The 72,089-nt window shown below is 34.4% G+C and overlaps 1 long non-coding RNA gene across 2 annotated transcripts; it reads left to right on the top strand.

The window, feature by feature from the left end:
• The first annotated feature begins 36,858 nt into the window (after positions 1-36,858).
• On the top strand, positions 36,859-48,671 carry LOC309849136. Of its 2 annotated transcripts, none has more exons than XR_014303517.1 (5): positions 36,859-37,189; positions 42,176-42,255; positions 46,582-46,636; positions 47,338-47,502; positions 48,427-48,671. It is a non-coding gene; the product is annotated as an uncharacterized lncRNA (long non-coding RNA). The 2 variants fall into 2 exon arrangements; XR_014303518.1 differs by having other exon boundaries at positions 36,982-37,189; positions 41,958-42,255.
• The last annotated feature ends 23,418 nt before the right edge of the window (positions 48,672-72,089 follow it).

The raw sequence follows: 72,089 nt of genomic DNA, 5'->3' as shown, positions 1-72,089 counted from the left end.
ATTAACAGTTGTTAACATTAATTAATCAGTTGTTAATGAGTTTTAATACTTCATTCTAGGATAAGAGAATCTTTGAAGACATAAAAAAGCAAGACCCTCCTTACTTAATTTATATTATGATTATTTTCAAGCAACTCCATCTTTGCAAATGGGCCATGGCACCTCATAGTGGAACTAGAGTGGATTAAGTGAAATTGTCACTTTCGTTAGCATCCCTACCAACTTTGACTATGTAGTTGTTGCCCTATCAACAAGGGGATAAAATAAAGTAACTGATTTGTTAAACTTATTTTCTTTATCCCACTAGCAGAAGTTAACTGCCTCTACCATCTCCACATAGGAAGACCTATGTTCTAGGTCCTCACTGTTACAAGGCTGAATAAAAGGAGATTGGGGAAACTGACTTGAAGCCTAAAAGGAGAAAGTCCCTACAGAATGTGGAGTGACCATATGGTCAATTTCTTGTGGTACTTATGTAGAACAATCTGTCAGGTAAAATGATGTCTTTCCCATTTCTGAGAGTGCCCCAAGGCATCTCCAATTTCTGCTTAACGGTAACCTTAAGAACACTTAATTTTAACAAACAAAAATGGAAGGCTCTCCAATTCAAAATTGGTACCCACTTGGGTAAATTATTCAATAAGAAATTGCAAGAGACACAAATAAAGATATGTGTTTTGTCGTTGTTGTTCCCAGAGACCACTACAATGAAATCTACAGTTTGTCTCACTGATACATCTGAAGGGATTGGTTTACATGAAGCAAAATACATATATTTCACAAAATTTCAAAATTTGTCTTACTTTAGGATGGTTTGGGCATATACTCTCATATCAAACCTTGCCAATAAGATATGACAGCAGAAAGTGTGCATTCTGTGTGTTGGTATGAATATGTGCATGGTAGTGGTCATGGAAATAATATCAAGCTGAATATTAGAAGGAATAAATGATGATGCTACTAAATTTTTAAAATGCATTTTAAAGTAAGAAAGATTAATTCAGTTTTTTGTTTTGTTTTATTTTGTTTTTTTCTAAGGATGAATAAAAAGTTAGGGATAAGAGTTCTAAATGCTCTGACACCATGAGATTGAGATTGGGCTTTCATCTTGCTATCCCAGGACAGTACAGATCTGGCAGAGAAGGTCATAACAAGAGGTCCAGGAAATACAGCCTGGTGCTAGAGAGGAAGACATGATTATACAAATTTTATATTCATGTCAAACGTGCTTCATGGAGAGAGTAATTCTTTTGAAAACTTCAAAAGTTATGTTCCCAAGTGGCTGGTTATTGTCTAGCTAAAAGGTGTTTGCTGGTCATACAGACCCAGAGTCTGAGCTTCTTGTAGAGAGATTACATACTCTATTACTCCCATATGGGGATACCTTTACCTATGGCTAATGATCCCTAAGAAATGTTCTGAGCAATGAGCTTCTGAATGTAATTAACAACAACAACAACAACAACAACAACAAAATGCTATTGAACCCTCAAAAAGGGGAAAGAAGCATGATTGGAATTTGTAAACCATGTATGGGTGGTGAAATGTATCTGTACACAATATGTTCAAAGAGCTGAATCACATGGAGTTTTCATTCTTTTTTAACTGTTGTATTAGGTTTTGTGATACAGTGACTTTTACTGAAATTGCTGTCACCTGTCAACTAAATTGGCCCTATGTTAGTTTAATGTGGAATTAAAAACATACTTCACTAGATTAATAAGGAAGTGTCGCCAACAGCATCAAGGAATTTTAAATACTAGGTAAGGACGCACCGATGGTTGATTGATACGTAGAACTTAACCATACCTGCCGTAGTAGAAACAAAAGTAGAACCAATAATACATCAAGAAACAATGCAGAGAATTAAAACTATTGTTTTTGTGTTCATATTCCCTCCCATCCACTGTCCCCTACTACCACTTAAAACAGAAAAAAAACACTGCCTAACTGACTTCTTTTCATCTGGGAGTTCTTTCTCTCTGTTTTGTGCTTCTGTTGGAAGGAAAGAAATGTAATCACATGTACCTGCGACCATAAATTGGATTTGAATTTGAACTACTTGTGGATGATTCTGTAAGAAATGAAGGTGAGACTAACCTTAATTGAGTCCAAATCATCATTCTCACCCATCCTCAAGCCTGAATGAGGCTTTGTAATTTGCTCTCGTTCATTGCTCTTGGCTCTTTTTCAAAACCAACTTTCTTCACTCTTTGCATGTTGGATTTGTTTCCTTATTCTTTGTGGAATTTTGAATGGAGCACTTACATATTTTTTTTAACATTTATTCATCTTTTTAAAGCTGTTTATTAAAGTATAATATAAACTACTGAATGGTGCATATAAGAATGTAGCTCACATAATTTTGACAGATTACATTGCTAGTAGACTAAACCAAAAATCATAACCTCTTGAAGGTCCTCTCACAGTCCCTTTGTTTCTACCCTCTTCTAAAGCAGTGTTCTATATGGGATTCTACAGTATTTCATTACAAATAGTGTATAACTTTTTATGTCTTGCTTCTTTCACTGAATGTAATGCTTATGAGATCTAGTCATATTGCATGTATGCCAAATTATTCATTCCCCTTGTTGGAAAGTATTACATTATATGAATATGCTATAATTTGATTTCCATTCTAATATTGTTGGGCATCTGGGTAGTTTTAAGTTTGGGGTCAATTAAAATAGTGCTGTCATGAACATTCTAACACATGTCTTAGGGTTGATATAAATATTTCTATTAAGCATGTACTTAGGAGTCTAAATTTTAGGTTAAAAGATATTTAAGTGTTCAACTTTTAAAGATACCATCAGGTTATAAACTTTTCCAAAGTGATTGCACTAATGTACTTTGCCCCCAGTAGTATATGAATATTTATTGGTTCATATTCTCACTGATACTTACAATTATCTGTCTTTTTAACTTTTAGCTTCTAGTGGCTGTATAGTAGAAACATTTTACTTTTGAACTGCATTTTTAGCTACAAATTTTCTTACAAGGGTTAGTTCAGTTTTGGTTCTCATATTTTGTCATGTGGAGGTTCCATAGGAATTAGGGACTCATTATTTTTCAAAGTTCCTTATTTTCTCTTTGAGCCAGCATTCACTTTGTAGTTTGTTGGTTACCAGATATGAGGATTTTATAACATTTTCTCATGGATTTCTAATTTTATTGCATTCTGTTTAGAAAACATGGCTTTATGGTGTTTCTTTTGAATATGAGATTTTCTTTTCTCTAACGCATGGTTTGTTTTTAATACACCAAGTGTATTCCCTATTTGCAATGCATGAAATTCTAAAAATATACCAAAATTATTTGTGTAAGCCTAGACAATTTTACCTTATAGCTAAATAATTCACAGCAACAAATATCAGTTACCAGAGTTTGAACCTCACAGAATTATTACACATTATCAGTGAAAGGGACAATACAGACTCTGATTTTTTTTTTAAGATTTTCTTTATTTATTTGAGAGAGTGAGAGAGAGCATGACAGGGGAGAAGGTCAAAGGGAGAAGCAGATCCCCATGGAGCTGGGAACCCAATGTGGGACTCGAACCTAGGACTCCGGGATCATGACCTGAGCCGAAGGCAGTTGCTTAACCAGCTGAGCCACCCAGGTGCCCCAGACTTTGATTTTTTTAATGCCAAAATTCTTTTACATCTTTAGAATTGTGGGCAGTACTGGGTCTAGTCTTAATGTGCATTCCAGAATTGAAAACTTTGTTCTAACAGGCCTGACCTGAAGTCCAGTTCCATTTGATGTGTATCCCTGTAGACTTGTTCTCTTGAGTTCAATAGCCATCTTGAGTATGAAGTGATTTGGATCTCAAGATATAAGCAAACGTAAATTGATTCATAACATATCCTGCTTCAGCTTAGAAGATACTCCATGATTTATTGCACTTGACTTTACTAATGTGGACCCCAGTTAGTATAATTTACTATTACACTTCTAAAATATATTTCACTAAGCCTATACCCTACTGACATAATTTACTTAATGTTGACCATGCTTGTAATTTCATTTTAAACCTTAGAGTTAGAATTTTCCCATACTGTTTATCTTCCCCTTTCTAAGTATGTACCTTTGTCTCTGGGTCAGATGACCATTCTGTTCTGAATTTTCTTATCTGTTTCTTTTATTTTTTATTTTGTCAATTAAGATGTGATCATCATATGAGAGATCATAGCAATACAACAGAAACGTGATAAACTTTCCACGTTTCAATGTACTATCTTCTGCAATTGTACTCTCAAATAGTTGTAAGTTAAAAGTGTTCTGCACTGAAATGCCTACGCCATTCCGAACACAAATGGTTCTCAAACACCATCATAAACACACGCATACTCCAGTATCTGGGAGGAAGGGAAACTGGAACACAGGAAACCAGCTCCTGTGGTAAAATTATAATTATGCCAGGAATGTGATTGACACATCATATGCCTGACCTTGGTCACTTTTGAATGACATGTGATTCACAGAGTATTAAATAATTAAGACTTTGGGAGCACACTCACAAAATAAAAATAAAAGGAAACAATAATGCCATAATACATCTGAATACATCCAATTTTATAATATTATAAAATTATATTTTATAATTTAGATTGTGTTTATATAGTTTCTACAGAATCCTATAGGTTTATTTCTCAGATCCTTCAGAATAAATATGAATTTGGAACTCACATGGTTAGTTGATAAAATACTAGAAACTCTATGTTACTGTACACATTATATAGAACTAAATACCCCCACTACAGAATTCATGATATGATAATAGACACTAGTGCCTAACAAGAACTTATGAAAAATAAAAATCATATATGGATATTTTCTAATTTGTGCTTTTTTAAATTTTAAAAACATGTTCTTTAATAAGCCTTTTCTCCTTCTTAACTATGAAATGAAACAGAAAAAAAGATACTGAATGTAGTAATATTGTAAAGGAAAGTAACATGTGCCCAGAATAACAAACAATGCTCAAGAGGTTAGAATTATGGAAACATTTATTTGCTATACATGTCATTAAAATTACATATCAAAAGAATTATACACACCATTTATTAAAAACATAATAACCTGGGACGCCTGGGTGGCTCAGTTGGTTAAGCAGCTGCCTTCGGCTCAGGTCATGATCCCAGCGTCCTGGGATCGAGTCCCACATCGGGCTCCTTGCTTATCAGGGAGCCTGCTTCTCCCTCTGCCTCTGCCTACCATTCTGTCTGCCTGTGCTCGCTCTCTCCCCTTCTCTCTCTCTGATAAATAAATAAAATCTTAAAAAAAAAAAAAAATAAAAACATAATAACCTAACAACCATACAAAATACATGGTATCATACTTTCTGCTCTTGAAATCATTCAGAATATTTAATTTATCTTATTTGTTTTCTAAAAACAAGATGAATTTAAAAACCACTTTACCATAAGAATTTTAGTAATAGAATTTTTCATCTTTTCCATATGGCAGAGCACTGAAAATCCAAATTGTAAAAATACACAGAATGGCATATTCTGTCATGCCTTTTGTTGAATTTCTTTATTTATTTATTAGTTTGTTTTTCCATTTGCCCAAGACTTTCAGTTGTTTTAGCCTCTGGGAAATATCCTTACATTATAAAACCCACATACAATTTAGAATGATTGACAGGTTCTGATGACGAAGGATCAAAACTGGACCAGTTGGGCATATATGTCAACAATAATGCACAAATGCATCCCAGATACTCATAAAATTCTTTTATATATGTCTTGCTAGACATACATTTTGCATGGATGCCTAATTTGCTTCAATCTGGGAAAATATCTCATACACTGGAAAGAGTAAATAATGAAGTGAAACTGAAAGGGTAAAATGCATTGACTGAAGAAGCTCGGCTGATGATACGGAGATGTGTTGCCCTGAAAGTGAATAAAACAACAGAAGAGTCTCCCACTACTTCTTGAAAGATAGCGTGATCAATAATAGACAACTTTGTACCACTGAGGGATAATGGAAGGAATTAAATAAGAGCAGAATAGAATATGAACAGAAGTAATAAGCTTTTTTTCTGAGGTTATCAGGAAGGAAGCTGCAGATAAGATATCAGAAGTGAAAACAAGGCTTCACAGGAGCTGCATGAACATTTTCTTTAAAATAAGCACGTGCAGGTGAAGACAAATACCCGTGGACACAGTGAGGGTTCTTGATCATAAAATACATGAATAGATGTCAAACACACTTGTAAGGAAAGCTTGAATGCAAAATGGTTGTGAGTTGGTAAAGTAAAAGCTCACGTCCTTAATTGGTGTGAATATTGACAAAGTAGTCCATACCATGTCTGGTAATTACAAGGTAGAGCCGAATAGTAAAAAGTTGGATGTCACATTTTTTTCTCATTTAAAACTCACTTTTCTCTTTTACTTTCCTTTAAAAATTTTCTATGAATATTTTCCTATTTTTAATATAACCTGATAGTCCTTTACTGTGAACCTCAAGTACTTTATAAATCATCAATGCTGGTCGGTTAGCATTTGCACATAGGCATGGCTTCAGGGGGTATGGACTGTGCATTAGCCCAGGGCTAGCACTTGGAAGGGCCCCACGCTCACTTTTGTGTCTCCTGTTGCCGACTTGATAATTCCTAATAATTTTTAAATAAAGAGGCCCACTTTTCATTTTTCACTGAGCACTGAAATTTATGCCGCTAGTCTTGCATGCATCCCCTTAAAGTTGAAAATCTGCTCTGCTCTTTTCTTCCACTTCACAGAGATGCATTTCAGGGAGATTCCATTGCCAGTGTAACTTTCTTTAGAGTAGATTGCTATCACTCTTTCTCATCTCTTCTGGGTGGACAATTTCTGAGGGATATTCTAAATTGTCTAGAAATGTGACATCATCTGATTATTATTGTTGCCTAAGGATTCCTCCTTACTGTTTTTTCAAGGATTTTATTGTTATATATTATGTTAGAGGACTCGGGGCAACATAGATTTGTGAGGAAATGATGGACATAATGTTCTTAGGATTATTCTGGGGCGCTCATTGGAAGAGATCAAGGAAGAATTTGGTGAAATGGTCTGCGTTTAGGAGACTGGCTTAGGATGGACATCGTCAGTCTTTATGATTCACATGAAGCCATGGCTGTGGATGTCAGCTGTAAGCATGAGTGCACCAGGCCAGATACCCGGGATATGCTGACATCAAGGGTCACAATGAGAAGCCCACACTAGACAAATAGAACAAGAGAGGGGTGAACTGTTCCTCCACTTTTTGCAAGACATTTACCCCGTTTCCCATACATTCCCCATATTTTTGGTCAAGACCTTTTTTTTATATTAAAGATCATGTTCAAATATCACTCTTTTAGTACTTTATTCTCTGGTATTCAGATGGGGTTATTACTCTTCTAATATCCCTAGGACTTTCTTTCCACTTCTCTTTTATCACATAGTTTGTCTTTTCATTGGAGTTTCCTGTGCTTTCCCACCTTTCCTACTGTATTATAGATGGTTTTTATGAAAAATCTTTGCCTAAATATCTTCATATCTCCATCAATCCAATGTGCATATAAATATGCCTATGAATATGTGTGGAACGAAGAATAAATTGCCAGATTTGAGCTGAGTCTAGCCAGCTATGCAGAGCAGCTGGTGGCCCTGGACCAGAGCCTGTGAGTGCCTCCTGGCATTTCAGTCCAAGGCCTGCAGAGGCCATTCCCATTCAGGGATGTCATCACTGGAGCAGGCACACTGAAGGTCTGGACCCTTTCAGGATGTTAATGCCATGTGGAGATGCATGTCTTTCTTCCTGACACTTAGGTCCAGGTAGTTTCCAGGTACAAGTGGTCTTGCCTGCCACAAATTCCCCTGCACTCTCCAGTGTACTTCCCTTTCTTCTAGGACCTCCAGAGTGAAGCTCCTTATGAATAGGATTCTAACTTGGTTGGACCATGGAGCAGAATGCAGCAGATAGCAATAACAAAGCAGATTGTTAGACAGATTCAACAGCAGGTCCAGGGGCATCCGTTAGTGATACAAGTCAGCATTAATCACTGGCCTGTTAATCACATCAACTGGCCAACCTAACATGGTCCAAACAGTCCCTTGCGGACAAGTCACATCATCACACAAGAACCTATATCTGGGACAAAGAATCTGTAGCAGATTTTGTTGGATCTGTAGAGATAAATCCAGCTCTGGGACAGGAACAGAGGACAAACGTTGCAGGTGCAGGGCCAATAGGACCCCACTCAGCGATCATCATTCAGCAGCCACAGGCAGCTTGCAGTGTGAGCCAGACACAAACATGGCTGCCGATCTCTGTCCAGGAGCAGCATGTAGCACAGACTGTTGAAGGGCAGACCATCTTCTATCAGCCAGTTGATGCAGATGGCTTCACTCTCTAGCAAGGCATGACCACCGTCTCAGCAGCCAGATTGACAGAGGCACAGACTGTTCAAACAGAGGCCAATACCAACAAACCAGCAGTGGGCAAGGGCCTTCCATCATAACTCTACTAGGGGCAGACTACATGATCAATTCAGGAGGGATGGTAATTAATGTTGGCGCCCGGAGGTGGCTCTATGCCTGCTATCCAAGAAATTCCTCTACCTGGGACAGAGGTGCTTGAAAAAGAGCCTCTTCATGTGAATGGCAAACTGCCCAACATCTTTGTAAGAGGAGGCAAGCCCAGGATGATCTAGAGGGAGAAAGGAAGTTCCTGCACCAGACATGCTATAGCACAGAAGTGTGGTGAAAACAGGCAGGATGATTATTCTCTCCAAAGAAAAAGGATTGTCCACCATTTGCAGGAGCCACACCAAATAATTAAACAAACAAACAAACAAACAAACAAAACAAACAAACAATGGTATAGATCATCCAAGTTTCTCACCCCAGGGATACTCAAAACCACATTCTTCCCTTTAGAGCAGAGCAGAGGCCATTCAGTTTTTAATAATGGTCACAGTATTATAATTGCAGCAACATCTGGCAAATTGAAGTGGCAAACTTTTGTCTCACTCCTTCAGTCCAGACCTATTGCAGACTTTGGATAACACTGACATTTCACAGATTGGGATGAATCAAGGAACCCATGTCAGCTTAACATTACCACATGAGGACTTATGTTGACAGGGAATGCAGGCCACCAAATTCAATAAGAAAAAACCTTCTCAACCTAAACTGTAATCAGGGAAGACTTAGCCCACTCATTCCCACAGGAATTTGGTTAAATAGCATCTGTCCTTCTGGTTGCGCAGTTCATTTTGGCTAATGGAACAGGCATGTTATATTCATGGATGGCTTCCAGATACAGAAATTCAATATTGTTACTTGGAAACAATAAATTCTCTGAGATTATAAATACTTACATACATTACCTACATACATACATTACATCATACATGCATACATACTCACATATATATATTGTTTAACCAAGATTCTCAAAGACTGCTCTGAGAAACAGTAGTTCAGAATATGTTAAGAATTGTTAATGTCTGGCAGAAGGGGTCCTGTGATAATTATGGTAGTATATATATTGAAAGTACATAGTGTAGAAATCGTATAGGATTTATCAGACCCTCCAGTATTTTTGTGACTATCTAAGAGGGAGGTACAGTGTGCAGTACTTTCCAAAATTATTTAATGTAAAATCAGGTTATTTGTTTCCAGCATCTAATGGAACCAACTTTTCTGTGAAACACACTTTAGGGGCACTTGGGTGCCTCGGTTAGTTGGGTGGCTGCCTTGCACTCAGATCATGATCCCAGAGTCCTGGATGGAGTCCCACATCTGGCTCTTCCCCTCTGCTTCTCCCTCTGACTCTCTCCCCTCTCAAGGTCTCTCTCACTCTCTCTCTCTTAAATAAATAAACAAAATCTTTAAAAAGAAAAAAAGAAATACAGTTTAAAGAATATCAACTTAAAAAAAAAAGAATATCAACTTAAAATTTAATAATTTCTTTCTTATGAAATAAAACTTCTACAACTTGCTCAGATACACATTAAAAATGACATTTTAAAAATAGTGTAATATTTGGTGAAAATAAGTATTGCAATATTTGATATGATTTCTCTATATTACTGGGATTTTCACTATATTAATAGTATATACTTGGAATATCATGGCTACTGGTTATTGCAGTTCCATAATTGTATCTTTGAAATAATAACTTTGATAAAGAAGATGTGGTATATATATATATATATACACAATGGAATACTATGTAACCCTCAAAAGAAATGAAATCTTGCCATTTGCAATGATGTAGATGGAACTAGAGGGTATTATGCTGAGCGAAATAAGTCAATCAGAGAAAGACAATTATATGATCTCCCTGATATGAGGAATTGGAGAGGCAAAGTGGGGGGTTTGAGGGGCCCGGAAGGAAAAAAATGAAACAAGATGGGATTGGGAGGGAGACAAACTGTAAGAGACTCTTAATCTCACAAAACAAACTGAGGGTTGCCATTGCCAGGGGTAGGGGGTAGGGAGAGGGTGGTTGGGTTATGGACATTGGGAAGGGTATGTGCTATGGTGAGTGCTAGGAAGTGTGTAAGTCTGATGATTCACAGACCTGTACCCCCAGGGGTTAATAATATATGTTAATTAAAAGGAAGGAAGGAAGAAAGAAAGAAAAAAAGAGTTCCTACTTTTTTTCAATTCTCTCCCACTTAAACTGATCATATTTTACATACTGCTATCCATATTAACCCAAGAAGAGAGGAATACAACAAGGACTCTTTCACTGTGGATATTTGCAATGTTTAGTGTGGAGAATACTAAATAAAAAGGTATATAAACTTAAAAAAAACAGATAAAAATAACATGTATTGGCAAAGTTGTGGAGAAAAAGGAACCCTTTTAAACTGTTGGTGGGAATGTAAATTGGCTTAGCTTATGAAAAACAGCATGGAGTTTTCTCAAAAATTAAAAATATAACTACCATATTTTCATATATTCCCACTTTGGGATAGATATCCAAAGGAGAAATATCTAAAGGAGTATCTTGAAGAGATATATACACTCCCATGTTCATTGCAGCATTATTATAATAGCCAAGTTATGGAAATGACCTAAATGTCCATTGCCTCATCTGTTAATTAGCAGATGAAGCAAGAGCAAATATGAAGTTTATTTCCAACTTTTAGGGCCAGTATAAGATGTTGGTAATGTTAGATGTGGTCCAAAGAACCCCAAAGTCTCATAAATCTTACCAATCCAGTAAATAACTTCGTCTCCCAGAAAATAACCACAAAGGAGAAATAAAAGGAATGTAGAGGTTTTGTACTCTAACTTCCTCTTTCCAGTAGGGTGGAAAGTCTTTTCTTCTATGTGGAAGTATAAATATGGTAGAATAAGCATTCCACTCAACCTGAAGCATTATTAGAACCGTAGTCTTCAGGGTCACTCAAATCTCTATTCTTCTTCAAGTCAGTTACTATATATAATTTATTTTCCTTATTGGCACTTATAAGCATCTTATATATAAGTTATGGTATTTCTTTTTTAATATTCTTTCTTTGTTTCCACATCTCTCTTCTAATTTCCTCCCATTGTCCTCCAGTCTCATATATCCATTACATTTCAGTCTTATTAGTCTCTTACCTTTCATTCTTTTTTTAAAAACATTTATTTATTTATTTATTTCACAGAGAGAGAGAGAGATCACAAGTAGACAGAGAGGCAGGCGTGGGGGGGAAGCAGACTCCCTGCTGAGCAGAGAGCCCGATGCAGAACTCGATCCCAGGACCCTGAGATCATGACCTGAGCCAAAGGCAGAGGCTTAACCCACTGAGCCATCTAGGCGCCTTTACCTTTCATTCTTTTCTGCAGCCAGCAATTACTGAAATTTTTCATCTTATGGAATATATAGAAAATAAAATAAATATTTTTTGAGCCATTATGTTAAAAAATTGCTTAACCCCAAAGGTAACAGTTTCAGTGGCTACAACTGCCTTAAACCTAACTTCCACCTTGAAGGCTGAAATAATCAGTATTTTGGTACCCTTCTAATGCATTATTAGCACACTTATTTCCAATGACAAACTAGTTGGTAAATTTGGTCACATTTTATCATGGATTAATCTCATTGAAATCTTCAGATATCATCTACATGCTATCAGTTTCCAAATCTAGATCCTGAGACACATACTTTCTTTAGAGTACCAGATCTATTTATACAACCAATATTAATGTGTCCACTTAGATGTTTACCAGTAATCTCAAATTTAATGATAACCAAAAATCTCCCCCCAAACCTCTTTCACCTACTTTAACTAAGCTAGAGTTTCTTAATCTCAACACCATTGACACTTTGTTCCAGAAAATTCTTTGTTGTGGGAGGCTGTCCTGTGCACTGTAGAATGCAGAGACCAACCTGGATTCTATCCTAGATGTTAGTGACATCACCCTCAGTCATATCAATGCAATATTGTCAATGTCAACAGGTATGGAGAGAGCAAATTCACTCCTAATTGAGAACCACTTCATTAAAGTGGCCATATCAAAAATATAAAACCCATTTTAGTGTCCTCAATTTATATTATGCCCATTATTTTTTCCCATTTTATTTCTTTTCAGTGTTCCAGCATTCATTGTTTATGCACCATACCTAGTGCTCCATGGAATACATGCCCTCCATAATACCCACCACCAGGCTCACCTAACACCCCACTACCATCCCCTCCAAAATCCTCAGTTTGTTTCTCAGAGTCCACAGTCTTTCATGGTTTGTCTCCCCTTCCAATTTGTGAGTAATAATTAATTTATTCAACAATTATTTTAGTCTTCACTGACACTAAATTGTTTAAGACTTTGTCATCTCCTGTTGGACTGTTTCAATTGTCTCCCAGTCATCAACATTTTACCTTCTGAAATTTGCAAGGAATCATTGTCAGTTACATCAAAGTGGTGTTTCTAAAGCACAGAATTGATAAAGAGACTCAATTAAAAGCCTTTCAATAGTTTCTAATCACTAAGAGGATAAAGACCTAAACATGGCCTTTGTCCTAGAATATATGAAAGTCATGATTAATTTCTCCACTGCCAATTAATTATAGCATCCTGAGGAAAACCGTAAAAGAATATACAGAAAAGATAAATATTGAAAACAGTAGTTTCATAATATAAAAATATGATTAAAAAGCAAAAAAAAAAGTCTTCAGTAGTGTAGATGCTATAGAGAGATTGAGAAAACTAAGCTTGAAAAGTGTACATTAGATGTATTAGATCATGTGATTTCCTTGAAGAGATGAGAGTAGAAGTGAGAATTTAGTTAAGGAATAAAAGCTGAAGAATGAACAGACTGTGAGACATGAAGAGGAGAAAATTTTTTCAGGGTGTTTGGATGTAAGAGAAAAATAAAATTTTATATAATGCTGATTGTAGAGTGATTGATGGTGGTGCTTTGGGGTTTGAGATTAGAAATACTTGAACAGCTTTTGGGTCAAGAGTAATTAACAAAAAGGCCAAATAAGGCAGATAATCATCCCATTCATCAAAAATAGAATTGCAAGAGGATAATGAGTTGAAAGTTAGGAAAGATAATCTTTGTTCCATTCTGGAAATGTTGAGTTGAGACATTTGTGATATGTATGTTGGAAATGCCCAGGAAATATTTAACAGGGTGAGTATATGGATATTCAACTTAGAGAAGAGGTCTGAGAACCATTAAGGTAAATATAGATATTTAAAGCTGTTTGTTAAAAAAAAAAAAATACCAATTGTCTATAGCCCTCATTTTCTATGGAAGAAGTATCTTTCCAATCTAAGGATAATTTCTCCAATGGGAATTTGATTTTCAGCCCCCTTTGCTGTAACAAAACACTTGTTTGAATAGTGTTCATATCATATTATCTTTATCAGTTTTCATTTGTGTGTTTGTATTGCCTGTTTGGGATGGTAGAAAAAGTATGTGGCAAATTAAATACTATGATTGAGTTATATTACCTGAGAAGTCCTTTCTATTTTCTTTCTTGACTATTCAAGCAGCCCAAACACCTTTTTTTTTTTAAAGTTTTTATTTTAATTCTAGTTAGTTAACATTCAGTGTAATAGTAGTTTCTGATGAACATTTTAATCAGAAGGTTGGAAACATGACTTAGAATGAGCCAAATGAAGTCTGAATAGATAATCTAAACTCAGAACAACAAAAAAAAAAATACTTATTTTTTATAACTATGATGTTAGAGTTACTTTGGGACCCAACATTGGTTTTGAATATTAATAGCCAAAATGTCTGGGGGACTCAGATCATGGCTTTATCATGTGAAGGAATTTGTGGTAGCATAAGAACAGTCTCTACATCAAGACAAAGGGTGAAATAGAATAATATTAAAATGCTTAAAATACTTAACTGGGCCTGTCCCCGTGCTGAAAAGTAGAAAAACAAGTGATAGAAACTTTAAGACAGATTTAGAGAGGCAGTAGCAGAAGAGACTTCCCTTCTGTAATTCTTGGAACAAGCAGTTTCTCAGAATGGCAAGAGTTAATCTAGATAAAAGTTACAGCAGAAAAAATTTCTGAAAAAGACTCAGAAATGTTTGAATGTCAAAAACATTAATTTATCAAAAATAGAAGAAATCATTAATCACAAGTAATGGAGTTATGACTTTTCAAAATCACCTATTTAGCCATTTTGCAGAATTTTGCATGTGTAAAGTTAGGAGGAGAACTGGTCCAAACTGAAAAGCATAAAATTTGGGGTGCATGGATGGCTCAGTCATTTAAGAATTCAACTCTTTATTTCAGCTCAGGGCATGATCTCAGGGTGTTGAGATCAAGCCCCACATCAGGCTCATGGAGCCTGCATCATATTCTTTCTCTCTCTCTCTCTCAAAAAAAAAAAAAAAAAAGGCATAAAATTTATACTATCCTTACATTTTTAAACAATTATAACATGCATAGTGTATTCCAGGGACTGTACTAGGTTATAGAATTTAGAAGTAAATAGACCCATAAGGTCCTTGATCCCAACCCATGGATCATGCAGTGGATGAAGAAGGAAGTGCACTAAAAAAGTACTTATGCATTCAATCTGGGTGTTATAGAAAAAAATCAGGCTCATAACTTCATATGAATATATGAGTTGTAAACAACTGCCCAACAAACAATGACACTCTTAAACTAGGGCCTTAAGAGGGAATTAGAGTTAACGTGGTAAAATGAGAAGGTAATTCCAAGAGAAAGACATGGGGGAAAAAATACAAGAAATAGCCATACATATTAATGTATTTTAAATACATAAATAAGGTAATACAGAAACATAGGAATAGAGGATCAATGTGGTACCACATGAGGCCACTATTAGTATAATACACTGTAGTTTCATTTCGCAAATATTTTTTTAAGCACAGCTATGTGTCAGGAGCTGTGTTCATAGTAATAAATAGTTTCTTCCATAGAGCTCCTCATATGACAACACATGAATAGACCTTTGATAATAATACCCTATATGCTTTACTGTACAGGTGTATAGATGTCTGGATAGGACCCTAGTATTTAGCATTCAAGAAACCTTCCTAAAAAGGGAAGCATCTGAGCTAAGCTGTGATTATTGGGGAAAAACTGAAAGTTCAGAACAAGGTGAAATAATGATCACAGATATTATAGCAAATACATGGAAGTGCTCAGAAACAAAAAAAGTATAAAAATTCATTTAGTTTATAATCCTGCAATATTAATTCTGAGGAGTAGTAGAAGGGAACAGAAGGCATATGAGTAAGTCACGAGAAATATTTTGAAAAATTTGGCATGCCCAGTCCATGGAACTTACCCTTTTTCGCTGAAGTTCAGGGGTACTCTGAAAAACTTTAAGAAGTTAAGTCAGATCTGCTATATAAAGAGCACAGTGTAGATACAGATTGTCATTTGTGGACAAAATAAATTTAAAGAGAGCAATTCAGAGTACTTGACAGAAAGCAATCACATTCCATGTTGTGCAGTTGCAATGAATATAATCAATCATCTACCCAAGATTCATTTCCCTTTTGCACTATTTGAACTATTCACCTTTTTATTTAAGAATCCTCCTAAAAAAAAAAAAAAAAAAGAATCCTCCTTAAAGGGGTGCCTGGGTGGCCCAGTTAGTTAAGCCTCCGACTCTTGGTTTCGGCTCAGGCCCTGATCTCAGGGTCCTGAAATTGAGCCCCCTGTCAGGCTCAGCTTGGAGTCCACTTTAGATTCTCTCCTCCTCTACCTCCCCCTCCCACTTGTGCCCGCTCTTTCTCACTCTCTAAAATACATAAATAAATAAATCTTAAAAAATAAAAATAAAAATAAAAGAATGCTCCTTCCCCATGGATCTCAATATAACCTGGAAAAGTTGACTACATCCCTAGCTGGGAAGAGAGGGCACAGCTGATTTAAATGAACCAATACTTTGTATTTCATGGAGCAGACACTGATTGAGTACTGGGCATACACAGAATTATGTGACCATTCTTTCTGAAACTAATGGTTTTTCTCTAAGGGCATGTGTGAGAACCAGAACTGCTAAAGCCATTAAATTAATATTAAATACACTAATACTAAAAGATGATCATGCACAAAGAATCATAAATACAGCAGAGCCATAACTGAACCAAGTTTTGCCACAGCTCTGCTTAAAATTTAAGCCACTTTGTGTTGGTTTTGGTTACCATCAACAGGAACCATTCTAAATAATAAAACAAATGTATTTGGAGTCATCTAGATGATTCACAATTACATTTAGAACATTATTTATATCTTCTTTTAGAGGATCCTGTCTCTCTTTGCCCTCTATAGATTTTTAAGAATTATTACATTTTATAAAATCTGTGAAATTGAATAAGGCATGTTTAGGCAGAAAGGGAAGCATTAACTTTCAATGTCCTTGCTTTAGCCTATTTTATCAGACCCTTAAAGTTATTTTTATATTGTTTTGGTACTTAATTTTTTATAGCATGTGAAAATGTATTTGTCTGCCAGGGCCCAGAGAGAATTACAGAGAAGGCTAACAGATGATTCTGTCATCACTCTAAATGTCATTAGCCTGGCAGTTCTCCAGAACAAACAGAAGTACATATATAAATGGGGGGGGGGGAATTGGATGGTAATATAAATATTTTTGTAGTGATTTAATGATATCTAGTCACTTAACAAATAATCTTCTCTACATGTTTTATATTTAAAATGCAAACTAATATGAATGTTAAATGGTAGTTATTTTTCCTATGTACCATAATAAATATATTAACAATTAATGATTTGCATAGCACCCAGCATGAATGCAAGTTTTTATTCAAAAACTATGGTAAGTGACACATAGTTTTAATTAGAAATGTTTACAAAAAAAAAAAAAGCTACAACTTCCTAGTTTAACATTTCACTGCTTGGAAATATGTAACAATTGCACTTAGCATGGCAAATGATAATCAAGACCCTCTCTAAGAGCTAACAGTCTACTCTCTGGCCTACACCTATTTTCCTGCTTTCCTTATTTATTCATGATGCAGCCAAGCTGTGTAAAATTACAGTGTTCAAAAAGCCACACATTCATCTCCTTTGGTCATTTGTTTATCTCTCATTGCCTGAAAAGTTTTCCTTCCCACTTATTCTAACTGGTGAACTGCTTCTCATTTGCCAGCCTTAGCTCAGATTTTACTTTAATCAAGTCTCAATTTGACTCTCAAACGTGGCAGAAGTAACACACTTCTTTTGCTAACATTTAATAAACTGGTAACACTATATAAGAAAATAATCTGACCAAACGCATTCCCATGATACTTTGTATATATCATCATTATAACACTCAGTAACAGTGGTGGATTTACCACAACACAAATGAAATTTAAGACGCAGAACCCCTCACTTGCATAGGCTCCTTTGAGGTGCCTGTACATGGCTTTTTATTTGTACCTTGTAACATTTTTCTTAAAGGGCACCCCCAAAATTATATTACCTTCAGACCCAGACGTACACTCATTCCTCACATTGCCTCATACTTGTCTGAGAGATTTTCAGTGATGAGGATCTTGTGTTTGCATGATTATTTCTTCAGTGATTATCACTCTTTCATAGAGAGCAGGGTCAATGAAGATTTTTATTTTATTTTATTTTCATTTTTTTTAGATTTTATTTATTTATTGGACAGTAAGAGACAGAGGAAGAGGGAACAAAAGCAGAGGGAGTGGGAGAGGAAGAAGCAGGCTTCCTGATGAGCAAGGAGCCTGATGTAGGGGATGCAGGGCTCAATCTCGGGACTCTGGGGTCATGACCCGAGCCAAAGGCAGATGCTTAATGACTGATCCACCCAGGTCACCCAATAAAGATATTTTAAATAAATCATATTATGACTTCATAATGGGGTTGGGTATAATAGTGGAAAAAACATGAGAGAAAGATGGAGGAAATTCCTTTTGGAAAAAAAAAAAGAAAGAAAAAAAGTTGGTATATTTACTTACCTGACATACTGGAAGATAGGACCAGGAAATGCCATGTTAGTCTACACAGGTAGGAAGCTAATTTGACAACTAAGTTTTAATAAAACACAGCTTCAAGTTGGAGGTAAACAAGGTTGACGAGTTCAGTTTTTCAGTTGTATGGTTTCTGTTTAACAGACAAAAGCATTTTCACATATTTCAGATTTGGGGAAACCCTCCATAAAACAATGGATGATTTGAGAGTATACCTTGGGGAAACAGGAAGAAGTGATTTTTCTCTGACACTACTCTATTAATATCCATAATCTGCTTTCAGGAGCAAAATTATAAACTAGACCTTAGTTTCTATAATTCACATGTTCCCATATTTGTAGTGGAAGAGAAATTATGTTATTTGCTTATAAATATTCAAGGGTCAAGTTCAATTGAACTAGAAATATACTTCAAAATGTAGTATTGAAAAGTTTATATTTTAACATTATATTAATGAGATATTTGATAATTATTAGTAGTTTATAATACTAGAAATGTCTACTCAAATTCCTGTGTTGCAAAATGAAGAGAATTTCATGATCTGTAACTATTGTTCTTCATTTCTCTTCTCTCCTACTCTTCAGCCATTTTCTGTATATACTCTATCTTACATATTCACTATTGGTCTCCTCCCCTTTCTCTTATAACATGTTTAATTAATATATTAGTTAATTAAAAAGGAAAATTAAGATGACTAATGTTAATATTCTTAAATGAATTCTTTTTAGTGATATTTGTAATTTAAGTATCTATTTTAAGCTAATAGTTGCCACACATTCATATCTCTATTTTGTTTTAATTCCTGTTTATATTAATAAGCCATTGTTTCACTTCATAAAATGGAATAAGCCCCAAGTTATTTTATTTATTAAAATATGTCTTAGTTGTATTCTTAATAATGTTCTACATTATATATGTGTATGTATGTGTTTATATTTATATGTATATATGTATAGCTACTTTCTGAGGTCTTAAGTTCCATTTGGAATGTAATCCTGAACATAGGGGAATAGGTACATTTTGCATTACTACCCTCCCCTGTAAAGTATTAATAATATGCTTCACCAGTCTTAATTACTTCAATGACCTTCTTAATTTAACAAATTTAACTTTCTTCATCTGTAATTTTGCCAGAATAATTGGATAACTAGGCAATGCATGTACCTAAACAAATTAGGCATTTTAATAAAACTTCATTATTCATAGTTCATTAGACTAAAAGTCCGATTTTTTTTATTAATTTCAATCATACCATAGAGTAAGAGTTCAACATTAAACACCACACTTTGTCCTTTTAGATTTAAATTTTTCACATTGTGAAATACAATCAATTTCAAATTAGTGATAAGACATTTATTTTGTATTAGAAGGTATTGTTTCAATTTCTTCAAGTTTGAAAGAAATCGAAATGCACTCAATAAGAACTAGGTCGTAGAACTAATGAAAATTTAAATATCCTTTTTAGAAATTTTTTTATTGCATGCAAACTTGTATGATTTCATCGACTCTAGTTAGGCTTTCATAAGTTGTTTATGTCTATTGACCAAGGTGACTATAATATTTTCCTCACCTTGACAAAATTTTAGACTGTCTTCTGACTCTAAGCCCCTATCTACCTTTTCTTAGAGCATTTACTTGAGAAAACTTTTAACTTCTTTCTCTGCTCTTTTAAGCTTTAAATCTTTTTTAAAAACCTTTTTGCCAATTTTACAACCCAAAATGTATTTTTCAAGGACCTGGGAGGCATCTCTTTGAAATGTGACTATCAAGGAATAAAACCCCCATTATATTCCAGTTTCTGGATGAGGGTAAATGCTTTACTGAGGCAGTCTCCAAAAAGAAGGAAGATAGAGTATTTCCCTTCTGCATCAAACGGAAATTATATCATAGATGTCAAGATGGGAATGCATGTATGTGTGTGCATGCACGTGTGTGTGTATGTATTCCTCAAATTAATTATGATTATTTAGGAAGCAGTGTCTGACGCTTCCTTTATACAAGTCTATTGCAGCCTGGAAAGAGGTCACATGTCCTAAGTCCCGTATTGGCATAGAAGTTACTCATTCAGTCAGCTACTGTTCATTGAGCACTTACAGTGTGCCAGAAATTGATTTTAAAACAAGTAAGATGGACAAATTTCCTACTATCTAGAAACCAACAATCTATTCAGAAGTACAACATAAAAAAGCAAAATTTTTGAAAAACAAAAACAAAAATCAAACTAGATACTGTAACTTAATAGAGCCTAGAAGGTACACACTAGGTTAGGGTTAAACAGTCAGGGGACAGTTCTGAGTAGATGATATTTGAATAGGGCTATGAATATTGAGAAACTGCCAGGCTTATAAAGATCCATGAGGAAGTGCTTTAACAGGCAGAGTTAGAGAGAGAGTAATAGAGGAAGAAATTGGAAAATGGGGTAAGGTGTGAGCAGAGCCTGGAAAACAATGATGAAACAGATTCTAATAGTTAGTAGTGTAGATGTAAGGGTGGGACAGAATGTCTTAGTATGAATTTTCTGTAATTTAGGAAGTGAATGATTTAATAAATGGGAAAATTGGGCCCATGAAAGACTTAATAGAAGATCTATACTTCCTCAAATATCTCTCCTCAACAGCTATTAGGGAATTAGTTCATGGTTCAGTAGAAAAAAAAAACTGAGGTTGCAGGCTGCCAGACACATGAAACTGCTCATTAAAAAAAAGAAAAAAAAATTGTTTTAAAATATCTACCATATAGAGAAAATGAAACAGTGTAACAATCCATTGTCTTTAGAACAAAGGTATCCAACACATTTGGAAGAGTGCATATATAGTGCTTTAACTATTCCTTTTTATCTCTCTAAAAGAACTTGCAAAATTTGCCCAAAATTTTTAAGTATTAGTTTCCTCATTGATACCCAAATCAGAGACTTAACTGCAATAACACATGCAGTTTGCTTAGCCTGTAAGACTTAACAGGGGGGAGGCCTGGGTGGCTCAGTGGGTTAAGACTCTGCCTTTGGCTCAGGTCATGATCTCAGGGTCCTGGGATCAAGCCCTGCATTGGGGTCTCTGCTTGGCAGGGAGCCAGCTTGCCCTCCGGTTATCCTAGTTAAAATCCTTTATAACATTGTGGAGGAACAATAGTTCTTGAGAACCAAAATGGCTACTAGAAAGTAAATTGAGTATTTATTTGATAATTCATTCATTGGCTACACTTTAAAGCCTAGTTGGCTGTTTGTGATTTGTTGTCCTTAGTTTTGATTTCATAATCTTGAGGATTTACAGTCATAGATTTTGGTTTGCTTGTGTAAGCTACCACTACATTAGAGCCACTTCAGTTCAATGGCCTCTTTGTTTAAATAATTTAACACTACTTACATGATATGTAAATAGTTAAATGAATTGTTACCGTTTGATAAGTATTAATAAAGGTGCAAATTAGGAAAACCACAAACATTGAAAGTAACAATCGTACACAGAAGACAAGAAAATCAAATTGATAGCCAAGAAAAACCAACCAATCAGCCAACCCATGAATGATTATGTAAAAATATAAGTTGAGATAAACCCATGGGCTTGAGTGTGTGGAGAATTTGTGATGTAGATTCCAGTACCAGTTAACTGTTAGTCATGTAAAAACCACTACAAACTAAATCAGAGGCAACAAAAACTACAAGTTTAGAAGTAAAACAGAGAAGAGAAATATCCCCTTGCAACCCTCTAATTTACCTATAGAAAAATAGATATTATCCTGAGAAGTGATTTTCTTGCTAAAAAAGGGGAAAAAGAGGTAGCGGGTAATAAGAATTCAAAGAATCACTGGTGTGTACTAATATTAACTAACTGAACTAAGTTTAAAAGAGGTTAATTTTCATTACAGTCAATTTTGAAGTCGCTATTATTTAATCATTTAATAAGTTTCAAGTTTATCTTTGTTATGTTTTGAAAACATTGGGAAATATCACTTACAATAGCTGTTACTGTTCATTCAAAGGAATTTCTTCCTTGCTTGAGAGTCAATACGAACTACTCAGCTATCTTGAAGGGCTCATTATATCCCTGCTTTTTAAACTTATGCCAACAAAGGAGTAGCCTAAGGTGGTTTTGACTTCGTTCACATCAATCATTCAAGTAGTGTATTAAACAACAAAATTCAACTGAATAAATGTGAAAGATCTTATTGTCTTTCTTCAAAGATTCCTAATTCAGGAACATCCCATCTAGCAGATGGAAAAGGAGCTCTGAGCAGCCACACAAAACGGAGGACTTTATTAGGCAGAAGGAGGCAGGACAAGGAAATCCCCAGCAAGGATTGGCAAGGTCACCTTGCCATCTTCAGGCAAGGTCACCTTTCTTAGGGTAAAATGAGGGGCCTAACAGGCAGATTACTTCACTAGTGCTAACCAAGAAATTCCAGACTGATTGGTTAAGATTAGACTCATGGGAGAGGCTGAAACGGCAATTTGGTATTAAGTCATGATATGGTGACAAGGTTTGGCACAAATGGTCCCATTTGGGGCCTGTTCTCTCGAACATCAAAATCTTTGTGAATCTCCTTTATCAGAGGAAATCACTCCATCACTGTAAAAATACATATTTTCTATTGAGGTTTCCCCTAGACTTTCTTTTATTTTTTCTGATGAGGTAAACATTGAGTACTCCATCCGCAAATTACCTAGGCATCTTATAGCACTAAGTTTTAAAATTAATATAATGAGAACTGCATATGTCCCAAATCTCTCAGACTATAAAAGCTGTTTTATTGTGATAGGTCATAAATATTAGAATTTATTATATTAATTGTTTAATATTTCTTTAGATGAATAACGAATTACAAATATTGGGATATTTGTAAATAAGTTCTGGGAACAAGAACTTTTTTGAAAGAAGGCAGAAAGATTTTGTTAGATGGTTTTCCATTTAAACACAGCACACACTTAAAGCATGAATAGAAAAGATTTTGACCATGAAGAAAATCCCTGATTAGAAATTATAGCTTGCTTTGACAGAGCAAATATTCAGTGAACACAATGACATTTGACAGGCACTCCTCAGGACAGTTAAAGCTCTTAGAGTCATTTGTATGATTTCCTTTATAAAAACTTAAGTTTTCAATAAAATAATCCTTTACAGAATTTATATGGAAAGCCATGTTGACATAACTCCTCATTATACTATTGTAGTGAATAATTTCAGAAATAAGAACATAATCAAATGCATTGGTATTGAATTATGACATATTTTTAAATATCTAAGAATGTCTTCATTTAATTAAGATTGTTAATTTCTCTGGAAATAATCTTTTGTGAATATATCATGTCAGTGAATTGTTGTTTCCTTTATTTTGGTTCTGTCTTCTAAAGGTTGTATGACATAATCCTTATGGATTTATTTTAGTAGAAGAAATTTCTTTATATCCTATACCTCATTCAATGTTCTTTTCAGATGTAAGGACAAATACAAATTAAAAGATAAGTGTCTTTATTAGCTTGTTGAAAGTAAGGTAAGAATTAGAATATTTGAAAACACTTCTCTCTTTGAAATGTATATAAATCCTTTTGAAAACTACAAAGACCTTTTGTCAGCTTTATGAGCCAGGAATGCCTTCCCAAGGACTCAGGAACCATCTCACAGAAATGTAAGCATCAAGGGAGATGGCATCCCTAACTCCAGGTTTCTCTGATTAGGTAGAAACCTAACTTTAGTGGGCACTTTGTTCCAGATTGCAAAACTATCTCCTGTCTTAAAGATACCAGAAATTTGTTTCTCCTGGGTACAAAACCAATTAGCTAACACAGAGCATAATCCCTTCTACCAGGTGAATCTCAGATGAATCTTTGTGACAAATGGTACTGTCAAATCCTCTTACATGAAGACTGGTTATTGTTTATCTTGAGAATATGTGTGTAAATGGTCTTGCTCTCCTATGCTATATAAAAGGGTAAGTTTTCTTTCTGTCTTTGCCATAGATTAGTGGATTGCCTGTAATGCGTGTAACATTCTGGTTTAATGGTTTTTCCGTAAAACTGCTTTCTGTGTCTACTACCATTATGGAGAAATTTCTTGGTTGGGAGAATATTTTGTTTCTAATGTTTCCCCAACATAGGTCATTCTTAAACATCTTTGTTTCCTTTACTGTCCTGATTTGCTTAAGGATCAAAGGTATAAAAAGAAGATCAAACAGTATAAAAAAATCAGTGTAGATGCATATTTTAACTATATATTTGTCTTAACATCTATGGAAACTACCATTAAGAAAATTTGTGTTGGATATAGCTTTTCTAGAGCCACTGTAATTGCATGTAAACTATAAGATCTATAAGTTATTTTTTAAAAGATTTTATTCTTTTAGAGCAGTTTTAGGTTTACAACAAAATGAAGAAGGAATTACAGAGATTTCCCATATACTCTCTGCCACCACATACGTATAGCCTCTTCCATTATCAACATCACTCACCAGAATGGTACATTTTTTCTCCCATGGATAAGCAAACATGGACACATCAAAATCACCCAACGTCCATAATTTACCTTGGAGTTCACTCTTCCTGTTGAACATGCTATGGATTTAGACAAATATATGTATAATGATTTTAGTAATTTTTTTTAAAGATTTTACTTATTTATTTAACAGAGAGCGAGATCACAAGTAGGCAGAGATGCAGGCAGAGAGAGAGGGGGAGGCAGGCTCCCCGCAGAGCAGAGAGCCTGATGCAGGGCTCAATCCCAGGACCTCCAGACCATGATGCAAGCAGAAGACTGAGGCTCAACCCACCGAGCCACCCAGCACCCCTGATTTCAGTAATTTTTAAGAGATTTTTCTTCCTCTACAGAATCACACACTGTAATCAATGTAGATTCTTGAATTTTCCTTGTAGGTCTTGAAATTTCCTTGTCACATCCCAGTGATATTTTTCTTTCTTTGACAATTTATTCTTAGTAGCTCCCACTCTTGGTCATATAGTATTAACCAAAGCTTCAATTTCTAATGATTTTCAGATACCCCATATGCCCTGCAAATAAACTATGCAGAAGAATTCCCTGACCCCACTTCTAAATAACTGAGTGTCTTCCTCACAAGAGTCACCTCTTAGATGACTGATGACCCAATAAGACTCTTTACTATTACATAAATATATTGGGTAGTCTAAGGTTGCATAATATAAAACACATAGCTAGAACAAAGAACTCAATGATACCACATGTATTAAGCTGATAAAATTATATTAAACTGTTACATTCTGTTCTGGGAAAAAAAATTTTTTTAAAACACAGGTGAGACTGACCTTTTAAACTTTAGCTCTTCCAAAGCAGATTCACAAATATATATGTATTAGTAGACTTATTTTAAAAGAAAATTAGTCTTCAAGTAATTTCCCAATCAGTCATTTCTTTTACATCCTGAGAGGATTAAAGTAGGGGGTAGATGACAGTGTTTTCACTTCCTTGTGTGGTTCACCATTTGTTTTAATAAGTGTTAATAAGCCTAAACTGGAGAGAGAAAGAGAGAGATGTATAAACTTCTCCACTTCCATTGGATGATATGAAAACTGTCCATTTCCAGTGGGTAATATGGCACTGTAATATTCAGATAAGACTAATTTTAGCTGCAGTAAAAACAATCCCAAAATATCAGTGACTAAACAAAATCAAAATCTATTTCTCATTAACATGGAAAATTGTTGGGGTTTGGTAGGCTTACCTGGGAGTTTACCCTTCAAGTGATAGCTCATCATTGCCATAAGAGAGGATATCATGAACAACTTACTTGAGTTAAATGTGTATCAAAAAGGTTATTTCCCCAAAGTTTTGTAAAAAACATGTTTTGATTATTAAAATAAACTACTATGGGGCGCCTGGGTGGCTCAGTGGGTTAAGCCTCTGCCTTCAGCTCAGGTCATGATCTCAGGGTCCTGGGATTGAGGCCCGCATCAGGCTCTCTGCTCAGCAGGGAGTCCGCTTCTCACTCTCTCTGCCTGCCTCTCTGCCTACTTGTGATCTCTCTCTCTCTCTATTTCAAATAAATAAATAAAAATCTTTAAAAAAATAAAATAAAAATAAACTACTATGGATTTTATATCCTGGAAAGGCTTAAGATATTAAAAACCATAATTTACAGAAAACAAAGGTATGATACTAAAACCATAGTTATCTATAGGTAAATTAATTAAATTATTATGATTTAGTTGAAGAAAATATATTTCTTTCAATAAGCATAAAAATTCATTTAAAATGTCCAAGAACTTTTTTCTAAATTTTTCTAACTCTAGAAAAAGGTTTCTCAAACATTGTTATTATTTTATTTTGAGTAAAGTAAATGCAAAGTTACTTTATTTCACATAGTTGTTTGAACAACTGGGTAAACACTGATATATGCTTTCCTTTTCCTTTTACTTCCAGTCAACCAGAAAGTTAGAAGCAATCATTTAATGAGAACATTATCCACTAAGCCCTTTAGGCTCACACTGGTTACCTTTGTATCAGCTTTAAACTTTAGTTCATTTTTTGGCCATCTCATCTCCCATGGGCTATAACTTCCAGCCCATTATGAAGATTGCTTCTGCCCTTGCTGATCTTACACTCATTTATGTTATCCATGATTCAGCTTGACTTAATTTTGCTAGCAAAATTTTCCTTGCAAGGAAAAATTTGTAATGAAGGTCCAAATACATATATTTTGTGAAAGGAATACAATCCATTTATGAATAAATGAATTTCAATATTAAGAGATTGCCCTACATAAGAAAATTAAAAGTATGAAACTGTTTGCCTGAATAAAATATTTGAAAGTTGAGAGACCATTAAGTAATCAATGTATTCATTTCTCACACTTCATCACTGTGAGAGTCAGAACAATTGATTCAACCTAGGAAAAATGTTCATAGGTTTCCAGAAATTTGCCTTCAACTCATTCTACTCCCTACTTTGTGAATGAACATTGTTAAAAACTCCTGGGGATGAGAAGACTATACTGAAATGAAATTTTATCAATAGCGGCAAAAGAGAAAGGAAGGTTAAATGACCATACAATACAAGTAGATCAAATGGTGACTTGGACAACAGCAATTTGGATTATTTTCTATTGTTTGAATTCAAGACTCAATTTCATAAAAGATAATAGAGCAATGTCTTGATTCAGTATTTTTGTTGTTGTTGTTCTGGGTTATTCTGATTTCATTAACATGTCACAAAGAAGAATCTGATAATCAGTTAAATAATGAAAAATAGGAGACTCTTAAAGCAAACACATTAGCATGACAGCGCAGCATGTCAGAAAACACTCAGATAAAGTATTTCAGCATATTTTTTCTTCTGTGAATGAAAAAGATAACAGACTGTTTACAGGTTAATTTTTTCTCATCAACAAATACCTATGGGACACCTATAGTGTCCTTTTCACTTTTCAAAGTGAACTTTTCAAAGGGAAGTCTATAGCCTAGAGTATAAGGAGAATCATCATCAAACTGAAAGAACAGAGCAAGCATAGTTAAAGAGGAATTCAGGCACAAAGAGAGTGGTTAATGAAAGAGTACCTATCTGAGCCAAAATATTTCAAATTTTAGACCTTGATTTGTTAAATGTCAGTGTATTAAAAGCACTGACAAATACAACACAATCCCAAAGCTTCTATCTGTATTCCTCAGTGGATCAGACAATGTGAGAGATGTGTATAGTGTACAGAAATTGAAGTTTATTTGTGAATTGTAAAATATTTACTCTCTAGAATAATATCATGAAATAACCTACCATTGCCATTATTCCCTTAAAGGACATACATTTTTCCCTGAAATACATGAAATACATAAAACTTAAATACAACTTAAGTTTTAAAATAAATATATTTTGGGGGTGCCTGGGTGGCTCAGTCAGTTAAGGGTCTGATCTTGGTTTCTGCTCAGGTCATGATCTCAGGGTCATTAAGATCAAGTCCCGCATTAATCTCTACACTCAGTACAGAATCTGCTTGAGATTCTTTTCCTCTTCCTCTCTTTCCTCCTCTGCTCCTCCCCTTGCTCATGCATGGGCATTCTCTCTCTCTCAAATAAATAAATAAAATTGTTAAAAATAAGTAAATATAATATATTTATATTTGTCAAAACTAACCTCATATTCCTCATTTTTTCTCATTTTGGTCTACATATGAGAAAACGTTACTGTTTGGCATTTGGGAACCAATGGCATGCTGTGATTTCTAAATTTATTTAAGATGCTTCTTTGGGTAGCATCTCACAGGATCTATAGTTCATGGAACATACAGAGGAAAACAATTTTCTTGATAGTATCCTTCACTGATGTTTACAATCAATAGCTGTTATAAAGACACTGAATATGATTTTGCTCTTGCGAATAATACATTTGGAAGAAAAAATTGATACATATATTAAAAAGTTTGAAAATGCATGAGGTAGACTGAATTAAACAAGTGCAATTCAAGTGAAGTTACAAACGTACACTCCTTTAATTAGGTGAAAAACCAATTTAAAAACAGGTTGTAAATTACTTATTTAAAAGAATCTAAAGATATTTTTATAAGAACTTAAGTAAAAATAAACAATGTAATATATTATTAGGCTTGGCCAGGAATCAGCTCATCACCTGTTTTTTCTAAATAGGTTTTTGAGGGGCACCTGAGTGGCTCAGTGGGTTAGGCCTCTGCCTTTGGCTCAGTTCATGATTTCAGGGTCCTGGGATCAAGCCCTGCATTGGGCCTCCCTGCTCAGCAGGGAGCCTGCTTCCCCCTCTCTCCCTGCCTGCCTCTTTGCCTACTTGTGATCTCTCTCTCTGTCAAATAAATAAAATCTTTAAAAATAAAGAAATAGGGTTTTGAACAGTTGTGTTTTCATTTTCATTTATACCCATGATTTTAACTGTTCTTTAATTTCGTGGTTGACCTATTCATTTTGTAGTATGATGCTCTTTAACCTTTATATATTGGAGTTCTTTCCAACTTTCCTCTTGTGGTTGAATTCTAGCATTAGAGAATTGTGGTCTGAAAATATTCTGGGATGATCCCAATCTTTTGGTACCAGTTGAGACCTGATTTGTGACCCAGGATGTGATCTATTCTGAAGAATGTTCCATGTGCACTAGAGAAGAATGTGTACTCTGTAGTTTTGGGATGGAATGTATTGAATATACCTGGGATGTCCATCTGATGCAGTGTGTTATTTAAAGCCTTTATTTCCTTATTGATCTTTTGCTTGGATGATCTGTCCATTTCAAAATGAGGGGAGTGTTAAAGTCCCCCACTACTATTGTATTATAGTTGATGTGTTTCTTTGATTATTAATTGGTTTATAAAATTGGCTGCTCCCATGCTAGGGACATAGATATTTAAAATTTTTAGATCTTCTTGTTGCACAGGCCCTCTAAGTTTGATATAGTGTCCTTCCTTATCTCTTATTATAGTCTTAGGCTAAAATCTAATTGATCTGATATAAAGATTGTCCCCCCAGCTTTCTTTTGATGTCCATTAACATGGCAAATTGTTTTCTATCCCCTCACTTAAATCTGGAGGTGTTTTTGGGTCTAAAATGAGTTTTAAACTTAGCCATGTGCATTCATTTACACAATGTATGACTACTTTCATGCTATAATATAGACAAGTAGTTGTAACAAAAACCATATACTCACAAAGCTAAAAATATTTGTTGTCCAGGTTTTAACCAAAAATGTTTGCCAGTCTTTGGGCTATATCAAGAAAAAAATATTATCTGGATCAAAAGAAGTAGTAATGTGTATATTATTTATGTTGCTTCAAAAAAAAAAAAAAAAAAAAAAAAAAAAAAAAAAAAAAAACAATAATTCATTCTTTAGATTTCAAGTCAAAAAGTCACTTTATTGAAGAAGCATTCATGACCCACATTCACCTAATCCATACAAGATTTATCTCATTTAAGATATCAGAGTACCCTGTTCTTTTTTGTTTCAGTAATCATCACTATTACAAGCAAATATTTTGGTGTGATTATTTGATTATTCCTTTTTCCCTCATAATTCAAAAGCTCTATACCAGAGATATATGTCTACTCTGATTAAAATTCAATAAATATTTATTGAAAAACATCTGTGGACAGTACAAAAATTACAAGGAATGTATGAGATAAAGGTAAATATAATTTTTAAAAAAGTATAAACATTGTGCAACATGTTGAAATTATGGGGAATTACTACCAAAAAAATTACTACCAAGAAAATGCAAACCAAAAACTTTCTCACCCTTTTCCAGTCAAAATGATTCGAAACTAAAGAGGAAAATAGAGATTGTGGGATACCTGGGTTGCTCAGTCGGTTAAGTGTCTGCCTTCAGTTCAGGTCATGATCTTGGGGTCCTGGGATCAAACCCCGTGTCAGGCTCCCTGCTTGTAGGAAACCTGTTCCTCCTTCTGTCTCTACCCCCAAACCCCACACATGCTTGCTCGCTCTCTCTCTTAAATAAATAAATAAATGATCTTAAAAAAATAGAGATTTGATAAATGGGATTCTTAAGCTGATAATACTTTATCTCTGTAGATAAAGAGATTTCTACACAGGATCACTTGCTCAGTTGTACAACTACAAGATATCAAAGAAGAAAGTCATTCATCACATAGCAGGAGCAGATCAAAACACAACTGCTCTGCAGAAGGCATAACTAATAACAGTAACAACAAATATTTTCATTAGAACTTTTAAAAAATTCACCATTCAGATAAATCACTCATATTTTTCATATTTTTCAGCAAAGCTGAAAAAGTAGGGAGAAGCCAATGGTGTTACTACACTAGAAGTTACCCCAAATGTCAAATATAAAATCACAGAAAAAGGAAGCTTTTGCTTATACACTAGAGAATATACCATGTATATGTTGGTGCAGTTCTTAAGTACACACACATTAAGGATTGTTATGTGTTCTTGGACACATAATAACTATGATTATGGAATGACCTTCCTTATTTCTGACAATTCTTGCTCCGAAGTCTACTTGTCTTTAATTAATCTACTTTGACTTAATATTTCCCCTCCTTTCACTGGAAACATCGGTTTTTATTTATCTCCTTACAAGGAGAAACTGTGTTTTCCCTAGGGCTTAAGCCAAAAAAGCACTGTTGCCCTCTAAGAGTGAGGCCCCATGGAATCGCTTCCTCCCAAGCTTGTCCATATTTTGCTGGCAGTAATTCATCACATTTTTTGTTTCTGTGGTCCCGTTTATAGCTTCAGTAGATTCTACTCTAGACAAGGTTACCTTGAATATAATTCTCTGTTTTCACATTTTTCTCCAAATTTCAGAATGACAGTTTTCTTTGTGACTTCAGTTCTCTGACAGATCCAAGAGAAACCACTGATTAATTAGAATTTTTACATTTTTTCTTGTTGTAATGGTAAAAATGATGCCTTCTGGGCCCTTTACACACGGCCATCCTTTAAAGGTCCTTTAACTGGACCATCCTTTCAAAAGTATGTGTATTCTGAACAGTCTTAACAAGAAATAAAGATGGTTACCTCCTCAGAGGCATAAGGCAGATATGCTTATAGTCCAGTAAATAGAGATTATTTCTTAAAGGGTAGGCATGTTTTCTATCCATGGTAAAATATTTGGGTTCACCATTCTCAGGATTTTGTGATATAATCTAGTTTGTGTGCAGGTAATTTCTTCTCCTTTTTTATATCATCCTGTGGTAACTGGGGTTCAGGGAACCAATATAAACATTGCTATTCTGGCTATTCAACTGTGAGTAATAAAGTGGGTCCTAGAATTGAGTCCCACATTGGGCTTTCTGCTTGGAGAGGAGTCTGCTTTTCCCTCTCTCTCTGCCTGCCTCTCTGTCTCATTTTGACCTCTCTTTCTCTCTCTCTGTCAAGTGAATAAATAAAATCTTTTAAAAAAATCATTCATTCAGCCTCATTCCGCTTTGATTTTTATGGACTATAAAAAGAGTTTACATTTTCCTATTGGGAACAAAACATAGTCTGCTACTGTAAACACATCTGACTATACTTGAATTAATGTATCAGGGTAAGAAGAGGGGTTATTATAGAAACTTAGGGAGAAATCCACCTGGATTTTTGGGGTAGACCTTGTTGGCTTATAGGATTTATGGGGGTCATGTATGGAAACTTAGAAGACATTATTGAACCTCATCCCTCTCCTTGAAATATCAGTAACAATAACCTTAAGTAAATTCTGTGAGGCAAGTTGGGTAGATTTGGTGACAGCCAACATCCATCAGACTAATCAGAGACAGCAACAAAATGGCATATTCAGAGAAATTCATCAGAAGCCAGGAAAGTGAAAAAAGTTAAAGGTGGATATTCTTGGGAGATAATTCTTCATGAGTCTTTCATGTTTCTACAAGACTTATGAGAACAGTCATTGGTTGTCTTTATTCAAGGCTCTCTTCTCAAGGATGCTTGTATCACAAATAATCTTGGCAGGAGATCATCAGCATCTTCTTTTAGAAAAAGTATAGTTTTGATTACATCCTTGGAAAACAAAGACAGTGTTTTCCTCTAGTGAGAACAGCAGGCATGTTCACTGCACATTATTAAAAAGTTGGATCACTAAGCTCAAAATTTCTCTCTCCCTCTTAATGCAATCTTCTTCTTGCTTAGATTTCATCTATCCTTCTTCATTCAACCCTGTAGAAAATGTTACTATGGTACTAAGACAAAATTTGATACTGTAACTATTGCTTTTGCTGTACATAATAAAATTCCTTGTCTCTGAGACAGGAATCTTGAGTCTTACCAGCATCCACAAATTGGTAGCAGGCTACTTTATAAACTAAAAAGTGTTATAAAATCTCAGGCCTCTCTCAGTCTTGACAACCATTCACAAGTAGTAAAATCAAAATAGTTAATAAAACTAAACATGGTATATTTACAGATATGAGGAAATGAAGAAGTGTAACTTCATGGCCTTGAAAATATCCTAAAAGAACAAAAACACAAATATAACTGTTGAGTAACAAAAGTGATAACTGCAATTCAGTTAGAGATAGGAATTAAATTTCTTTAGCAAAATATAGGGTGAGACTGAGGGAAGTTTCAGAATTAGTGTTGCTTGAGGAAAATGGGAGAAACAAAATAATTATTTCAGATTATGCTATGGATGTTGAAAGGAGACAGAAGTGGTATAATCATGAGGTAGTAGTAAAGGCAAAATTTCTTTTTGAGACCCCCAAAACTTTCAAAAATTAATCTCAAGAAATTATGGGATTACAATCACATTATATTTGAGGTACCCTAGTAAACCTTGTACTCATATGGTCCCTATGTGTCTAAATATTTCCAGTTGTATTTCTTAAGAATGAAGACATTTGCTTATATGACCATGTTGTACTTATCAAAGTGAAAATAAAAACTTATCAATATTAACATTCATCTAAAATGATTATCTATTCTACAGACTATTTTTATATTTCTCAATTGCTCCATTAATGTCTTATATAGTAAAAAGAAAGAAAACTAAGCTAAACCTCTATCAAACAATCCTCTATAACATGTTGCATCTAGTTTTCATGTTTCACCTCTTTACTGTCTTCCAATCTATAAAAGATCACGGTCTTTTATTGTCTTCATTGACCTTAATCTTTTTAAAATAGTTGCAGCATTGTCTCATTAGGTGTTCCATGATGTGAATCTGTCTGGCATTCCCTCATAATTATATTAAAGTTATGCATTTGAGAGCAAGCATATAATGTAATATTGTGATATTCTTTCCATTGTATTATATTAGGAGACTCATGATATTGGTTTGATTTGATTACATAGTCAATGTAATTTATGCCAATTTTCTAGAGTTATTTTTTTCCTCTTGTAATTAAAACATATGTTGGGGGTGGTACTTTGTGAATATATATCTGTTATTACTCATCAAAATTTAATCCATTCCAGTTTATTCATTCATTAATGATTCTTATCTGATTTTTCCCAATAGTCATCATTCAACTTGATAATTTCTTTCATATTTATCAATTGACATTAGAGTATAAAAATTTTCTCCTTCAAATATTGAAGTTAACTGATTTATAAAAGCTATGCCAGCGGCGCCTGGGTGGCTCAGTGGGTTAAGTCTCTGCCTTCTGCTTAGATCATGATCCCAGAGTCCTGAGATCAAGCCCTGCATCAGGCTGTCCACTCAACAGGGAGCCTGCTTCCTCCTCCTCTCTCTCTCTCTCTCTGCCTGCCTCTCTGCCTCCTTGTGATCTCTCTCTGTCAAATAAATAAATAAATTCTTAAAAAAAAAAAAACGCTATGTCATCATTATCCTGTGGCTTCACATTTTCTTTATCGCATTTTATAATGTGTCTGATTTTTAAAGGTCCCAGTTAAAGGACTGGTCTATTATAACTTTCAAAGAAAATTGCTTCGAGGAATACAGTTTGGTAGAGATAATTAATCAATTGATCAATTCAACTCTATAACATCCCCAAATATCTGGATAGTATTAACCACCAAATTCAAAATCAATAAAAACTGACGTGTGAATAAATAAAAATATAAGACACAGAAATTGTCATTAACTCTGCCAGTTTTCTGCTATAAAGATCATTAGTTTCTCTGGCTTCAGTGAGACACAGTATACCTCACACAAAGAGTATTATTTGAGTGCCAAACTGTTGTACTTGCTTTGAAACCATACAGAATTATTCTGTAGTATTCAACTTTTTTTTTTCAGTAAGTATCCACAATATTTTCCCTATTAAGTATTTTAGAGCTGTGCCATTGTCATGCAATAGCACTTAACTATAGATTTGCAAGGAGAAAGATGATAAGCAATCTTAAATATCCAAGCACATATTAAGTGTACAAATTATCTTACAACCCTATCCATTTATGTTTATAGAAAATCACAGTCATAAAATTATTATTTGAATTAAAGTTTGACTATAGTCAATAATGTTCCATCAGAAATCATCTTGTGATAGAACATTCTGGAAATTAGTCTGTTCTGAGGCAACATATGTAATGAAACTTTTATGGAAAAAACACTTCAAGAATGCTGAGAACCATTTGTTCCAAAACATGTATTAAATTATTCTTATTTCTCCCAAATGATTTACTGTTCTATATAAATAGGTTTGATCTAATATAAATATGACAATTTAGAATTTCTCTTCTTAAAGTAAAATCTCAGATGAATTAAAACTCTTTATTTAATTTTACCCCTTTAAAAGTTATGATTTTCTATGATTCTATTGTGAATTTTCATTTATTTTTCCTCACAATAGAAGTTTCAGACATTTTGTACCAAAGTCTCAGGAGAAAAAAGAAGTAAGCCTTTCAAACCAGGATATAAAGCATCTGTTCTGGGAAAAATTCAGTTTTCGAATGCTACCAAATATTTGTCTGGTTTTCTTTCAAAGCCGTATTAATCAATTTTAATACTTTTCCACATAATTTCCCCCTCTTCCCATTGTGAGAATACGTTTTTCCCCCTTTTACCACCAATCCCTGGTTTACTAATACCTACATGCTTATATAGAGTTATTATATTGGTTAAGAAGAAATTTACTTTTAGAAGTAAGATGATCTCTCAAAATGAAATATAGCAAAGTACTAAATATTAATATTGAAAAAATTATCTTATTCATTCTTTCATATCTTTGGATGTAATTTATTACCAGTATGATTTTTTCATTAAGAAAATTAAAACACACAAAAAATTAAAAGTACAATAAAGACAAGTTAACATTTTAATTCAGTAAATTATTTAATACATGATCAACTTTAAAAACCAAAGGTAAAACTACTTCTAGATTTATAGTGTAATTTATTTCAAGATTTATAGTAAGTGTATCTTACAACTATACAACTAACTATAGGTCCCATATATCTGTAAAAGCTGGAACCAACTACATATTTTAATTAATATGCTCTTTCAGTCGATTTTGATCAATGATGTTATATTTTATAGCATTTTCTAATTTAATTCATATTATATTTATATGTGAATACATTGACAAAACATCTCCAGGATAAAGTTAACAAAACCTAAACCATTAAAGTTATTCTCCGTATTATAAATATGTCAGAAATACTTCACATTGAATCAGTCTTGCAAAAGTGTGTATCAATGCCAATATGACAAGAAACTTGATATGGATGATAGGGGAACCACACTGAAAAAAGTGGAAGAAAAACCTCAGCTTGGAAACCGTATAGAGTAAATTTCAGGCCTGTCTCTGCTCCTAGATTCAGGTGCCATTTGAGTAAATTATGTAAACTTCTGCCTCAAGTTCTTCATCTGTAAAACGTGAGCTAGAAATGAAAGTTAGAAAAATGATCAAAATATATGGCTTCTACATTCTTAATTCCCAGAGTCCATTTTCACCAGAAAGGGAGACTAAAAGCTCATTAAGTGTATTTTGATGTCTCCTCCTGAAATAAGGCAGAGATCAAAGTGAGGCCTTTCCCCAGCAGTATTTATCAAAGCAGAACTTTGACTTCTCCTCAGGAATTGTTCTCAATAAGATATGCTCTCAGCCAGAAAAGGAACAGTCCCATTTGTCTTTTCCTCTAACTTCTTCATGGTCACCAGTTTGTAACACTTCACCCTCTGGAGAAATAACCGCCTGCTTCCTGTCAGTCTCATTAATACTCCCTTCAGTGAACTCCTGGCTGGTGCCCAGCTAGGGTGCTTTTCTTCAAAGAGAGCCTGGCAATAATGATAGACATAACTGATTGGACTAGGCTTAGATTTTTCACCAGCTGGTTTCACAGCAAAGTCACACAGCAAGCCTGGAGGCCAGGTGCTGATAACAGATTCCTGTCTCTTTGAAAAGTAAAAAACTGGAAGGTAAGATAACGCCTATTCTTTATGTTGTTAACACAAGTCTAAACTTCTAAAACAGCATCATTAAGTTAGGCCTATAGTATGTATTTTTATATAATTTTGTACATGTTTTAAATCTACTGGACTTGGTTCAGATTAGAAAAGTAATGACTTTCCTTTTTGAGTGTTACTTACCAAATTGATTTTCTACAAATGCTGTTACTTTATAGTCAGAATTCATAGCAAATCTACAGGTAGTAAAGAAATAAATATGGGGAAAAGTACATCATAGATGAACACTTAGGTGAATTCATTACTTCTCAATTTTGTTACAAACTACAATATAGAATCATCTTTCTGGGGGCACCGGGGTGGCTTAGTGGGTTGAAGCCTCTGCCTTCGGCTCAGGTCCTGATCCTAGGGTCCTGGGATCGAGCCCTGAGTTGGGCTCTCTGCTCGGCAGGAAGCCTGCTTCCCTTCCTTTCTCTGCCTGCCTCTCTGCCTACTTTTGTGATCTCTCTGTGTCAAATAAATAAATAAAATCTTAAAAAAAAAAAAAAAGAATCATCTGTGCTTTTGGAACCTATATAATCAATGAAGTACAATGAAAATTAAAATATATAGTAATTATGTACTTCTAGGCAGAAGCAGTAAAAACGGTGTTTATACAAGGTGGTTTTTTTTTTTTTTAGCTGAATATTTATTTATTTATTTTATTAATTTTTTATTTTTTATAAACATATATTTTTATCCCCGGGGGTACAGGTCTGTGAATCACCAGGTTTACACACTTCACAGCACTCACCAAAGCACATACCCTCCCCAATGTCCATAATCCCACCCCCTTCTCCCAAACCCCCTCCCCCCAGCAACCCTCAGTTTGTTTTGTGAGATTAAGAGTCACTTATAAGGAGGTTTTTTTTTTAATTGAAAATCTTTATTTGAAAATTGGCACATAAAATTATATGGAAGAAGCCATCATCCAGATTTGTTCATTTGTATTTAGTCAATTTGCATAAGAGTTTTTAAAAAATTAAAAGCCAAATTGTATATAAAGGGTGGATTTTTTGAAGAATTTCAAAGATAATACCTTCTATTCATTTTCCAAAAAGACCAAACTACAGCTTGTTTATGAAGGTTTTTAACCAATTAAAATTTCTAACAGCTATGAATGTTTAATTTAGCAAAAGTGGTGTTATTTTCAACTATTCCTTAAAATTCAAACACATTCAAAAAAGCAACAATTTATAACAAACTGCTGGAAAAATATTTTAAATTTATGTTCCTACTTTATAATTAATATGCATATGTAGGAAACTTGCTATTATGAACTCAAGTGAATAAAGTCTGACATTTTAATGGAGTAAGAAAATGTTTTATTTCCAGAATGTGAAGTATTTTACTGGCCATCAAAACGTGTTTGCTAGTGTTTCTGCTTTATAAACTGGACTAGAACTTTTTTTTTTGCCAGATGACCGATTATTTAGCTGATTCATGGATGCATTTTATGATTTGAAGGTCAACACTAAGCATTAAACTTATTACATGAAGCAATATGCTTTTAATCAAAAGTGCTTCTGTTTTTAACCTCATTACCTTTATGTCATGAGGAAGAGGAAGATTTTAATATTTTAAAACCACATTGATCGTCTCTAAAACTGAGTGACAATTACCAGAATGTGAAGACGCAAGTGTAACACGACTTTATTTCGTTGAGAACAACTGAGAGAAATTGTGTTATCATGCTACTGTAACACTGGGGAGTTTGTCACCTCCCTTTCTCAAAGGGAAGTTTCCAAATCATGTGGATCAGTTCTGCCTTGGTCAAGAGGTTTAGTTTTCCTTTTTTGCCCATTTATTACCTTCTCTTTAGGGAGACAAGGATCTCCAGATCTTTATGGAAGGTGGGATTCTTACTGAAGGACAGTTTGGTCCCGATTCTCAGACATTTATTTTTCTTCCAGATTGAGTATCTTCTTTCTCTCCCTTCTTTAACATCTCTAGGACTTCTGTTCCTTACACTGCTTTCACTTTTTCTTTCTGAGCCCCTGCTACCTTCCCAACTGGATTGGCAAACCTTTATCTAGATCTTCCTTAGATTCTGACTGCTTTAAATCAACATTTCTGTTCTAGGGAACAGAGAGGGAGGTAGACTTAGATCTTCTGTTACCTTTTTAGACTCACACATGCTTTACTTGGTGAAGTGATAATGTTTTAGGGCAAAGAAAAAGGTAGTCTTTCTCCTGAGTGAACACAGCCCAGAACTGTGATGCAAGTTTTCCTGAGCAAAGAACAAAGGAGTTGATGGGATGTACCTGATGTTTCTCTGCTTTGTGCTTAAGTAGGCCTTTTAGATATTAGTGAAATATGCAGATAATTTTTATATACTAATTTAAACATATAATAGGAACAATCAGAGCTGTTTTTGTCATTTCAAAAGAATTTCCAAAAAAAAAAAAAAAGAATGTTAGTTAACATTGTGCTTCCCCACAACTCACATAGATGCATGGATATTTGTATTTTCTTCCTTTCTCTTAAATATGTGAATGTTTAATATAACATAATAATTGGTGGTACACTGAGACCATTAACTTCTGGGTTTTTGTATTAGAATTTTAATATTTTGTAAATTTAAAATACCAATGGTTTCGTTTCTCAGTGACATCTTAATCTAGAGTACAGCTTTATTTCTCACAATTTATTACACTTTTACAACAGATTAGGATTAACACAGACCACAAATTGTGTCAAGCTTTAAAATATGAATACTCTATCATAGAATACCAATGCATTTTATCTATTTTTAAAATTTTATGTATGTATGTATGTATTTATTTATTTGAGAGAGAGCAAGAGGGAATCCCAGAGAGAGAGGGAGAAGCACACCATTGAGCCCAGAGCCCAAAGCAGGGCTAGATCCCAGGACCCTGAGATCATGACCTGAACTGAAGGCAGAGGCTAACTTGACTGAGCCACCCAGGTCCCCTGAAAACCAACACATTTTAAAATTGTTTAACAAAAAGTTGTATCAGTTTTCATACTCAACAGTTAAGTGAGTTATACATTCACAAAATTTTATGTGCCTTTAGTTTCTTTTTCCTCTTGGATTTGTGAAGTTTGGAGGCTTGAAGAATTATCTAATTCATCAGATTAGTAAACACTTTGTTTCAGGAGTTCAAATTTCATTATTCTTTTAGCTGTTTCATTTTCAAATTATATTTAAATTTCTTTATTCTAATTATTTGTATGCATTTCCTCTTGAAAAATATTCATGAATAATATTCAAATTAGATAAAATAAACATATGAATTATATACAATAACTTATGCTTATAAGAACCATGAGACTATTTTTTTAAAAAGCAAAGCAAAGTGGAAAAAGAGGTTCTAATGATAGGATCTGAAAAAAAAAAAAAATAGTGGCCCATATCTGACAAAGACTTAGGATCCAGGTCTGTGTCCTTCTTTATGAACAACTCCTTATAATTTAAAGAAAAACAATACTTAAAACATTTAAATCATATTAATTATAACTCCAAGCTAAATATTTTTAGTGTTTTGTGAATTCTCTGATATTTCCGTTAATAAACTGAGGCTATTGTGTTAAAAACATATAAAATAGGAATTTAGGCCTGTGTGTGTGTTTGTGTGACTGTGCATGTGTCTCTGTGTGTGTAAACAAAACATGTAACTCCTACATACCAATGAATTTATTCTTTCTCATAAATACATATTCTTGAGTATGTTTTCAAATATGTTTAAGTTGTATTCATATATACATATAACCAGCACAAATCTATATTTGCATTTGCAATCAAAAATGACTTTATTTAAAACTATCCCTGTTAAAAAAAAAAAAAAAAAAAAAATTTAACTGAGTAAATTTAAAGATCTCATTGGCTTTATTCAATGATTCATGAATTGGGAAACATCACATCCAGCAAACAGGAAGGAGCTCCCAGATGCTGTACGAAATGGAAGATTTTTAAAGGCAGCAAGGGGGTAAGACAAAGAAGTCATAAACAAAAGAAAGAATGATTTCAGGCAAGGTCACTTTCCTTTGGGTGAAGGGTGAGAGTCTATCATGCAGATCACCTCACTAGTGCTGACCAGGTAATTCCATATTGACTGGTTAAAGGTCACACTCCTGGGAGAGGTTGAAATTGCAATTAGGTTGGATATTTAATTTTGGTTTGCTGACATGGGGTTTAGCACAAGTAACACCATTTGGGGCCTGTTTTATCTTTTTTTTTCTTTAACATTTTATGTATAAAATACAAGTGCTGGATTTTTAAATGCAGCTATTTGAAATATATAGAATCAACAATGTGTGGTTATCTGAGTACATTAATTTCTTAGCATATTGTTTACAAATATAGGTCAGAGAAAGTTAATTGTTATGGCAGTAAATGCAAGAATGAATTAAACTTGAATAAAATAATTTCTGGAAGAACTAGACTGTGATGACCTTTTTATTTTTTTATTTACTTATTTTTTTTTAAAGATTTTATTTATTTACTTGAGAGAGAGACAGTGAGAGAGAGCATGAGCGAGGAGAAGGTCAGAGAGAGAAGCAGACTCCCCATGGAGCTGGGAGTCCATTGCAGGACTCGATCCCGGGATTCCAGGATCATGACCTGAGCCAAAGGCAGTCATCCAACCAACTGAGCCACCCAGGCGTCCCTGTGATGACCTTTTTAAATCGCCAATATCATTGTTACATTTTCCCAGTGAATTTTATAATCTGTACTATTCATTATAATTTCTCTTTCGATTTTTTTTTCTTTTAACAGGTTCTTACCCAATGATTCAGTTCCTTTCAGTCAATAATCTCACATAAAAGAATGAAAAAAATGCCATTTTTTAATTACTGGGATTGTATTAAAAATCAAATCTACACAGCTAAAGCAAAAATGAAAATGCAAATAATAATTTAGATAATTTAAGCAATATAATAATTTGTTACCATACCTATATTGCACAAATATTTCTTCTAAATGCCTGATATTAGTGTTATGGAATCTGGACTGGATTGCCTGACAGAAGAACCAAGAGGCACTTGGAGATCTTGGAGGATTTATTTAAATGCCGGCAGGCTCAGAGGAGAGTGATCTTAAAAGATCTGAGCCCTGAGTACAAGCAAGGGGCATAATTGGGGCATATTTTATACACTTCTGCTTCCACATATATGGCACTTCTGGCACATGCAGGAAGTGAGGCAAGGAGAAGAACCTAGAAGAGCCCTGGGGCAGAGACTGAGACTCCTCTGCTTAGTTGTCCATCTACATTTTCCTTATCATTTCCCCCTTTGATGCCCTTTAAACACCTAGTTTAGAGGGCATCATCTTCATTTCCTATGGGATGGTAGCAAGTAAGGAATAATTGGACTCTGATCTTGGCAATTTGAACAATGATAAACGTAGTAAGGACATGTAGTATGCAGGGACCAAATGCTACTGTGAGGAGGAACTTAAGGAGGAGCCTGTTTTGGAGAACACTCGAAGCTAGTGAAAAGAGCTGTTGTTGCAGGGCCAGGGCCAAGTGAGTGAGGGTGGCAAAAATCTGCCGTGAGTTGTTGGGTCAGCCGCCGGTACTGAACCTGTGATACCCTGATGCTGGCAGCACCGAGGGCAGCACCTGACACGGCCAATAGCCTCACAAGAAAAGGGATGATTGCAGGGGGACATCGTGGGCAGCTAGGAGGCTTCCATATAAGTGGAGCATCACTTCCAGGGAGGACTGAAATGTTAGGTGAGAGACTAACATGGAAGAATAACTGGTTGTGTAGGATGGTGCAGATGAGTACACCTTGGTCACAGGCCAGACAGGTATTGTTTGGTGCACAGACCCAACTGGAGTCCATGATTGGAGAGGAGGAATTTCTATATAGCTGTACTGGAGTCAGGAAGGGGTCATCCTGGGTCCCTTGTGCTGAGGTAGGAGATGCCACAGTGGATTGGTGAGGGTGACACCTAGGTACTGAATGGCACCAGGCTTCATATAGATCCAGCAGCCAGATCCTAAGGGTGGATTTGAGTAATTGTGGGCTTGGTAGGAGGTACTGATCATTTCTAATAGTTGTGCTATGGATGGTTACTGTGTGTGGAGAGGAGATCGAGGAATGTGCCAGGGCGAGTCGTTTCTGTCTGTGACTGCCACACTTGGGGTGAACACGGACTTAAACATAAACTTAGACATGGTGTTGGTTCCCAAGTAGTGATAATGGCCCACAAAAAAAGTGATTCCCATGGTGCATGAGGTGTCATTGGGCTCCAGGACTGAGACAGTGAGAGGAACGCAGTGGTCATTGAAACAGGAAGAATTGATGGCTTTGCATGACAGAGAAACCTGGATGTCACTGCAAGATTTGAAGCTCCACCCAGCAGACCCCCTACTTCCTGGATGAATAGCGACCCATATTCACATCCCCATGCCTGTGAACAGAGCTGAGGGCAGGTTGCTGGCTGTTGAGGTGTGGGGCCACTACATAATGTAGATATCTACCAGCCAGTAACCTGAATGATGGCCACAGTAGGAACACCATCTGTGGGTTTCCTGGGAGTTATTGAAAAGTCGGCATCCATCAAAGTGGAGATAACATTTGGTGTATACCCATCCCAGGTGGAAGAAGCCAGTGGGGATGCTGGTGGGGAGTTGGGGGGATTAAGCGGGAAAGTCCATTTGCCAGTAATGGTAATACACACTTGATCTCAGGTCATGAGTTTGAGTTCCACATTGGGTGCAGAGATTCCAAACATAAAGAAACTTAATTTTAAAAAGTGTTTTTTTTTTTTTTTTTTCTGTCTGAACATTCCATAAGAACTGTGTTCATCAGTATTTTCACCCAACCATTATTTTGCTTTTACACGGGCACTTTCCACTAACAAAATTATATACTCAAATAGTTGTTAACCACTTACATGTTAATTTCCTCCAATTATTTATCTTGTATTTGGACAATGGTGCTAACATATAGGTTAATATGTTTAATTGTCAAACACTATTGCCACTGAGTCTCAATCTCAAAATTTCTGGAATAAACACATGATCTTCAAATGCCAAATATATATTTTATGTATTTTAGCATTATGTTAAATATAATGTTTAACAGTACCTTCATTCATCTACTTGGCTAACCAAAAAATTAAATATCCTCCTTCTAGCTTCTTATCCTGTTCAAACAAAAATATATCAAATAGCTTCTACTTACCAAGCACATCATTGTGCCCTAGAAATATACAAATAAAAGATGTCTACCCTTGATGGAGGCAAGGCATATGAGAAACAATAAATAAAGTTACAAAACAGTGTGGGAAAAGGTCATGAAAATGAAGTAAGGAAGTACTCGAAGTACACTAGAGTGATCATGTCAGTTGAGATCTCAAAGATGGAGTAATATCACCTGTCATTGAAAGTTGAATGGAGTTTGTGAGAGTGAGAAAACAAAACAAGAATATCTCAGGCAGAGGAAACTCCATATGTAAAGCCAGAAAGTCTTGGAATAGAAAAAGAAAATAATTATGTGAACATGAGAAAGAGGAATTATGTTGAGTCTGTGGCAGATTTTGTATCAGTATATGAGTTTTATTAAGGGCAAATCAACTTGGATATTAAGGGCATATCTATTTTTATATGGATATGTCTATGTACAGAAAGCATGACAATAAGAGAATTCACTTCACAATCTTTAAGAAACAGAAAGGCAAAGTCTTACTTGTGTTTTAGAAACATTAACACAGGTGTATAAAAAATTAACATATTGATAAATACTGGTGCAATGAAACCACCTTCTCTCCCTTTCTTTTAAATCTTTTCCCTGTGGTGATTTGACCCCTTTGACTTTGCCACCCACTGCACTCCAAAGGGAGGATAATATGCTAATCTAATCGTTCCAATCCAATTCTCATTTTGTTGGCTGATTTATGCAGAGTACTGAATTAAATTTACAGCGCAAGTGAATTTAATATGTCCAGTGATTAACATGGGAGGAAACAACTAAACAAAGCAAAAACACCTTGTGGGGAAATCACAACTCTTGTGAGATTTGGGTACTGGTTTTTAAATCACACTTAAAGCAACAAGTATTATGGGCTGAAATGCGACAGGTGGTACTGCTGGATTGGGTCTTTAATTGTTATACACAGGGAAGGAATTTATTTGGATCATAAAAGACTGGGTGGCCCCTAAGCTATAGGCCCCCAAATAGGGCTTTAACAGCAGAATGATGATAGGATAGTAGAGTCCAACATGTGATAGAGAAAGGAAGAAAGAAAGAAAATTTAATTCATGTAGATCATGAAAGTTGGGATTAACAGTAGCAAATGAGTTTCTTCTTCCACCTTCCTTCTGCAACAGAATTCTGTTCCTGTTACCAAAATTAATCATTTCACATGCACTCTGTATTGGTCCCCTCTCTCCTTATGGACTTTAGTCCTTTCATCAGTTTCTCCACTACTCCCCTTCTTCCTTCTAAATTATTTCCAACAGCATACAAATATTGCTTAGTATTCTCTGCCTTCTTTAGCTTATTTGACTCACTGATTTTTACCTTTTCTTCCAACTAGATTATAAATTCCACCAGAGCAAGGGCTAGCATTATTTGTTCGACTCTGTATATCTAGGACACAGATCAGTGCCAGAACTCTAAAATGCATCCTGAAATTAGTGGGGAGTCATTAACAGAGATTTAAGCAAGGGAAATGACAGATCAGATGTTCATTATGTACTGTTCAGGGGTCTGTTGGAAAGACGGAGAGAACAGAGCTGTAAGGACACTGATCTCTTACGGGGTCGCTCCATCTCTTGCATCATTAGTTTCATCCTCTGTGATCATTCCCATAACCATGAAAACCTGTAATCACACTCACAAAAGCCCTCAATGACCTCAGAGCCCTTCCAGCACCATTGCTGTTTGCACACTCCTCCAAAACAAAACAAAACAAAACAAAAAATACAAAAAAAAAAATTACTCTTGAAACATTAGAGGTATTCCATTGTATATTTCTATTCTCATTCTCACCAATTCACGCTTCATTCTTTCCAATTTATAGAAATATGTAAAAACTTGATAGGCTCTTTTCAATTACCATTTGATGAAAGTTTTCCAAACCTCACCAACATCCAACATGCCATGCAGCTAGAAACTTGATGAGAACATGTTTTACCTGGACTTTGGTTTGATGATGCCAGATAGAATGCAATTAACTCATGAATTTATGAACCAAAAATCATAATAAGCTAATGATGAATAAATTTAGAACTTTCTATGTATCTTTTTTTGTGTGGGGGGCTGGTAAAATTTATTTATCTGTAATTAAAAAGTGAACAGGCCCTTATATATTATTCTTGCTGGGTTGTGTTGTGCATATCATACAATATGTTTTGATTAAATATTTATAAAAATGTTATCCTTTTCAGATCAAGAATCTGAGGCACAGAGAGTGATACTTGACTGGTCATGATGCTATACATGGTAAATGAGAATTTTGACCTAGGTTATCTGACCTCAGAGTGAAAAAGTATTATAGTGTTTCTTCTGAGTGAAATACAAGTAAGGAAAATTCGTGCCAAAAAGAATGGTCCCCATTATTTTATCTTGGCCCTTTAGCAATTTTCATTTCAAAAAATTACCCAAGGCAAGATCAAAGCTTTACTTCATGAGATAAGAATCAAGCTTATTAAAATTTTTCATATCTAACATTTTAATGTGTTACTATATCATTGTTTAACAAATGAAAAGCCTTTTGTAAAAATTTTTAAAATGTAAATTATTCTTAGCTTCCTTATAACATTATTATCATTACATCTAAAGCTTGTTTTAGTAACCTTTAGGCCACAGCACTATAGGGCAAATATCTTCAAATATCCTGCACTATATTAGGTTAGATTCTATTTATAAACCTCTTAAGGTTGGTGTTAATGTTGAAACACAATAGTACAAAAGAAGAGTTTTTCTACTATATTTAATATTCTGACCCAATAGTAGGACTCTAATTGATAACTTGTGTCAAGTCCTTCACCCATTGTCAATTTTCTTTGACTTAATGACTTAAAAGTAATGAGATCAGAACTAAGATAAACTGTAAATGTGAAAACAAACTTTATTAAACATAAACTGGAAATACTCTTACAACGGTAATACCTTTTTTAAAAGATTTTATTTATTTGAGAAAGAGAGAGAGCAAGCATGAGTGGAAATGAAGAGGCAGAGAGAGAGAGAGAGAAGCAGATTCCCAGGAAAAAACCCATTGCAAGGCTTCATCCCAGGACCCCCGAGGATCATGAGTTGAGTCAAAGGCAGATGCTTAACCCACTGACCCACCCAGCTGCCCCAAAATGGTAAGTTTTTAAAAAAAACATTCGTATGTTAGTCTATTTGTCTAGAGAGTAGACAAATAAGATTTTTTTTAGGATTTTTATCTTTTAAAAAAAGATAAAGATTTATCTTTTTTAAAAGATTTTATCTTCGGGGCGCCTGGGTGGCTCAGTGGGTTAAGCCGCTGCCTTCGGCTCAGGTCATGATCTCAGGATCCTGGGATCAAGCCCCGCATCGGGCTCTCTGCTCAGCAGGGAGCCTGCTTCCCCCTCTCTCTCTGCCTGCCTCTCTGCCTACTTGTGATCTCTCTCTGTCAAATAAATAAATAAAAATCTTAAAAAAAAAATAAAAAAATAAAAAATAAAATAAAATAAAAGATTTTATCTTCAAGATTTATCACTTTATTTGACAGAGAGGGAGAAAGAGAGAGCACAAGTAAGGGAGGAACAGAAGGAGAGAATCTTGAAGCAGATTCCCTGCTGAGCACAGAGCCCAGTTGGAGGCCGAGTCTCACAACCCTTGAGATTAGAACCTGCTCTGAAACCAAGAGTCTGACACTTAAGTGACTGAGCCACACAAGCACCCCTGTCAACAGAATAGTTTATAATGCACTTTCTGATTAGCCTCGGTCTTCCTTCCTTGCTGACTTTGTACCATTCTTTCCCCCTAGTGGTATAAGCAACCTAGACTATATCTGAATTTTTTTTGTTTCAGTTTTGTTTTCCCAAATTGCTTTTCCTCTCCCTTCTTGCTATCTGGGTCAGGTTATGCACGTTATGTCCTTTCAAACCCTAACTGGTACACAGAAACACTGAGAGAAAAAAAATTATCCTTAATCAAATCTTAAATTTTCAGGAATTGTGACTTTAACTCAGTCTTCAATGGTAGCATTCTGCCAGCTGTCTTTTGAATTTGCAATATATTTAATTGTTTCCATTCTTTTACAGGCACTTATGAGCCATAAAATTCCAAAGACTTACTTCAGATGTGCCTGAATAAGGAGGCACTTACCGCTGCATGCCAACAGAAGCTTCTTTGCTTCCTGCTTATGTGTATGAAGTTGTGAGTTTGGGTCCAGGGCTTCTCAAAATTAAATATGCATAAAAATCAAATGGAAATCAATGGAAAACAAATGTACTTTCATTTTGGCTTACAAACGTCTAAATAAAAGGTATTTTGGGTTTTCCTGAAATATTACTGACTAGATATATCTGGAAAAATAAAGAGCCATATCTTATGAGGAATATTAACAAAATACTATTCTAAAAAGTTACTCTTATCTATTCAGTTCATATAGGGCAAGAATTTCAAGGACATTGGAATCATCACATCCATGAATGTGCAGGAAGTTTCTCCACAGTCAACTTTTTTGTTAAAGTAATAAAAATAATCTATTGATCCCTATGAAAAATCATCTGATATATAAAGAATGACAAATCTTCCTCTATGCTACTATCCCCGGTGTTCTTTGGTTCTTTGTCCTTTCTCTCATTGAAGAGTAGCAGTTCTCTCGTACACTCTCTGTCTGCTTTCTGCTAAGAATAGATGGATCTTCCATCATATCCTCCAGCTTTATGACAGTCTGAGCACCTTCTGTTACACCCACAGTTTTACCACACATTCTCTTATCGACTTAGAGGAAGCACGTAGACAAACTTCACAAGCAGAGTAACATTTATCCTTTAAATTCATCACTTGTTGAAAAATTATTCACTTATGCTATAAATATCTTTTTACAGAAAGAAAAATAAGTTGAAATTGGAAGCCCGTTCTCAGAAGGAGGGTTATTCAAAACAACAATGACCTGATTTTTTGACTAGGAATAAATTTCCTGCTGTAAGAAAAAGACAGCAAAAAGTGATACATTGGTCATATCAGAAAGAGGGAACTATTACTTCTACAACCCACAAAATCTGGAAAATAATGTTCCCAAACAAACATCAAATATTTCTTTACTTACTCTTAGGATATCCCTCCATTAAATAACTCTAAGGATATAAAGTGATAAAAGATATTCAACTGTTGACAGAGGAATTATTTTCATATGTACCTTTTGGTTCAGATATCTTTCATGGTCTAATAGTATGAGCTTAGTAAAAACTATAAACACAAATGTAAAAATTACAAAAGGGAATAATATATCTTAACCTTTTGATTGATGAACATCTTAATGTGAGATATATTAAGACCATAGAAGACTCTTACTACAAATTGTTTTACCATTTAGAAGATATTCACCATAAAAAAGGTAAATAAATTAGAAACAATGATATACTACATGAAGGAACAGGGAGATGTCAGGACATTTTAAATTTGACTAAAGGATTATGTGGTGAAATCTCAGGAGGAGTATAAGAGTGTTAGGAAAGATAATTGTATAATCGTGGTTACCATATGTAAAGAAAAGGACAGTTGCTGACTGTGTACAAGAATGTGTGTGGAGGGGGTAGCTAAGATGTCAGAGTAGTAGGAGGACCATAGACTTGCCTCCTCCTTCAAACATAGCTAGATAAATGTCAATCCATTCTGAATATCCAAGAAATTGATCTGAAGACTGACAGAACAAACTGCACAATTAGAGGAAGAGAAGAGGCCGTATCAAGGACTGTAGGAAGTAATGAGACATGGTCTGGAGAAGAAAAAGATCATGGGTGCTGCAGAGGGAAGGGAACCCTGGTTGTGGAAAAAGGCAAGAAAAAGAGAGAGCAGTACACAGGGGATTACACAAGGAGAACACTTCCCTGAGCCATTGACCAGGAAAAAGAGAGGGGCTGATATTTTGTGAGTTTTACAACCAGTGGGAATCAAAGACTAAAGTTTTAGAGGTTGCCAGCATGGCTTCTTAGAGCCGTGAAGGCACTGCTGTGTTTCTGGAGAAAAGGCGAGCAGGTAACATGGGCTAGAGGACACAATGTTAGGATCACTGAGATGCACTGGGGAGACTGCTCCTTCTTCTTGGAGTACATCTAAGAGAGGTGGCATTGCTTCTTGGGGACAAAAGAGCCAGCAGGCTTCATTTCCTTTTCCTGCCCCTCCACATAGATGCAGAGACACCTGCTGAGGGCAGCTAATCTGGAGACAGGCTGCTTATATACTTTGTTCCAAAACCCCACCCTCCTGTATTCTGGTGCAGCTGCCCTTCTGGGTCAAACCTGCGTTGATCCCAGTGTGGCAAGACGCTCTGCCCAGAAGACCAGCCCAGGTCCCCATCACACAAGGCCCCCAAAGTTTAGGGTTTTAAAACTCAGCCAGCCTTGCTAGGATAGAGCCCAAAGAATACTGTCTTGCTCCTGGTAGGCAAGAAACTGAGACACAGTGTGAAAACAGTCATCTGAGAAAAGCATAGGACACATGAGGGGAAATCATTCACTCTTTTGGGAGGGCTTCCCTGAGAGCAAAAAAACACAAACTCTTCTCTCTAGGGACAAAAGAGCGGGCTGGTGCCATCTCCCTCCCCCATCGCTCAGCATAGATCAATTTCAGTAAAGAACACAGCACCAACACTGGCTGCCTAGCCTGCTTATGCCAAGTCCTAACCCCCTGCACTTGGCTGATGCTGCTTTATGTGCCCAAGAACCAGTGCAGTGTCCCCTCCCTCAGAAAACCAGCACAAACCCCTACACGTATCTTGTCTACTGACTATAAACTTCTGCAATACTTCAGTTCTTGTGGAAATAACATCAGGTCTCTTTTGAGAAGCGGATCAGAGCACACCAGGTTACAAGTGACCACATTCTGGCCAAGATCCAAAGACTCCCAACTGCAGGTAAGGAGAAACTCCACAGAGATAGAGCAGCCAAAACACAGCAGCAGAGTGTGCACAGCACACACCAAAGACATTTCCTGAAGCACCAGATCCTGTACATTATATGACCTCCCCTTCATTCCTCTCAGGAGCAAGAAACATAACAGGCTTTCCTCACACAGAAGAAGACAGAGACCTAAAGAAATTGCCAAGAGGAAAGAATTCATCCCAAAAGAAAGAATTTGGAAAGAACATAAATACATGGAGGTTAAAGAACATTATATTAAGAAAGAATGCATCATCCAGGAAATTGAAGAAAAAATTTAAAAGTGCATGGAAACAAATGAAAATGAAAACATGATGGTCCAAAACCTTTGGGATGTAGTAAAAGCAGCCTTAAAAGAGGGACGTATATAGCCATGAGGCCTACCTCAAGAAATAATAAAAATCTCAAATAAGCAACCTAAGCTCAAACCTAAAGGAGCTAGAAAAAGAACACCAAATGGAGTCTAAAACCAGAAGAAGAAGGGAAATAATAAAGATTAGAGCAGAAATAACTGACACAGAAACAAATAAAATAGATCAATGAAACAAATAAAATAGATCATAAAATTTGATCGATTGATCAAATAGATCAATAGTCCTTTAAAAAAATTAATAAAATTGATAAACCCCTAGCCAAACTTATCAAAAAGAGAAAGGACCAAGATAAATAAAATCACAAGGGAGAGAGGAAAGACAAAAATCAACACCACAGAAATACAATTATAAGAGAATATTATAAAAAATTATATGCCACTAAATCAGGCAATGTGGCAGAAAATGATAAATTCTTAGAAACTTACAAAGTACCAAGACTGAAATAAGAAGAAATTAAAAAAAAAACTTTAAAAAACCAATAATCAACAAAGAAATTAAATCAGTAATCAAAAATCTCCCAAAAAAAAACCAAAATTCCAGGGCCAGATGGCTTCCCAGAGGAATTTTACAAAACATTTTTTTTTAAAGATTTTATTTATTTGACAGAGAAAGATCACAGGTAGGCAGAGAGGCAGGCAGAGAGAGAGGAGGAAGCAGGCTCCCTGCGGAGCAGAGAGCCCGATGCAGGACTCGATCCCAGAACCCTGAGATCATGACCTGAGAGGAAGGCAGAGGCAAAACCCACTGAGCCACCCAGTTGCCCCAAATTCTACAAACATTTAAAGAACAGTTAATACCAATTCTTCTGAAGCTTTTCCAAAGAATAGAAATGGAAGGAAAACTTCCAAAGTTATTTTATGAAACCAGCATGACCCAGATTCCAAAACCAGAGAAAGACTCCACTAAGAAAGAACTATGAGCCAGTATCTCTGATGAATGTGGATGTAAAGATTCTCAACCAAAATCTTAGCAAATAGAATCCAACAGTACATTAAGAGAATCATTCACCATAATTAGGTAGGATTTATTCCTGGGTTGCAAGGTGTTTCAATATTTACAAATCAATCAACATGATACACCACATTAATAAAAGACAGAATAAAAACCATATTATCCTCTCAATAGATGCAGAAAAACACTGGACAAGGTATATATGCATTGTTAATAAAAACCTTCAGCAAAGTAGGGATAGAAGAAACAGAAGTCATAAGGAACATATATGAAAAACCCATAGCTAAAATTATCTTCATTGGCGGAAAAACTGAGCTCTTTTCCTCTATAGTTAGGAACAAGACAGATATGTCCACTCTCACTGCTGTTATTTAACATAGTACTAGAAGTCCTAGCTTCAGCAATCAGACAAAAAAAAAGAAGTAAAATGTATCCAAATCAGTAAGGAAGAAATAAAACTTTCACTATTTGCAGATAACATGATACTCTGTGTAGAAAACCCAAAAGACTCCACCAAAAAATTGCTAGAACTGATACATGAATTCTGTAGTCATAAGGTACAAAATCAACATACAGAAATCTATTGCATTTCTATACGCTGATAATGAAGCAGCAGCAGAAAGAGAAATCAAGGAATAATTCCCATTTACAATTACGCCCAAAACCATAAGATACCTAGGAATAAACCTAACCAAAGAGGCAAAATATCCACACTCTGAAAACTAAAAAACACTAAAAAAAAAAAAAAAAACAAAAAACAAAAGACAAAAAAACAAAACAAAAAAAACCCAAAACTGAAAACGACACAGAGAAATGGAAAGGCATTCTATGCTCATGAATTGGAAGAACTAATATTGTTAAAATGTCTACTTTACCAAAACAATCTACACATTTAATGTAATCCCTATCAAAATCCCTATCACAGAGCTAGAACAAATAATCCTAAAATTTGTATGGAACCACAAAAAGCATCAAATAACCAAAAGAAAAGCAAAGGTAGATATATCACAATTCTGGACTTCAAGTTATATTACAAAGCTGTAGTCATCAAGACAGTATGGTACTGGCACAAAAATCGCCACACAGTTCAATGATCAAAATAGAAAACCCAGAAAATGACCTGTAACTATATGCTCAATTAATCTTTGACAAAGCAGGAAAGAATATTCAATGGAAAAAAGACCCTATGTTCACAGGTGCTGCTGGGAAAACTGGGCAGCAACATGTAAAAGAATGAAACTAGATCACTTTCTTACACCACACACAAAAACAAATTAAAAATATATGAAAAACCTAAATATGAGATGGGAAACCATCAAAATCCTAGAGAAGAACACAGGCAGCTACCTACTGACATTGACCATAATATCTTCTTACTAGATACATCTCCTGAGGCAAGGGAAACAAAAGCAAAAATAAATTATTGGAACTTCATCAAAATGAAAAGCTTCTGCACAGTGAGGAGAACAATTGACAAAACTAAAAGCAACCTTTGGAATGGAGGAAGGTATTTGTAAATGGCATATCCAATAAATGGTTAGTATCTAAAATATATAAAAAACTTCTGAAACTCAACACCCGAAAATCAAATAATCTAGTTTAAAAAATGAGCAAGAAGACATAGTCCAAGGAGGACATTCAGATGGCTAACAGACACATAAAAAGATGTTCAACATCATCTATCACCAGGGAAACACAAATCAAAATCACACTGAGATAACACTTCATGCCTTTCAGAATGGCTAATATTAACAACACAGGAAACAACAGATGTAAACAAAGATGTGGAGAAAGAGGAACCCTCTCATACTGTTGTTAGGGATGCAAATTGATACCACCAGTTAGCAAAACTGGCTTTGGAAAACTGTTTCTGGAAAACAGGAGGTTCCTCAAAGAGTTAAAAGTAGAATAACACTATGATCCAGCAATTTTACTCGTAAGTACTTAACCAAAGACTAAAAAATACTGCTTTGAAGATATACATGCACCCCAATATTTATAGCTGCATTATCAACAATAGCTAAATTATGAAAAAGTCCAAATGTCCATCAATTGATGAATGGGTAAAGATGGTGAATACATATAATGGAATATTACTCAGTCATCAAAAGAAGGAAATCCTGCCATTTGCAATGACGTGAGTGGGGCTTGAGGGTATTATGCAAAGTGAAATAAGTCAGAAAAAGATAAATACCATATTATTTCACTCATATGTGGAATTTAAGAAACAAATAGATGGCCACAGGGGGAAAAAAAAAGAGGCAAACCAGAAGAGAGACTCTTAACTGAAAACAAACTGAGGATGGCTGGAAGGGAGGTGGGCAGGAGAATGGGTTAAATAGATGATAGGAAATAAGGAGGGCTTGTGATTCTTATGATGAGCACTGGGTGTTGTATGTGAGTGATTCCTCACTGAACTCTACACTAAACTAATACTACACTATATGTTAGCTAACTGGAATTTAAATAAAAATTTGAAATAAGAAAGAAAGAAAAGGAAAAAAAGGAAGGGAAAGGAAAAAAAGAGGGTAGGAGAGAGGGAAGGAATTAAGGAATGAAGGAAAAAGAATGAAAAGAAAAAAGAAAAGAAAAGAAAAGAAAAAGAAAGAAAGAAAGAAAGAAAGACAGGGAGGGAGGGAAGGAAGGAAGGAAAAGAAAGAAAGAAGAGGAGAAAGAAAGAAAGAGGAGAAAAGAAGGAAGAAAGAGAAAGGTGTGTGGACACACAAGTGTGTTTGTGTGTTAAGATTTTTAGAACAATGTGTGTATGAAAAATAGGATATTAGACATGTGCACTACTTTTATTATTACTATCTGTTAGAAATATGATTATACAATTTGCCCATAATTGCACTCTATAATTCAATCAATATTATTTATCCAGGTATATAATTTTTGTACACATTTTTTCATTTGTCCTAAAATGAAACCACAGATGTGTTATATTTAGATACAATCTTAATATTTTCCTATGTTAATAGCACATAATACTACATTCTATATTTTTAGAAGATATATTTATTTTAGAGAGAGAGAGAACGAGCAGGGAGAGGAGCAGAAGAGAGGATGACAGACTTCCCACTAGGCAGGGAGCCCAGCGAGGGGCTTGATCATGGGATTCTGTGTTCATGACCTGAGCCAAAATCAAGAGTCCGACACTTAACTGACTGAGCCACCCAGGCACCACTATATTCTGTATTTTTAATGAGCACCATGCCAAGTATATTTGTTCTACTTTGTTACATTTTGTTTCACTAACCTGTAAAACATTCATTTTCTTTCTTCTTTACTATATTATCCTTGCCCATACTACTTAGTATATTTTAAAAATAAATAATGTAATGTAATTATATATCTCAGTGGTAACAAACAACACAGATTTGCTCATAGCTTGCTTTTCCACCATGAATATATTATAAAAGCACAATTACTTGCGGTAAAAATTATTCAATCCTTTATACAATGGCTTAGTATTCTATGGTAAAATCATTCTGTAATTATTTCATTCTTTCCACTGTTGATTAGCATTGAGATAAAATTGAAGTTTATTTTTCCATCACAAAAGTGCTGGAACAAATTTTTTTGCAGCACTCCCTGAATATAAGCATGTATTTATACTGTGTGTGTGTGTGTGTGTGTGTGTGCATTTGATTCCAGAGGTGAGAGAAACAGGTCAAAGAGTCCACATTATTTGTTACTATACAAATATTAAGAAACACATTCCAACATGTTTATTGAAGTTCACATTTCTTGGCAGTCACTGAGAGTAGACTTTGCATACATTCTTCTACATACACTCATGCTAGCATTTGAAATTTTCACATACTGAATTATGCTAATTTGACAGTTAAGTAGTTATAGCTCAGTTATTAGAGCTTGTTACTTTAATTTGCATTTTCCTGAACACTAACAAAATTGAATGAGTTTTCATATAGTCTGGACATTTAAATTTCTACTTCTGTGTATTGCCAATTAATAACTTCCCATGTTTCGCTTAAGTGGTTTCACTTATCACTTATAACCAAATTTAAGAGTGCTTTGTTTGTTTTAGAAACTACCTATTACATTATCATTTGATTTGCATTTATTTTATAGTACATTGCTTTTCTCTTATTTTTAGTGTAGTTCTCAAAAAATCTTATTTTTTTTTAATTTTTTATTTTTTATAAACATATATTTTTATCCCCAGGGGTACAGGTCTGTGAATCACCAGGTTTACACACTTCACAGCACTCACCAAAGCACATACCCTCCCCAATGTCCATAATCCCACCCCCTTCTCCCAAACCCCCTCCCCATTAATATGATCAATCCTTTTTAAATTATTTACTTTATAACTTCTTTAATAAGTTCTCATGTATTTCCCAAATAAATAAAAATGTTTACTATTTTTAATGAACATTTTAGCATTTATTCCATCTGGAATATTTTTCTTTATAAATTTTTGCTAGAATTTACTTTTTTTTCTTTTTTAGATAGATAACTAATTGTGCCAGCACCATGTATTATGTGAACATTTTATTTATTATACTATAAGGTCCAACACCAAGAACTAATTTTATTTCTTTGCAATTTACTTTCCTGTGTTTCAACTTCAATATCATACTACTTTGTTTACAAAAACTGTTTAAGCTTTTTATGTGAGAAAGCAAAGTCTTCCTGACCAAGCTTATTTTAATATATTTATCAATCTCATTAATAGGAACCTTCAACTTTGAACTTGAGTCTCAAGTTGGATGGCACCACTGGCTGTGTCTCTTGAGGATTGGCTGAATGTATTATTTATGTAGAAAGAAGACTCTCTGTCTTTTATGGTCATAGTGGACTTACTACTTTTCAACTTTTTAAATTAGATATAACTATGTGACTTACTTTAGTTAGATTACTGTGAATGGAATGGGCTTCTTTGTGCTTCTAGGGAAAAAAAAAACACTGAAGAGCAGCCATGTGATTCACCATATTCTCTTCCTCTCACTGAGAAGTTTCTAAGGTCTTATGTTGTAATGGTGGTTTCATAACATGGAGTAGTTTGTTAACTAAGTCATGAATGAATATGACAAGCACTGCTCTTCTACTAACAAAGATTTTATCATTGTAATGGACACATACCGTGAACATGAAAAAAATCTTTGATGTTTTGGGTTTTAATTCTTCTTAGACTTTATTTTTTCAGAGAACTTACAGTTTCACAGCAAAACTGGGTAAAAGGGACCAAGATTTCCCATATACCACTTGCCCTCATACACACAAAGCCTCCTCTTCTGTCACAATCTGTAGTAGAGGGGTACATTTGCTACAAATGAAAAACTGCCATTGACACATCATTATCACCCAAAGTTCAGAGTTTATATTATGGTTCTCTTAGTGTTTTATATTCTATGAGTTGGGACAAATTTTAATGATGTATATCCACCATTATAGTATCATATAGAGCAGTTTCACTGCCTTAAAAGTCCTTTTTGGTTGGCCTAATCATAGTTGTATTTATAAGCCTAAGTTGAAAATTATGAAAAACTAATTCAGTTTATGACCATAAATTGGGGAGCTATAAAATGTCTTTGATACATAAGAAAAATACTTTTATCAAATGAATCACAGATAGTGAAGTCCAGGCTTGGGATCCTTTCGAATGTCAATTTGAAAAAGCAAGAATCGGGAAGGGTAGAGTGCACTGTCTTCATTTTAATTATTGCATACTTAAAAGATTTTTAAGAAACAGAAAGAAATAATGACTTTATGCTTAATTTCATTTTTAATTTTGTTTCTATTGTTATATAGTAAACTGCACAAATATTGGTGGATCGACACAATGAATTTTAATGTATGTTCATTTTGGAGTAGTCTCCAGTAAGATAAAAATGAAATAGGGAATACAATTTTGGAAATATCCACAATCTAAAAATCAATAATGGACATTTACTTTATATTACAAGAGACTTGAAATGAAAAATTTAGATCATGGCATCAAAATAAAGCATTGCTTTCAATTGCTATTAATATATTCTCCATTCTAATTTTAATTATGTAAAGTTTTGTCTCAACATAACAAATGTTATGTCTGTGCCATGCCAAAATATTTGAAAAATCAACTGATACGGTGTTATAATAGGTCAGAATGGCTATGGTAGCTGATATCAGTTTTAATCTATATCTAGAAATCTAAAAAGTTTAGAAAATTTCTATTTTCGATTGCTGCAAATAAAGACATATATAATGTTAAAATAACTATTCCACCTGCAAATGAAAATTTTAAATATTAATTACATCTCCAGATTAACATATCATTTGATTAGTATTTATTTGCTGTTGATCTCCTACCAGAATATTGTTTTTATGCCTCTTTGGCTTTTATGAAAAAGAGTTGGCCTAATTGACTAATAGCAACTTATAATAAGAACATTATGGTATCTATTCATATATGTTAAGTAAATATTGTGGAATACAAGCAATAAGAAGTGGGTTTTAACATTCCAGGGTCACTGAGTTACTAGGCACAGAACAATATGAGATGCTTCTTATAGCATTTTGACCTGTATATCCTGATGCTTGGGAAGCCAGCTAAGAGACTGGCTAGAACTAATTGTGATTTTAGAGTCAAGGATAAAGGATGCCATAGGAGCAAATTAAACTTCGAGAATACAGCAGGGCAAAGGTGATGAGATTTCCCATATGTTATGAAGACACTGCAAACATTAATTTTAATAGAGTGGGATTGAAAGCGCCTCACTCAAGAGGGTTACCTGTCATGGTGAGGTTTCTGCACAAGCATAAGCCGAGGGGAAAGTGATAATATATCATCCAGAGAGTGCATTACATGTTCCAAGGATATACAGTCTCATAAGCCCTTTGGTGCCTGAAGCAACTGCACAAAACAAAAAGATAGACAGCACAAGGTCAGACTACCATAAAACCCATAATTAGGACTCTTTGATTGCTTCTCACATCTCCTTCCATATGTCAGTCTGGAGGAAACAAAGGCAGAAGAGAAACACCTTGAAGTAGGAATGAACAAGGACATTGAGTGTACATCTTTTCTTTTCCCACTGCAGGTTTCCTAGTCTGGTTCAAGCCAAAGAGGAAATGTAAACTGGCCAGGTGATGAAAAATTTTTTGTTTCCGGTGAACTAGCCACTTTAATAAGTGAAACAGACAGATATCCTAATTAAAAGTGGAGGGAAAGTTGTGGAATATACTCAAGATGACATTCATGGGTGAGAAAGAGATGTGAGAAATGGTGTGTTCAAACAGAAGAAGTGGCAGGGGAAAAAATGGGCCGTTCTTTTTTTCCTCCCTAAGGGGTCCATCTCACCTAAATTGAATAGTTTCATATAAATGCAGATTTACTAGTTTTTAAATATGAAAATACATTTCTCAATTTCTTTCATGAGTACTTTATAGTTTTCTGAACGACATATCAGATAAAGGACTAGTGCCCAGAATCTATAAAGAACTTAGCAAACTCAACACCCAAAGAACAAATAATCCAATCAAGAAATGGGCAGAGGACATGAACAGACATTTCTGCAAAGAAGACATCCAGATGGCCAACAGACACATGAAAAAGTCCTCCATATCACTCGGCATCAGGGAAATACAAATCAAAACCACAATGAGATATCACCTCACACCAGTCAGAATGGCTAAAATCCACAAGTCAGGAAATGACAGATGCTGGCGAGGATGCGGAGAAAGGGGAACCCTCCTAAACTGTTGGTGGGAATGCAAGCTGGTGCAGCCACTCTGGAAAACAGCATGGAGGTTCCTCAAAATGTTGAAAATAGAACTGCCCTATGACCCAGCAATTGCACTATTAGGTATTTACCCTAAAGATACAAACGTAGTGATCCAAAGGGGCACGTGCACCCGAATGTTTATAGCAGCAATGTCCACAATAGCCAAACTATGGAAAGAACCTAGATGTCCATCAACAGATGAATGGATCAAGAAGATGTGGTATATATACACAAAGGAATACTATGCAGCCATCAAAAGAAATGAAATCTTGCCATTTGCGACAACATGGATGGAACTAGTGCATATCATGCTTAGCGAAATAAGTCAAGCAGAGAAAGACAACTATCATATGATCTCCCTGATATGAGGAAGTGGTGATGCAACATGGAGGCTTAAGTGGGTAGAAGAAGAATAAATGAAACAAGATGGGATTGGGAGGGAGACAAACCATAAGTGACTCTTAATCTCACAAAACAAACTGAGGGTTGCTGGGGGGAGGGGGTTTGGGAGAAGGGGGTGGGATTATGGACATTGGGGAGGGTATGTGCTTTGGTGAGTGCTGTGAAGTGTGTAAACCTGGTGATTCACAGACCTGTACCCCTGGGGATAAAAATATATGTTTATAAAAAATAAAAAATTAAAAAAAAAAAAAGAAAATACAGTGCATGTAAACATGGGAAGACATTAAGATAATTATTGATTTCCTGGCATTTTGAAAGTATGTTAATGGACACGATTATTTCCTATCACAATGCAATGAAATGCAGGGCTAGAGATCTGAATGCTTTATAAGAAAGTACACTTTTAAAAATCAGAACACATTTATTTTAACACTTAGAATTAAAATAATTATGTTATTAACCTTGAAAATCTTTTTTGTCCTAGAAAACATAAATGTTTCATTGTAAAAAACAAATAAAAATAAGTTTTTCAGAATGCCCTTTTCCAAGTATAGTAAACCATTCAATACAAATTTTTTGTATTATATTTGTAATTAGGAGATTTACTGAATTTACTTGGAAAAAAAAGAGGCACTCATGAATCTATTCCATTTGTACAATTCTGGAAATAAAGAAGAGGAAAGAAAAACAAGTTATTTGAGAACCATAATAGGAGATAACACTAAAAAGCCTATAGAAAACTGTATTTTTGAAAATCATATTTCTTTTTCATGTCTTTTTAAATATTTATCCAGTTTGATCCAAATGAGCTGTGTAGACATAATTTGAAAACTAATGGACTGCACAAATGTGGTTTGATTAGACTCAGTGTACGGAACTAGTGCTTCAAAATGGAGGTCAATAGTCTTTTTCAATATCAAAGTCATGAGAAAGAAATCCTAAAAAATTAGGAGGAGGTTGGTAGATTTTCCTTATTCTCAAACCACTCACTAAGCTCCAGGACATCAAGAGAAAATCCTGGTCCCTATGTGTTTTGTCTGCATTGAACAAAAAATATAATAATGATCATATCTCCTTCCCTTGGGAAGCAGCAACATGTTGAGGGAAAATTTTAGTAATTATCATTGATCATAAATAATATAAACATTAATATATACAACTCAATGATAATATATATAAGATAAAATGTAATGCTAGGTTTGTAAATTCTCTTGTCATTCCTTCTTTTTAAACTTCAAATCCAAATGACAAGAAAATAGATAAGAAATTCAAGAAGACAGCTAGAAGTAATCACAGAGTTAGACTAAATTTCTTGTAGGTATAGAATTAGGTACAATGAAAGTTCTAATTTTGCTTTAAGCAAACTTAAAAACGCAATTTGTCATATAAATAATCTAGTATCTAGATCTATGTGTTATTATCTTTCATAATGCTTCTAAAAAATACATGTCGCATAATGATATATAATTTATCTTTAGGACAAAAAGATGAGTAAATTGTAAAAGGTTGAATATGTGGCAGGCAATAGTTCATAGGTTACGTTATATTTATTTACTAATTATAATTTAAAGCTGTTTATCTTGATATATTTAATAAATCACAAGAAAAAAAGTGTCAGTTTTAACTTGTCATAAATAAATAAATAAATAAATAAATAAGGCTAAAAGTCCCATTGTCCAAAACAAAATTTTACCACCCTTTGGCGCAAGACACTAATCTCTCAAGATGGGTAATTGAGAGCTGATGACTAGAGTATACTATTGGTTTAAAGTTAAGTAAAACTGACATTCTTTGGTTAACCTATGCATTCAGGGGTGCAGTAGCTATATAAGGCTTATTATTCTTATGGTACTTAGAATGAAAACACTGGATTAAGAAATTTATTTAATCATTCTTATAATAATAGTGAATAAAGCTTATTTTAGTTGAATGGTATTGTTATGTTAAGTTTTCTGAAAATAAAATTCATTTTTTAAATGGAGAAATTTATTTATAAAATAAGACCAGCTTGCCATAAAAAAAGATTTAATGTGTTTCCCCATACATAAGAAAGAAGGAAACAAAGACAGGAAAACAAATAAGATTAATTTAGTAAACAGGAACCAAAAAAAAAAATGCAAATATGACTTGTTTGAGAAAGGCAAGTTATACAGCATAATGTATAATGTATTTTCCATTCCTATAAAAATACATAGATACAGAAAGCATAACATAAAAAGTTATTAGTTCATAGAGAAAGGGAGGTATGAGATATCAGGAAGTTTTAATTTTGTTTTATAATTTTTTATTGAAAACAGTAGATGATGTTTATAATTTATTTAAATTTTAATCTATCATGGTAAGAACACTTAACATAAGATTTAGTCTTTTAACAATTTTTCTTAAATTTTGACAAGTATGAGAAAAACATCACACTTTTTTTTTTTAGAAGATTTTTTATTTATTTATTTGACAGAGAGAAATCACAAGTAGGCAGAGAGGCAGGCAGAGAGAGAGAGAGAGAGAGGAGGAAGCAGGCTCCCCGCTGAGCAGAGAGCCCGATGCGGGACCTGATCCCAGGACCCTGAGATCATGACCTGAGCCGAAGGCAGCGGCTCAACCACTGAGCCACCCAGGCGCCCCATAAACATCACACTCTTAAACAACCAAAGAGTCAAAGAAGAAATCGAAAGGGAAATTGAAAAATATCTTGGCAGAAACAAAAATGAAAATGCTACATACCAAAAGTTATAAGATGCAAAAAAAAAAAAAAGAATTAAGAGGGACATTTATAGCGATGAATATTCACATTTAAAAATAAAATAATTTACATTTACATTTAAAAATAAATAAATTTACATTTAAAAATAAAATAAAGATCTCAAGTAACAATTTAAATTATACACTAAGCAACTGAAAAAAAGAACAAACTAAACCTAAAGTTTGCAGAATGAAGGAAATAACAAAGATCAGAGTGAAATAAATGAAATAGAGATTAAAAAACCATAGAGAAGATCAGTGAAACTAAGCTGTTTTTTTCCCAGATAAACAGAATTGACAAACCTTTAGCTTGACTAAGAAAAAAGAAGGGATATTCAAATAAAAACTTAGAAATGAAAGAAGAGTCATATCATGTCACAGAAATAAAGAAGATATGATGATTAATATTTGCCAACAAATTGAGTAACTTAAAAGAAACAGATAATTCCTAAAAACATATAACATAACAAGATTGAATGATGAAGAAAAAGAAAGCCTGAACAGATCTATTATTAGTACAGACACTGAATGAATAATCAAAACCTACTTAATAAATAAAAGCAAGAACAGATAGCTTCACTAGTGACTTCTACCAAACATTTAAAGAAGAATTAATACCACTCCTTCTCAAACTATTCCAAAGTGGAATTCTGAACTGGAGTTCTGAAGTGGAAAGAACACTTCCAAATATATATCATGAGTCCAGTGTTACCCTGATAAAGACACCACAAGAAAACCGTGGGCTGATATCCCTGATGAATAAGATGGTAAGATGCACAAATCCTCAACAATATACTGCAAATCACATTCAACATCACATAAAGATATCAAATATCGTGGCCAAAGGAGATTCATCTCTGGGATGTAAAGATGGTTCAACACATGAAAATTAATCAATGTTAAAGTCACATGAACAGAATAAAAAATAAAAATCATACCAGTTTCAATAGATACAGAAAAAACATTTGGCACAATTCAAAGACTTTTCATGATAAGGAAAAAACAAAAACAAAAGAACTTAAAGTAGCAGTAGGTGGAAAGTATCTGAATATAATAAAGACCATATACAAGAAGCACACAGTTAACTCCATGGTGAAAACTGGAAGATTTTCTTCTGAGACCAAAGACGAAGCAAGGTATCTACTCTCACCACTGTTCATCACTTCATGGTACTGGATGTTCTAGGCAAACAAGCAAAAGAATGGAATTGGATCTTCATCTTACACCATACACAAAAATCAGCTCAAGCAGGCTAAAAACTTAAATGTAGGATGTGACTCTGTAAAACTTCTAGGAGAAAATGTAGCAGAAAATCTTCATGACATTGGTCTTGGCAATGATTTTATGGCAACAGCCCAGGCAACAAATACAAAACCAGAAAAGTAAGACTACATCAAACTATAATGCTTCTTCATAATAAATGAAAGAATCAACAGAGTGAAAAAGAATGGGAGAAAATATTTGCAAATCATATATCTGATAGCAGTTATTTTCCAAAACATATAAAGAACTCCTGTGTACAGTACAGTAGCAACAACAAAAAACTAAACTCAATTTTTTAAATGGACTAAAGATTTGAATAGATATATCTCCAAAGAAAACCTACAAATGGTCAATAGTTATATGAAAGATGGCCAATGTCAGTAATCACTGTAGGAATACAAGTCAAAACCACAACGAGATATTGCCTCATACCTGTCAGATGGCTATCCCTTCTCCCCAAAAAACAAAAGACAAGGGTTGGCAAGAATGTAGAAAAACTGGAATACTTATACGCTGTTGTTGGAAATGTAAAATGCTGAGGCCAGGATGCAAAACAGTATGGAGATTCCTCAAAAATTAAAAGTAGAACTATCATATGATCATATGATCATATTAACAACACCATATTCATTGCAGCCCATTCACAATAGTCAAGATGTGGAAGCAATGTACCCATCATCAAATAAAATGTTGTATATACATACAATGGGATATTTCTCAGGCTTAAAAAAAAAAAAAAAAAAGAACTTTGCAATATGCAACAGCATGAAATAAACTTTGAGGACATTATACTAAATTAAATAAGCCAGTCAGGGAATGACAAATATTGCATAATTTCACTTGGTGGATTGGTGGTTACTAAGGGGCTGGGTGGAAGAAGAAATGCAGAGTTGCTAACCAACAGGCCTAAAGTTTCAGTTAGATAAGATAAATAAATTTAATAGATCTGTTTACCACCGTGCCTATAATTAACAATGCTGCATTGCATCCTTAAAATTACTACAATATAAAATTAAAAACTTGAAATATGGGGGTGCCTGGCTCACTCTATTGGTGGAGTATGCAACTTTCGATCTCTGGGTTGTGGGTTTGAGCCCCACATTGGGTGTAGAGATTGGTTAGAAATTAAATCTTTTTTAAAAAATTTGATATATTAAAATTAGTTTGGATATGAATATAAATATGAAAGATTATGAAGAACATTATCGGTGTCCCCACCTTTGCCACTCTTTAGTACATCCTCAAGGAAAAACAAAAGTAAAACAATCAAATAAAAACAAAGATAGGTAAGGGGAAAAAATAATAAGAAACTCCTACTTTGGTTCATATTCAACCAGCTAAAGGAAGAAACAAATTGATGAGCTTTTCAAATTCCTTGCAGCTCAAAATATTTTCTTAAAGAAAATGTCAAAATTAACCACTATTTTCAGATGTAGATCTTGGTTTGTGCAACCAGATAAACCTAGCTTCCTTCTTAATTTCTGCTATTAGCTATATTACATGTAACTTACTGCTTATTACTGCTGTGCATCTGTTATTCTACCAAGAAATAGAGATAATTTTAATGCCTCTCACAGAGTTAGTTGTATTCAAGATGAAAGGAAAGCATTTGATCCATATTTTATGATTTTTTAAATCTTCCATTTCCTTGAATAATGTTTCATTTTTAGGACTTCATCAGATTCAGCAAAGTTCTTTTTTCATTGGTCAACAACATAGAGATTTCCAAGTAATATACCCCAGGGATTTAAAAAAATTATATTAGTATTCAGTGACAAACTCCCTGAACAAACTTATATTTTTATTTATAGTGTTAATTTTTATGAATCAACATTAACATTGGATACACTTTAAATTATAAAAATATCATTTTATGAAAAAAATAACAAACTAGTTATAAAATGAAACTGAAGTAAAGATGATGTATTTGTGCTTCACCATATTAGTAATATGATCTATTGAGATATTAGAATTGATAATTATCCATCATTTTGTAAGTCCTGCTATCTGTTCATATTTGATAAAGCACTGATGATGCATGTATACCAGTTAATGCAGATAGATAGGAAGTAAAAAAAAAAAAGAAAGAAAGAAAGAAAATCAAACCTGTTTTCAAAATGGACATATTACTCTTCATCAATGTCAAATTCTAATCTCTTCTCCAGTGAACTGATAATTACATCATTATTTGCCTTTAAATTTGAAAGATAATCTATTTGGCTTATACATCTGGTAATTCATGCCACAGAAATAGATGAGGTTGGGCTTTTAGATTTATCATCATAGCCACAAGAGACATTACCGAGCAAATTTTGTTCAGTGAGGAAACTTGATGTTGGCAGTACATTGTCATTCACAGGCAAGGTCATGGAGGATTAAAGCAAGCTTACTAATTGTTCCTGTTATGATCGATGTGGCAAGCCTTTTTGTTTGCTAAAACTTGTCAAAAGAAATCCTAAAATGACCTCTCCTCATTTTACAGTTTATTGACACCAAGAAAATATTGATACAGCAGTAATGTGGGCTGTATTTAGATACGCTCAATATTGTTCATATATGCTCTAAAACAGATCGTAGCTAAGAAAAATAATATAGCTTAATATTAATTTATCCTTAAATGACAAAATATTGCTTTACTTTTTATTTGCATTTGATAACATTGAGTAAATATGATTAGAAAGTTATCCACATGTCATCCATAATTATGACTTTGGTAGTTGGAATAAATCAACAGTACTTTAAAAATAAATCATTAAATCGCTTAGTTAATTCTAGAGTTGTTACATATTCTTCCCATCTTTTGCAATCTCTGTTGTAATTACCACAGAAAGAATATATATTGGTGGGCTTGAGAATCATGTTTTATTATTATTGATGCCTTTACTGACATTTAATTTGTTTTCACCAGAGTTTGGATAATCACAATTTGTAATTCTTGTCAGTATAAATAAGCAAGCTATGAAACTGATTAAATAGTTTTAAATAGCACAATTAGAATTAATTTGGGTAACATACAATTTCTTACAGATAGAAAGTAAATTTGTACAACGCTAGTCATAAATATTAGATATTTGTGAGACATGGTGAAATACAACAATTTGGAACAATCAGTTGGAAGTGAAAATGTTACATGCATTTTCATGAAGAATCCACACTGTTTGTCCTTATTTAAACTAATATAAAACACATGTAATTTATCAATAACTGTCTTCATTTGTCCCAAACTGGAAAATTAACATTAAGAAGATGTTATCTCAAACAGTTCTTATAAAGGATATAATACTTTCAGGGAATATGTATTAAATGAATGTAAATGTAATGCTTAGTTTGAAGATCTCATTGGAGGTCAGTTACATATAGGAAAAACTGTGCTTTGAATAATGAATATGGAAAAAATATGATTTCACTCATTTGTGGAATTTAATTTTTAAAGGGAAAAAGAGACAAACAGAATAACAGAATCTTAAATATAGAGAACAAACTGGTAGTTGTCAGAAGGGAGATGGGTGAGAGAAATAGTTAAGGGGCTTAAGAGTCCACTTATTATAAAGAGCACTGAGTAACGCATAGAACTGTGGAATTACTATATTGTAGACCTCAAACTAATATAGCACTCTATGTTAATTATACTTGAATATAATTACTCACTTGAATAAGTGAGTAAATAAATAATGTGTATTTACACACAAGCTATGGGTACATTCACAGTCACATAAAAAGTTAATATATCAATATATATATAAAATAGTTTGCTCTAATGTATAAATAACTAGATCCTTCAAAGGCTGCTAGGTCTAATTTTGGTGACCATATTCAAAGGGGATTTGGGTAAACTAGAAAAGAAAAAGTAAGGTTAGAAAGATCAAACCATACTATGGTCAAGAAATAGGGATTTCTTCCATAATAATTAAATGAATTCCTACCTGACTGACTCTAATGTGTGGAGAGGTGCATTGGGCTCTCTGCTCAGCAGGAGGCCTGCTTCTCTTCCTCTCTCTCTCTCTGCCTCTCTGCCTACTTGTAATCTCTTTCAAATAAATAAATAAAATCTTTTTAAAAAGACACGTTTAAGATTAATGAAATTATTAAGAATTGTTCACCAGAAGACTTTCATTACCAGAAATACTAAAAATAAATGTTCTTTAGCCTCTATGCAGATAATAATAGAAATTTGCAAGCTCAGAAAAGAATGGAATGCACAGAATTGGTTACTCCCTGCATCCATGCTAAAGACTACACTTTAAAAAAAAGATTATTCCTCTTGTATTCGTTGTGCTACATTAACTATTGACAGCAAAATTTGTAATAGTGTATTATGGCTATTATTACACACACAATTACAAATACACAGACAAAAATATTTGTCAACTATAGTATAAAGCATAAGAGTAATATTAACCTATTTAATTGTGAAGTTTCCACATTTTATATGAAGTGGTAGAACAAGAACAATAAATGGACTGTACCAGTTAGGGGAATATATTGTAATCCTAGAAAAGACACACGGACTCCAAAATGTAAAAAGTTTATCTCTAAAATGGCAATGGGAAAGCAAAATTATAAAGTTATAATATAGGATCTAATCTTCATTATGTTTCCAAGTTTTCTATAAATCTAAACTGTAAAATAATACTTAAAGACAGACCACTCATTTATAATCTATATGAGAAGAGTATTGCTATGCAGAAACTGAATTTTATATCCTTCTCTGAACAAGCACCTAAAGGGCATTTCACAGGGGCTAGACATTATCTAGGCAGGCAGTAGGTGCAGCACAGAAGAAGGACTATAAAATCATACAACTTTGACCTTACTAACATAGAGCTGCTAGTAATCTTGCCCATCCTCTGCTCTGGAGAGAGAAAGAGAGAAACAGAGAGAAGCCTTAACTTACTTTATCTTATGTTTGTTTACCTTATCTTTATTTTGGTTTATTAATTTCCATATCTTTATTTTGTTTATCAATGTAAGCAAATCCTTCTTGGGGAGGAGGAAAGGTTTTTACATTCTGGAATGTCATTGAGAAGGACAATGTCTCTACAATTTACTAATCCTAGAAAATCTCCTTATACAAACATTCTTAACTTTGCCGTAAATGCCTCTGCTCAAAGGACCTGCAACATGCAGTTTACACGGAGAATTGTCTCCCAATATGTATGGAATTTTATATATCTATTTAATAAATTCAGGATTGCAATATGCATATTATATTAAAACAAAAATCATCTATAAGCATGGCCTTCTGAATCAGAGATGAATTTGTAATCTTTAGCTAACCCCAGTTGCAAATTTATTTTCACTATTTTTTTTTTGGTAATTATACTGTAAAACAAAATCCTCACTCATAGAGCTAAACACTAATGACAACAGGTTTTAGGGCTTAATTTACAATCTTAACCTGTTCTTGAGAAGCTAGCCAAAAAGGAAAATATTTTTGGTTTTAAAGTTCTATTACTACCAATATAAATGCTTCTCTCTGAAATAAATATAAATATCAAACAAAAGCTATTGAAAATGTAAAGTAAACATTGAAGCTTTCGTGTGAATAAAAACACTCCGCAGAAGTTCCTGAATAAAATGTGGCACGGCGTACATGCTCTGTAGCTGAGCACTTGTTAATCAACTTGGGAGAAGAACAAGTCAAGAGTCTGAATTTAAAAATGAAATGTTATGACTTCCTATCTTATCTGCAATAGAGAGGCTAATATTGAATCTCTGATACAGCCTTTCCTAGGGGGAGTCAGCCAGCTAGCTGGTTAATACTTGATTACAACAGATACCTTCCTGCATGGATGGACAATAATTTGTCCTTATTGAATAGTCATTTATTTTGGATATGGATTTATTTCCCTGTTTGCTGTGCTTCTGTAATGACACTGAAAATCACTGTTTCTTCTCATTGTTTTGGGGTGGTAGCAAAATTTCTGATAAGCTGTTTTAAAAATTGTTATCTTTTTCTAAATCTATCCTATTCATAAGCTAATCTTCCACCTAAGGTTCATAGAGTTTTGTAAAACAACTTAAGAAATTTGCTCTTCTACTCTGGCTTTATAAGTCGGTGATTCTTGTCTCTAAGTTGATATTCTGAATTCTTCCATTTAATCTTTATCTTTACAGTAATGAGCTGACCCTAACTGACAAGAATATACCAATTATCTCAGCTGAATCTCAAGAAAGAGACTATTCTTTCCTCTCTTTGTGATGAGACACCTGTGTCAATGAAACGGCAAATCATAGCAGCCTTATTTGCCGTGAGAGCACACCGCAAACTCTGCACTAATGTGCTGTCATCCTGATTTCAGAAATCCAATATCCTTAGGACATAAGCTGAATTTGAAAACAATCTAATTGTTCCCTATTTTTCTTTCACATCAATGTGCCAATTTATTGTTTGGGTTATCTATTGCTGCATATTGCTTCATAACAAACCTCCTCCAAACTTACTTGTTTAGAACAACAAGTATTTGACCATTTCTCTTGATTCTCTAAGTTGGCCAGTCCACACCTGGATGGCTATTCCATTGGCATCATTTGAGCTCTGACCAGCAGATCTACCCACCTTGTCACTTCTCCACCTAACCAGTCTGGTTAGAGCCTTACTGCTCTTCACTGTGGTCTCTCTCCTTCTAGCAGGAAGCCTGTGTTCTTAATGGGGTCGCTGAGGAGGCAGGAAGTGGTCACTGTGGGCGAACTCGTTCTGTGTTTGGAAATCTTAGCCTCAATGCAGGTGAAGAAATCTTAGAACTGCAGTCAACAGCATTATATTATTCAAAGCCAGAGTAAAAGAGTGAGAAGCGGCTTACAGGTAGAGAAACTGGTATAAAAGATAAAGATGGTGGGGTCCAAGGGCACTCTTTGAGAATATTAAACAATTAGAGATCAGTTGAGTAATTTTATTCATTCAGTTGTCCTGGCATAACAGATATTGCTAAATTGAAATTGCCTTCAGGAGTGGAAGCACAGTTTAGATTTTCCCTCCCTAGTTGTACATACTTGTTGATCAATTAATGAGCAATTCATAAGCCTTTTTCCCTCCAGGAATGTTTCACACTTAGGTTGTATCAGTGATGAAATGTCAAGACCTCAGATGTCTGCCATTAGTATCATTTTTTGGTGATAAGTTATTAACCAGAAGGACCATTTCAAAAAGGAAATTTGTTTCTTGGAAAAAGTAGTGTATCAGCCTATTATGATATATTCATGGATAAGAATGACCAATCAGAAACTTTGGGGTATTCCTAACTTGATGCCACGGAAATGCAATTAAATTTGCACTAATATATTTTCAACCTAAAGCAATATGCTAAGATTTTGATAAATGGCCTAAGAAAATTTAATGATGATTCTGAAAGAAATCTCT

This window comes from Mustela nivalis, assembly GCF_964662115.1.
Source record: "Mustela nivalis genome assembly, chromosome: 15".
Classification (NCBI taxonomy): domain Eukaryota; kingdom Metazoa; phylum Chordata; class Mammalia; order Carnivora; family Mustelidae; genus Mustela; species Mustela nivalis.
This window is presented reverse-complemented; position numbering and strand designations above follow the sequence as displayed.